This window comes from Durio zibethinus, chromosome 20 (genome assembly GCF_047325235.1).
Source record: "Durio zibethinus cultivar Kanyao isolate XHJ-2024 chromosome 20, ASM4732523v1, whole genome shotgun sequence".
Lineage (NCBI taxonomy): Eukaryota > Viridiplantae > Streptophyta > Magnoliopsida > Malvales > Malvaceae > Durio > Durio zibethinus.
Genome location: NC_143181.1, coordinates 7,721,072 through 7,793,160, shown reverse-complemented (window position 1 = coordinate 7,793,160; position 72,089 = coordinate 7,721,072). Strand labels below are relative to the sequence as shown.

The following is a 72,089-nucleotide window of genomic DNA, read 5'->3' as shown; positions in this document are numbered from 1 at the left end:
GTTACCGTTTTCCATGATATGATGTAGAAAGAGATTAAGGTTTATATCAATGATATGATTACAAAGTTTCAAAAAAGTGAAGATCATGTAAAAAACCTTAAAAAATTGTCTGAAAGGATGTGCAAGTATCAGCTCAAGTTAAATTTGACAAAGTGCATGTTTAGGGTGAAAAAAAAAAAAAAAACTACTAGGATTCATGGTCAGTGAAAGAAGAACTGAAGTATCTCTGGATAAAGTTTCAGCAATTAAAAAGCTAGCTCCACCAAGAATAAAAAAAAATGTAAGTAGTTTCTTAGGGAGATTAAATTATATCACTCGATTTATATCTCTATTCATAGCTAAATGTGACCCTATCTTTAAGCTATTGAAAAAGTGTAACCCTGGGGAATAGAATGAAGAATGCCAGGATGCTTTCAATAAAATCAAAGAATATTTGACAAATCCACTAGTGTTGATACCTCTTATGGCGAGAAAGCTTTTAATTTTGTATTTAACCATGAATAAAGCCTCTATGAAATGTGTATTAGGGTAGATGGATGAGACTGGCAAAAAAGAGTAGGCATCTACTATTTGAGTAAGAAATTCACTAATTATTAAGTGAAATATTCACATCTTAAAAAAATATGTTGTGCTATAGTATGGACTACTTATAGGTCCAAACAATACATGATGGGAATATGTGGGACACATACGAGCACATGATGGTGAAATAAGTAATGAAGGTAGGATACTGTTGGTTGACATTAGAGGGTGATTGTATTAACTATACAAGAAAATGTTATAAGTATCGAATTAATGTGATAAGATGCTATAAGTGTCAAATTTAAGCATATAAGATATATGCTCCTCCGGTACCATTGTATGTCCTAGCACCTTTATGGCCTTTTCTAATGTATAGAATGGATGTGATTGGACCCATCACCTTGAAAGCTACAAATGGGCTAGTTATCTTTATGGTAATTGATTGTTTACAAAATGTGTGAACATAGCATTTTATGCTTGCATTATCCGATTAGTTGTGAGTAGATTCGTAAAAAAAAAATTTAATGATATGGGTCACTAGAGAAAAATATTACTGACAATGCTAACAATCTAAACAATAAGATGATGAAAAAAATGTGCGCTCAATTCAAGATAAGTCATCATAACTCAACACCCTACTGTCTCAAGATGAATAGGGTAGTAGAGGCCTCCAATAAGAATATTAAGAGGTTATTGGAGAAAATGACTAATACCTATAAAGAATGGCATGTGAAGTTGCCATTTGCTTTGCTTACATATAGAATGTTAGCTTGCACTTCTACTAGGGCAACTTTTTTTTCTTTGGTAGATGAAATGGAAGCAGTTCTACCAATTGAAGGAAAATTTTTTTCTTTAAAGGTCTTGATAGAAGTACAATTGAAGAAAGTAGAATAGGTTTACAATAATTATGAACAGTTGAATTTAATTGAGGAAAAAAGGCTTGCAGCAGTCAGTCATAAGCAAATGTATCAAAAAAAATGATAAAGGCACATGATAAGAAGATAAGATTAAGACACTTTCATAAAGGAAAATTAGTTTTGAAAAGAATTTGCCTAAGCAGTATGACAATAGAGGAAAATGGACATTTAATTAGAAAAGTCTATATGAGGTTAAGAAAACATTATTAGGTGGAGCACTAATTTTAGTGAAAATGGATGAAGGCAAATTGCCAAACCCTATAAATTCAGATGCTGTCAAGAAGTATTTTGCTTAAAAAAAAAAAGGATCCAAGTTGAAATCCTCAATAAATGGCACTTTGAGTCATAGGGGGAGACACCTGAGTTGAAAACTCAAAAGAACGGATTAGGTATAATGAAGCAATTGCAAAAATGATAGGGCCACAAACTTGAAATAGAAAGATGTAGGGGTAGTAACTGAAAAAGAGGAAAATAGATCATTATCATCGAATCGGGAGCATGATTACAGTTCAATGGGCCAACATAAATCAAAATTGTTAGTATGATAGGATTTTCAAAAAAGATTAGGTGTAAATGATCTAGATCCATCTTGGTGTTCATAAGGGGAGATACCATTTTCATTTGCTCACTTTTGTCTTACTTTAAATGGTACATTCATTTTCCTTCTTCCAAACAACTTGTGAACAAATTTAACCAAAATTGCAATGAATACCTTTTGTTTTCTTTGTTCAAATTCTTTTTTTCATCCATTGATTGAAAAAGATGTTGCCTCTAACATAATATTAATGGTAATGATTGATAATTCTCATAACCAAACTTGAAACATGCTCAAAAAAGGCTTTAGGATAACGAAGATAAATAGACAGGGTTGAAAAAAATGAATGAAAAAAAATGAAAAATGAAAAAATGAAAGAATGAAATGGATGATAAACTAAACAATGAAAAATGAAAATGATAGAGGATGAAATGATAAATAATGATTAAAGGAAGAAGGAATGAGTGAAGTGAAAAATGAAAAAAACCAAGAATTGGAAAAATAATGATGATAAATGATGGATGATGATGTTTTGGGCAAAGTTTAAAAGTTAGCTATTGAAAAGATTAAGGCAAAATGATCAGTAAAGAAAGAAAAAAGAAGAATGTTTGAGTTGAAGCAAAGGCAGATGAATATGATTTGATGTTGATGACTTATTCAAAATTGTAAACTTGAAAATAACTGTGGCTATGAAAACCTTGTTTCCAAAATACAAGCGGATGCTGTGGACAAAATTGTTTGAACAACATACATTGTGTGCCATGCATCCTTTACATACATTGCATGAATTTGATTCTGGAAAAGTGAACATATTATCAGAAAATGAACACATTCAAAGAAAAACCCAAAAAGAAGATACAATCCTCAAAGAAAAATAAATCTTTTTCAAGGTCTCAGACACAACCCAAGCTTTTTTCAAAAGGAAATTTTTAAAGTTCCCTGTCCATGTTCATAAGAGCCTTTTTCAAAAGAAATTTTTTAAAGTTTTCTGCCTATGTTTATACGAGCCTTTTCAATATGTGATTTTTAAAGTTCTTTACCTATGTTTATAAGAGTTCTTTCAAATTAAGAATTTTAAAATTCCCTACCAAAGTTTATAGGAGCCTTTTCAACGTGTAAATAATTTTAAAGTTCCCTGCCTATGTTTGTAGGAGCCTTTTTAAAGAGATATTTTTAAAGTTCCTTGCCTATATTTATAAGAGCCTTTTCAACATGAAATTGTAAAGTTTCTTACCTTTGTTTATATAAGCCTTTTTAAGATGAGATTTTTAAAATTTCTTAGCCTTTAGTTTTTTAAAAAGCAGGCAATTGCCCCTTTTAATCATAGTCCTGAACAAAATTGGTTTATTTGGTATTTACATTATTTTTAATTCTAAAAAATATGCAAGGAGGGGCAGTTATAAACACTTACTCTTGTCCAAGCAAAATCGGGCCAATCGTGAAGCACTTAGAATCTGACCTGATTCAAATATAGTATTTTTTTAAATTTTGACTAGTTTTTTAAAGTCAAAAATTGGATTAATTTGACCCAAATGCTTTAAAGTCAAACTTATTTAAATCTAGTCAAACAAAGTCAAACTTAGTCTAAATTGGTCAAAACTGATAAATCGGATAGAATTCAAGTCTAATTTCAAAATTCATGACCATTTGGAATCAATATGGCTTAAAATTGATTCCAAATGGTTTTAAAGTACTTAAAATTTTGATCACATTTTTGAAAAGATAAAATTACCAAAATACCCTTTAGGGATTTTTTTTAAGTTGACTTTTTTTAAGTCAAATTTTTCTGAAAACTTTCAGATCATGATTAAACATTATTTTATGATTTGTGATGCATTAAAAACCCTGATCATACTTTAAAAGCTATGAAATTATGAAAATATCTTTTAGAGACTTTTTTGTAAATTGACCTTTTTCAGGTCAGATTTTTATGAAAAACACTAGATCATGGTTTTATATTATTTTATAGTTTTTGGAATATTAAAAACCTTGCTTGCACTTTAGAAGGTGCGCAATTATCGAAATATCTTTAAGGGTATTTTTGTAATTTGATATTTTCAAGGTTGATTTTTTGTGAAACATTTCAGATCATGATTTTATATTATTTCATGATTTTTGGTGGATTAAAAACCTTGATTGCACATAAGAAAGAGTGAAATCACTAAAATACCCTATAGGGGTATTTTCATAATTTGACCTTCTCGATGTTAATTTTTCATGAAAATTTTCAAATCATGATTTCATATTATTTGAGGATTTTTGTACCTTAAAATCATAAAAATGATTAAGGGATCATGATTTTCAAAGAAAATTGCATGAAAATCGAAAACTTTCTAATTGAGAGTAAAATGGTTTTTTCACTTTGTCCCAGCGACATTAAAAATGCAAACTTTAGACATGAGCATTTTTAATCATAGGATAATCTTGAAGGGCTGGATCTAATGGTGAAAGTTTGCTCATTGCAAAGAAAACAAGAGAGAAAAGAAGTTCATTAGATGGAAAATCAATCTAAGGGTTGCATGAATTTTGCATGTGATGTTTATTCTTTATTATAGGCTAGAAGAAAATGAGTCAGCAGCTAGGGGGTGTGAAACACAATAGAGAAAAGAAAAATAAAAAATTTTTGTGAGCTTGGAGGAGTTATAATTCTTCAACCTTTTTCCTTTGCATTTTCATAAGCATTCTATAACATTTACCATGTTTTTCATGGCGTTTAGCCTTTGATTTTCTATTTTTCTTTTTTGAGAAATTTATATATTTTTTTATTTCTTTAAACCAAGCTTGGATCAATATTTCATCAAACTAACTAATAGTTTGGATTGAAACTAAAAAGATTAAGCAAAAAAAAAAAAAAAAATCCACCATTGTTTGCCATTGAGAGGTTGGGCCAAGCTCCAATCTTCCATGGCCAAACCTCTTCTTGGCCATTCTTGCTTTTAATAATGTTTGCGAATGATTTAAATGCTATTTCATATGTTTAATGCATGAATGTTGATTAGTTTACTAGTTTGTATGTGTTGTTTGGCTATATATGAAAGAGAGACTAGGAGCAAGACACAAGAAAAGAGGAAAAAATAGAAAATGGGAGGAAGTAGAAAAGAAAAAGCTTAGAAAGGTAGTATCTTTAACCTTTCTCTTATATTTTTTTCATATCCCTTTTTTATGTTTAAGTTGCTAGAATGTAATGGAGTTCAAAACCATATTCCTTCTGCAGTTTTAGCTTTATAGAGGCTGCCATTTATATTTTTTTTCTCGCTTTGTGTTAGTGTTATCTATGCTACTATCTCATTTTGTTGCTTCATGTTCTTTATTTTTGCTGCTAAAATTTCATGGTTTTGGCTTATATTTTTCTAGATTTTAGCTTAGGTAGTAATTGGTTTGTTCATGTTATCTTTAGCTTGCACTTTTTTTGGTTTGCTAAGGGTTGAAAAATCATCATTTGTAGCTCTTTTTTTTTTTTTTTTTTTCTCTTTTTAGTTTTGTTGCATAATTTTTATTTTATGGTATTTAAATTTCAAACACTTAAAATTTTATGTTCTAAATTTTCATACATTGCAATTTCATTCTTATTCATTATTAACATTGCTCATGGACATTTATGCTATATTTATGTTCACTTGTATTTTACTAGTAAACATGTTACTTGTCACTTGAATTTTGAAATATTTCCTAAGAAAATCAATAAAAATCAAATTTTTTAAGAAAAATGATAAAAAACGAACTTACTCCGACAATCTATCTAGATGAGAGATTTTTAGATAAGTTCACTAAAATCATGAAAACCTAAAAATCCTAAATCAAAACCTTAAAACTACCCTAAGCCCTAACTTTAAACCAAAACCTTAAAAATCCTAAACCATAACCCTAAATAGAAACCCTAAAAAACCCTAAAATCAAACCCTAAAAAAACCATAAACCCTAACCTTAAACTGAACCTTAAAATACCTTAAACCCTAACTTTAAGCTAAAACCCTAAAATACCTTAAACCCTAAATTACCCTAAACCCCAAATTCAAATCTTTAACCTTAAAAGTCAAACTTTAAACACCAAAGTCAAACCCTAAACCTTAAAGTCCAAACCTAACCCAAACCCCAAACCTTAGTCTCACTTAACCCTAATCCAAATCGTAAAGTCAAACCCCTAAATCCTAAGGTCAAACCCCAAATCTTAAAGTCAAACTCCAAACATCAAAGTCAACCATCCAATCCAAGGTCAAACCCCCCCAATCAAAGGTTAAACTCCAAATCTCATGGTCAAACCCTAAATCACAAAGTCAGACACTTAAACCCAAAGTTAACCCAAAATCTTAACCTAAATTTGAAAGTCAACCTAAAACCCCAAAGTTAACCCTAAACTCTAAATCAACCTCAAACCTTAAACCAAAACCTAAAGCTCTAAAATTAACCTCAAACCCTAAAACCAACCTTAAACCCCAACCCTAACCTAAAACCCCAAACAAACCCTAGACACAAAAACTAAGCTCAAACCCCAAACTAAAACCTAAAACCCTAAAATCAACCTCAAATCCTAAAACCAACCTCAAACCCCAAATCAAAACTCCAAACCCTAAACCCTAAAACCTAAAACTAACCTCAAATCCTAAACTCTAAACCAACTTCAAACCCCAAAACAAATCCTTAACCAAAAAAACATAAACCTTAAACCAAAAACCTAAACCCTAACCCTAATGTTAACCCTAAACCATAACCTAAACCTTAAACCAACTGCCATAATGTACAAGTTTGTGAACTTGACCACTAGACATGGATTTAGGAGTTACTACCATTTTTTTTTGTTTAGGTATAATTGGCTACCTAATTGAATTTGCCTTATTTTAAAGTGAAGTCCCAAGCTTGACTTGAGTATTTTTAAAAAACAAATTCTAGTCTATGAAACCCAGTTAGGTTTAGGAGTATAGTTACATATGAAGAATGTTATAACATCCTTATAATGCCATCAAAGGATAATACTGGTTGTTTTCGTGTTATCCATTTAGCCATAAAAATTTACACATATTAGGAATTATTCTTAACTAACTCCAATATTTTGGTAAAAAATTAAGGAAATCTCCCTACCTTAAGAGATATAGGAAAATAACTGTTTCTCTTGAAAAAGCTTTTTTGTTACATTATTTAACATTTATCCCTTTATAAGATTTTAGAAAATCTTAATTTAAAGGAAAATTTGATATTTCAACTTTTTCCCTAAAATCTTGAAATTATTTTTTGTTTGAGGAAAATTTTCAATTTTTCTTCAAATTTTGATATTATTTTTTTGTTTAAAGAAAATTTAATAATTCAGTTTTTTCTTCAATATTTTTTGAAATTATTTTTGTTTAAGGAAAATTTGATAATTCTACTTTTTAATTAATTTTTGAAATTATTTTTGTTTAAGAAAAATATGATATTTTGACATTTTTTCTCAATTTTTAAAATTATTTTATTATTTTTTTACAAAAAAACTCACAAAAAATAAATAAATAAGCAAAAAAAATAGGTCTTCGCTCGGCTCGATTTGGAAACTATTGATCAGATGGGTTGGATGGTGATCGGATCAGGTCCAAAATTGGTGGACACACGGATTGTCAAATGACTTGAATCTTTATTCTTCCCTAAACGACGTTTTTTTTTACATCTTTAAATACCCAAAATCTTTTTTTTTTAATTTTATTTTTTAGCCTTCTTCCTTTTTCAACCTTTTCTCTCTTTTTTCCTTTCTAAGTTTCAAGGTAATGTGCTTATTGTGGGTTATTTTGGTGTCAAGATAATTGCTTGGGTGGCTTTCGATGGTGAAATATGAACTCATGTATAGATAAGCAATGTGTTTTGGTTAGTTATGTTTTGGCAGCAAGGTGGAATTATGGTTAATGAACACAGAATAGGTTTGGCCAATAAGAAAAGAGGGTTTCTATAATGATTGAGGTGAGGACTGTGATATGGACTAATTTAAAAATTAAGAGATTTGCATAAAGAATGGTTAAAAGGGCAATAAGTTAAGCTTTCACTATTGATCGCCAATTTTTGGTTGATCCCTTTGTTGTTGATCTTGTTTGATTTATGTAGAGATTAAGTCTCGACAGAGATTAGGCTGAAAATTTGAATTTGTATCTCATTTGATTCAAATGGGTTTAATCTTGATTTTCTCAAATTTCAAAATTTTCCTTATCTCATTTTTCAATCTTTCTTATTTCTACCCTATTTCATTTTTATCTTCCCTTTTTACAAAACCAAATGAAATAAAATTAGGCTTTTGGACAACCTAAAACAACATGACCTTGTAAACCAAATTGCAAACGGAGTTGCTTATTGCTTAGCTAGACAAGCTTTGAATAATGCTATTGATGAGATATGAATTGGGGAATGTCCATCCACCATCTAGGAAATTATTATCACTGAGTGTAATTATCTTTAGTAATACAATTATTGAAGCTTAAAAAAAAAAATATGGCCCAAAAATAAGCCCTAAATGGAACCAAGGCTTAATAAGACAAATAAGGCCCAAAAAGAAGTTAAAAGCCTATGAATCAAAAACTAAAAAACTTTAAAATATCATGGACCAAATGGGTCTCTACACTAACCCTAAACCAGATACCAAACCCTAAACCCTAAATCTAACCTCTAACACTAAATCTGACTAAATCTAACTCTAATCTTAAAAAACCTTGACTTATGCCAACACCCAAAGCCATCCTAAAAATCAAAGGATTCATATCAAAATCTCATATAAAGTAATTTATTTTCGAATATCACCTTAAGGATGGGATATTTAGGACATTTTATTTCATTAAGTTTTTTGAACAATTTGTTAATCCAAGATAATAACAAAATTAAACAAAATAAAAACAATAAAGACTGGGTTTTAGATATAAATAATCGTATCCAGTGGTGGATCTTGATATTTGATTTAAGAGGGCCAATTAAAATTATATATATTTTTTCATTTACCATGTTACTTAAAATCTGGAAAGAGTGTCAAATATATATAGGTATTTAACACAAATATATTTTTTTAAAATTTTTTTCATATATTTGGATTTTCTAACTTCCATTGTCACATTTATCATATATGTATCGAACACGAGTATTTCAAGAAAAAAAATCTAACTAATTAACATAGTTAATTTAAGGTTAGACGTAACATGGTTGTATTACCTTGAAGAAAATCTCAAAGTAATACGAAGCCTTCTTTCTTAAACATTCTAAAATTCTTCAATAAAACAATCTACCAAAAAAAATCCATATCTTTAATCCAACTGATAATACATCTTTATATATCCAAATACAAACCATATAAAATAAAAAACTATCTCTTAAGATCTCATTGGCCAACATATTCTTCGACGATTAAGTAATCTTACCTATTTCATCTTCTAGCTTCACACAAGACTAACCAAACTTATCACTTAGTCATCTGTAAAGAAAAAGTAAAAGAAAAATGAGCAAACCACAACTTAGTAAGTATAGGCACACACACCTTACTAGATCAAGCATCGTTTTCTTACACATCATATAGATCATTCAAAACATTCATCAAATCATAATATCAAAACATTTCAAGATCATCGTTTTGTCAAATATTTCATAAATTCATAAATCGATGTCAAAATATGTCACTTCATAAATCATTGTAAAATGTGCTATCATTCAAATATCATAATCAAACCAAATCATGGATCAATCATTAAAATCATCATAAATCATCATTATCATTCATTTATCGTTAGTTATGGTCACTGCTATAACCCGTGACATTGGTCATATCGACAATTTTATTCTCATGATCATTGCTAACTATTATAACCCGTTAGCCAGGGCTTACGCTAACTACTATTACCCGTTAGCCAGGGTCGTATGATCATGTATTTGCTAACTACTATTACCCGTTAGCCAGGGTCGTAGAACTAAGTTCTGGTGTCGATGATCCCACTTCCCAGGGATGTAAAAACGTAGCCATCACAAAATCATTCTTTAAACATAAATCATTTTCTCATTTCATTCATAAGCATGATCCATCGTTTATATAGAGAAACACAAAATAATCATATGCTTGATCCTATTTTCATACATCAAAAATAATGAAATAAAATATTCATTCAATTAGAAACATACATATATACATAGTTTCAAAAACAAGCAAAGTGTGTGAGATTCTACTTACCTCCATTCGATTCCACAACTTAGTTTTTTCCCCAAAATAATTAATGGCTATCCAAGATCATTTCAATATATCAGAATATAATCAACCCTTTTTGAGACCATTTATACAAAAATCAACTAAGTTACACCAAGGGTTAACTTAACTAATTAATACTGGCAGCCTGATCTCTTTTCATTAAAACAGTCATATCTCAATATATCAAAATCAGAATTATGATCTCTTTAATGAGTTAGAAACTAGACTCGATAAGCTTTCTAATCATATATAGCACACCTTGTAATTCTCTGTAGATTAATTATAACAATTTTTGAAATCCACGTCATATACTGCTACCAAACAGACTGTATACTTTCTAATAAAAATTATATATTTATTCACAGGAAACTCCAAATTCAATTCCGCTTATTTCATTGGAAAGTAGACTCAATAAGCTTTCCAAAAACATATGGCTTAATCTGTAAATCCTTATATACAAATTAAGGGAAATTTCGTAATTCCTCCTTACTGCTGCTACTAGGCAGCCTGCACATCCTTAGCTAGAAATTGGATAACTCTTCATAGAGAACTCGAATTCAACTCCCGTTTGTTTCATTAGAAAGTAGATTCAACATGCTTTTCAACCATATATAATAATCACAGCAATAATCTATCCATTAATACAAAATTCTATTTTAATTCATTATTACAGATCACAACATCTCATCCAAAAATAGAATTTCTCCTTTAATCTTAAAAAAAACTCAAATCCTTACTTTCAGCCTTCAAACTCCATTTAATAATCATCAATAAATCTTAATAACATGAAATAAAAAAAGCCCAGTAATTTACCCAAATAGATCATCAAGATTAATGAAGGATTTCATGATTTTTTTTTATTTTTCTCTCAAAACTTCAACTCCAAATAATAGCAATCAACTTAATATTTCTTTCAAATAAAAAGAGGGCATGTACTCACCTTTAAGGGATTAACTTGATTGTAGCCTCTGATTGTGAATCTCCAACCTGATTTTTCATATTCTCTAACCCTAAAGAAGATGAGGAAGAAGAACTTTATTTCCTTTCTGTTTCACGATAGTTAGGTTTCCTTTCATCTAATACTTCAGCCATTTTTCTTTTACTAAATAATATCTTAATAAACTGATGGGCTTTAGTATTAGTCTAGCCCAATTATTATTTGAGCTGGGATATTACATTCTCCCCTCCTTATAAGAAGTTTCGTCCTCGAAACTTGATTTATATTCACATCTCATTCCTCTAGTTTTGCAATCATATCTCTTACCGTATGATTGTTTCATTGAACTTTGAAAAAAAGTAATCATCTTGCCTAAAAACTTGTTCTTTCTAATCAACCATTCAAAAAAAAAAAATTTTTAATATGTTAAAACTCATATCATCTTGAATTTCTAAATACTCATATCCAATCACTTAGCTTTTACTAAGATATTCTCTTAACATAGATTCATCATATACACTATACATCATAGGTGACAATATTCTTTATTTATTAAAGATTCATCACTTTCTCAACTAATAAAAGCACAACAATTTAGAACTTAAAAATCAATTCAGGCTTCCACTGTGCACTCTGATATTTCTTTCCAAAAAAATTCAAATAAATTAACTTTCATGACATCGTTTTGCAACAAGAAAAGCATGTGTCCACAAAATTCCCTATAATATGCTTCACACCATGTATTCATAGCCATAACAACCTTCAATAACAATATCAACAAATCATTTTATCACCAAAAAGATATCACATAGTACTTTAAATTTTCTTTTCTTTTCCACCGATAACATAAAATTTTCTATCAATTAACCATTATAATACATATGACATCAATGCAATAGATCATATCCATAAATTTACACCATGTAAATTCAAACATAAATCTCTAATTATCAAAGTTGTCTTTAATTGCGAATATTATTCTTTCTAATATACCAATTATCATATAACAATTGATTCTTCATAATCCCCACAAACATCATAACGTCTCAAATTCTCTTTTTACCAAATATATTGCTATCATCTTCATGTCAAAGTTAAAAACTATGCATCATAATCCATAAAAGAAATTCTTTTATAAAGTTTGAACCAATAAGAACTCCAAAGACTTAAATTCACACTAAAAGTATAATTATGAACAATAGCCAAATGCATCACATTATTTCAAAAGTTCTCTCAAATTTCTCTAAAATCGAATACATGCTCAACATCACCAAGTACACAAAATCATCACTTGTAAGATTTCGACCAATCTTTTGCCCTTGTAAAATTCAAACAATCATTTGCATTTATAAGATTTCAAACAATCATTCTTAACTAAAACATATATATATTTTTCTGTAAATCGATTACTCCTTTAAAACCAACTTCTTTACTAAATCATTTGGATAACCACAATTTTAATTCCTTGCTAAGTACACAACCCTATACCACAATAGGCCATGTTCTCCATAAATATAAAATTCGAAGGAATCCAATAGTATACTTCAATTAAAAACTATAACCACAAATTAATCACTTTAGCCTTTAAAAATATCAGTACACCTTAAATAGGAATTTAATGATCAAACTTCAAATTAACTATACAAACATCCAACTCGCATGATCAAACCTTAAATACTTTCTTAATAAAAGAAAGTAGAACCAAATCAAGTGAACATCCTTCTTTACATATATAAAGCTATTTACCACAATTATAACTTTTTGCACTAAATCCATCAAGATAAATTCTCAAACATTATAACCCATAAACAATTAAATCAAAATTTCAACATATCATTTCATTCCAACTCCAATATTCTATATTTTTAATTCCAACAATGTACATTCATATTCTAATCTTCATCCTTGATCAATGATTCACTAAACACTTATCAAATAATTTCAAAACCTCATTAAGTCAAAAGTCTTTTCTCAAACCCATAAGATATCCAACGATCAAATTGTTCTCTTAAATAATCCTTTAACTTATAAAATATATCTCATTACAAGTGGCGTCAAAAATCTCTTCAACTTATAAAATTGCACTATATCAAAGTAATTACACTTTCTCTTAACTACAAGATCCAAAAGCAATATATAAATATCAACAAAATAACTACACCAAGAATCCATTGAATCATTGATTCCTCAAAATTCATTGAAACTTTAACTACTCTAAAATTCATCGAATCATTTACTTGTACTCACCACTATAGTCTATGGATCAAAGTTATGTCCTTGAAAAAAATTATCACATTATCCAGAGGTCATCATCTAATTCTTAAAAATCTTCACATAATATATAGATTGTAATTATACTCATAAATATCTCTTTCAATCCAAGGATCATAAACTATATTATTTGAAAATCACTGTTAATCTACTTATCATAAATTAACTTCTTAAAAATATCCAAAGATCATAATCGTAGTTCTTAAAAAATCTTCAAAATCGTATTATAAGCTCCTTAACATCTCACATAACTTAAAGATCATAACTTGAACTCTTAGAAAATCTCCAAGAAACATAACTTAAGCTTTTAAAGAAAAACTCAACAAAATCTACAAATCATAATCTAACTCATACAAACACAAAATTGAAAACGATCACAAAAACATAAAAAGATAAGTATAATAAACTTAAAAAAAATACACTTTTGGCACTTGATGGAAGATTGAAATCTTATTGAGAAAAGAAGAAATTTTATTTTTTTTAAGTATACATGAGTGTGATTTTATAGTAATGACAAATTTATTATTTTTAAGAATTTGTGGTAATGATTATGGGCACAATAAATGACAAATAATAATATAATTAATTTTTCTTAAATTGCAATGCATAAAATTAAATTAAAGATAAAAAAATATAATTAACAAATATCAATTTTAATGAAAGAACCAATTTAATTTAATAGAAATATATAAAACAATTATAGTGTGTAATATATATAATATATGTTAAAGGGATATTGAAACTTTGGGAGGGCCAAAGTCCCCTCTAGCTCTAATTGTAGTCCGCCATTGGTCGTATCTAAACTTAGCTTAGAGTTAGGGAGTTTGGGTGGTCTCTTTATTTTTAAGGACCCAATTCCAAAATCGCACATCATCATCATGCATAGCATCCACTTACATATATTCATCTTTAGATTGTTGTTTGCATTCATTTTACATGTTTATATCTTTTGATTATCATTATTGATTTTTTTGTTAGTTGTAATATCATCATTTTTTAAATTTTTTTTAAGAAAAATATTATTTTAAAAATATAGTTTTTGAAATAAAACTAAAATAACATTCTAAGAGAAATAATTCTTGGTATTCTGCTTAGATATTGGAGAGTTACTAACAATTATCATTTGCAAATAATGTTATTTTCATTTTTAAGGAATGTCATAATAAATCTTAGGTGAAAAGAGTTATCTTTAAATTCTATGAAAATGTTGGAGAATTTTAAAGCAATTCTTGAACCCAAATATTTTCACAATATTCCTAAATAATAACTTTTAATAAAATTGATTCTCTTTCAAATAGTGAAGGGAATTATTATTAAATTTCAAATTGAAACTATTTTTATCCAATACAAAAAATAACATATGATGAGTTGGTATCATTTTTTAAAATGAGCGTTATGGGGTGTTAATTCTTCCCTATGCATAACCATACTTTGAACTTAGCTCTATTTTCAAAACCTAAAAATATTTTTTTTACAAACCTTAAATTCATTTTTTAGTTTTATTAAAAAGATAAACTTTTTAGTTAGTCAATCACACCTAAAAAAAAATATTGGTGGCAACTTCTTTTTCTTTTCAATTTTCAAAATTTTTACATCCTATGATTGGGTCCGTGGATTTACATGTTGCAACAATAACAATGTTTTGACCTAAATAGCAAGTTTAAATCTTTGTAATCATGCACACTGATAGTGGAAGTCTTTTTGCATATTGTAAGAAAGTTGAATTGAGAGAAAAAAATATTATCTGATTGAGTGAAGAGTTAAAGGTAAAGATAAAAGGTCTATGGAAAGCACTTACAAAAGATAAGAAAAAATGTTTATATAACTTTGCTCCTTATAATATATGAAAAAAGAAAGTTAGTTGAAAAAAAAATTACCTAATTGAGTGATGAGTCAAAAGCAAAGATAAAAGGCTAGGGTACATCACTTACAAAATATAAGAATACATGTATTTATGTAACTCTACACATTGTAATATATATATATATATATATATATATATATAAAATCAAAGTTAAACACAAAGAGCTTACTGAAAGCACCTTGAAAAGAAAAAAAATGCTTCTTCAACTTTCACTTTATAACAAAGAAAGAAAAGAAAGTACACACAAAACTAAAGAATAATGGCGAGAAAATATCAATTGATGTTAAGGAAGATGTTAAAGAATCATTTATAAACTATCAAGAGAGTAAATTTGGTATTTTTAAATAATAAAAGGTTATCATGAAATCTATTAAGATAAAGTTACATTTGATATTTTTTAATTTTAAAGATATATATTTAAATTATTAAAAAATTAATTTTAGAAAAGAAAAAACATTCTTGCCCTGGTTATTATAAAATAAAAGTAAGTAGTGTATATTTATTGTGAAATTTGATGAGTACTAAACTTTTAATTATAAAGTAATTATCATTCAACAACTTAATTAGTAAAGTTTTTCAAATTTACAAAGGGATTTAAAAGGTTGATATATAATAATTTATGATATATTTTAAAAATAAATTATTTAATTTGTAAATAAATGTTATAACAATAATATAAATTCATTTTGACTTAGATTAATTAAACTTTATCTCGTGCGACTATAATCCAACTCAATTTATATTGGTTTTATTTGACTTGTTTATTTATTTGTAATTTTTAGTGTGAATATATATTATTTGTGTTGAAAATATTTGACTATATTTATAATTTATACTTGTAATACAACTTTTAAGATATATCTAAAGATATATTTAATAGATAAAGATAATTTTTTTAGTTAAAACAAAAGCTTTGGATAATTAAAAAATTTTCAAATAAATATATCTTAAAAAGAGTTGGATAACCAATTATTTTTTTAAATACATTTATTTTTAATCCTTAAATAAAAAAAAGATTTAATCTTACTTATTTAAATAAAATCTTACAAAAAATAATAATTTTATCTATTCAATTATTTTAAATCTAAATTGGCTTTTCATTTAACTTTTGCAAATTTTAGATAATTCAATAATTTTTTAAATATATTTTTTGATAAATAATTTAAAATTAAAAAATATATTTTATATCATTGTAAAAAAATTAAAGAATTTCTTTTACTTATGAAAAAATTATCTATATAAACATTTATATCAATAAATCTTATTTGACAATTATGTATATTATAATATATATATATATATATACATACTAGAAAAATTACCTAGTCACACCTGGGCCGTAAAATTTTTTATTTTGATGAAATATAAATTTTTTAATTTAATAATAAATTAAAAATTATTTCTTAGTATTTTGTTGGTTTTTTATTTTTAAAAAAATATAATCTTTTAAAAAAATAAAAAAATTGATGTTTTAATTATGTCACCTTATTACAATTTGATAAATGTTGGCTTCTATTTTAAATAAAAGATATTACTTTAAAAAATTATATAGATTAAATTCAAATTTAATAATACATACATGGCAATCTAACCGATTGATACAATATTTATTTATTATCAATATTAATCAATTATCAAATTCAAACCCATTTGCCCATGAAATCAAAGTCCACTAATATCATCACCCATTCAATTTAATTTTTTTAAAGAAAAAACCAATAATTTTATTATGGTAGGAAGGATATTATAATAATTTTGATTAATAATAAGTTGAAGGCATTTTTGTAATTATGGCTAACGAGAGCATTATAATAATTTTGACTAATTATGATATGTATTGCAATAATTATAATAAAAGAGATATTATAATAATTTTAATTAATTATAAAAGAAAAATTACAATAAATTTATACACGTGCATTCAATTGTCAAGCAATTAAAAATATATTATGATCGTTTCAATGAAATTTTGGTTGATTATGAAAAAAGGGACACTACATTAAATTTTTACACGAGTCAAGCAATAAGTAAATAATTAGAAGGCCATAATTATCATTTCCAAATGGGTTGATTTTCATTATATAGTTATAAATTTTCAAATAAAATGACATATGTGAACCTCTTATGAAAAAAATTATAAAAATATTTTCATAATTATGATAAATGATATATAATTATTTTGATCAATTTTGATGGAAGGGTATTTTTGTAATTATGATAAAAAATTATAATAATTTTGGTCAATCATGATAGTAGGTGATTTTCATAATTGAAAAGATATTATAGTAATTTTAGCTTAATACAATATGTGAGGTATTTTCATAATTATAACAATGATATTATTCAAAAATAAAAGATATTATAGTAATTTGACATTTATAAGAGAAATTGTTTTGTCATTTAAAAAATGAAAAAATTATAATAATTTATATTCAAATGAGGTGTATTTTTATCAATTAAATAGGAGGGCATTGCCCTTTTTATAAGACAGATGTGAAGTACAAAAATTGAAGGGGTAAAATTATCATTTCAATGGTAGGTTAATACACACATATATATATATATATATAAATGGTTGATATATTCTACAAAAGATAATATAAAAAACAGATAATATAGTATTATATAAACAGTGATTATTACAAACGGAGAAAGCCAGATGGCATGATCTAACAGGCACACATGTAACTACAGAAAGCAATCACAATTCACAAGAAAAAGCCACTGATCGATACTTCAGGTTATTTGTAGGGTAGTTGCTCGATCACAGCTGACAAACATAGAGTCTAACACACACAATTCATAAAACACATGAAAATTTCCCATTATTAAAGCCTAAAAGCACAGAATTATTATCAGAAGAGGTGATGGTGCTTCTTTCCATGAGCCTCCTCTTCTTCTTTCTTTGCTTCTTTCTTCTCGTGATGCTCGTGGAAAGCAAACCCTCCCGCTCCCACTGCTACGGCTGCTCCAATCTCCTCTTCTATCTTGTGTCTGTGCGCATGCTCCGGATCTTTCTTTGCCTTGTGCTTCTCATGCTGAAATAATCGTACGTGATTAACCATAAAATTTAAATAAAAAAAACTAAATATGAAGAAAAAAATTTAACTAGGAAAACTTTACCACTGCAAAAGCTGTAGCTGCGGCAGTCCCTAGCTCGCCAAGGTGCTCACGGTGCTTATGGTGCTTCTCTTCCTTCTTGTAATCAACCTCCGTTTCAGCCTGGCCAGCTCCATAACCAGCAGGGGCATAACTGGAGTAAGCAGTTTCAGAGTAGGCGACGGTTTCAGAGTAGACAGGGTTGTCAACAGGCTTTTCTTCGTCCTTGTGGTGGTGGAAGAGGTGGTGATGGTGCTTCTCCTCAGCCATTTGGGGTGGTGGTTGGCTGAATTTATCTGTTTAAACAAGAATAAATACAAAGAGAGAGTACAGGAAATATACGTCAATGTGCGGTAAAGTGAATTGTGGTGCGATGAAAGGGTTTTGATTATGGGTCTATTTATAAGTGATGGGGGCCGAAATTATGCAACGAAGGCTTCCAAGACTCGGGTTGCAGTTGCTCACGATAAATGTTCTGGTGATGGAGGGTGGGGATATGTGGCTTTCATGATCATGGTCGTACATAAATTTTTTTTGGCAAAATCATGGTCATGTAGTTGATTAATTGAGTTTCCAATTATAGAAATTTATATTGTTATAATATATTAAACATTATAAAATTTGGGTTTTTATTATATTTAACTTAATTCTCACAAAAATTTCTTTTTTGTATTATTACTATTGAAATATATATATATATATATGATAATTTTTCAAAAACAGAAAAAAAAAATGATACAAATGAGATATTTGAAAGTCTTGCCATATTGTATTTTTTTTCATTGCCTTGCATAAATAATGTAAGAAACACTTTAAAAAGAGTCATAATCTTTATATCCTACTAGAACAATCTTAGCTACATGATCGATCCTTTGGGTATATACCTCAAGGAACTTATAATTTTTTTAATATATAGATAAAATCATGAAATAATTTATAGAATAGTTGTTACTTTTACTATATATAAATATATAATATACTTTTTGTCAAATATACATTGGAAGAGTGCGTAATAAATCATTATATATAGATATAGATATAAAGTTATTTATATATATATATATATATATATATAGAAAAACTTATTAGGTGCAGTTTGGTTTTAAAAATGTCAATTAGTTTGACAATTGGATTTCATATCCATAACTACGAAATGTTCATGTAAGTAACTTGCCGACAGTTGAACATGGCTTAAAATTTGATGATTACGTTTTATTAATAATTAAATATTATTTTTTAAAATAAATCTATAAAAAATAATATTTTATGAAAAAATTATTTATTAATGAAAAATTATTATTTGTTTAATTTTATCAATAAAATGATATTATCAAATTTATTAAAAATATATAAAATTTATATATTAATAATATATCGAATATAAATATTTAAAATAATTGTATAAATTAAATAAATTAAATTTTGAATTGTATTTTTTTAAAATTTAATAATCCTTTGATGGAGAACATATCTAAGATAGGTAGCAAAAGGAGCGGATAAACTAATACTATAACATTGCGACAAAGATAGAATGAAATGGATAATAAATTATATGACAATTCACGAATTAGATAATCCATGTGGCATTAGAAACAAAATAAATTCTATTTATGTCATATAAATGAACCATGTGTATGAATTGATTGCGACTTTGTGGTAGACCAGGGTAATAATTTAGCATCACAGAAGATTTCATTTTTCAACGGTTGATTAATTTTTTTTTTAAAGCAAAAGGGATGGCCCCATAAAGTTTAATTTTTTTTTAAAGCAAAAGTGATGGTCACATAAAGTTACGGCTGAAATTGCGCCACGAAGAAGATATATTTGATACTGGTAGCGCTGGATGGCAGTTGGGGACTGGGGATGGTTTGGATTTATCTTTTGTCGGCAAGAGCATATTCCCACCTTATTTCGGATTCCATCGATTCGATTCCATAAAAATTATCACAAAATTTTGAGATATTATAATTAATTATAATCCAAAACGGTGGGGGTAATTAGGACGGACAACCCAATTCACTTTCGACGAGTTTTAAATCGATTTAATTTTATAAAATTAATTTTTTTTTTAAATTAAACTTTGAATTGAGTCAGATAACATTAAAAAAGAAATTAAAGTCAAGTTAAGATTCGATTTGATTCGAATTAAGATTATAAAAAAATAATTTTTTATTTAATATATTTATATAATTATATATTTAAATATTTATATTTAAAAAATAATATTTTATTAATTTTGAGATTGATTAAATCGGATACGATTTATATAATATTTGATTGAATTTGAATTCGAATATTAAAAAAATAAAAAAAATTTAGGTCGGGTTCGAGTTTGAGTTTAAATTTAACGGGTATAAAATCGGGTCGGATCGAGATGAGCAAAAACCCATCCCAATCCGACCCGTTGCTATTCCTAAGAGTAATTGATATAATCAAATTCAATTAAGAGAAAAGAGTTATAAATGTGATAATTTAAATTTTTATCAATTGATTATATTTTCTAAAATAATTATACGAAATTATAAATTAATTGAATTAAAATTTGAATTTGAATTTTATTTATATTTTCTCATTTCTTTGTCAATATTTTATTTTCAGACGTCACAAATTAAATTATTTTTATATATTTTTAAAAATATTTATATTAAAAGTCATTAAATTCTAATATTACAACAAAAATGTGGAGAGTAGAAGTAGTATTTTGTTGTCCAGTGGAGTGAAGCATTTGGAAGACTTTATCAGTAGGAGCAGCGGTCGTGCTAAGAAACTAGGTTTGAATTTAGGTTTATGGCCCCATTTAAATCAAATCATCAAAAGAGAAATAGAAGATAAGAATGGCGCTGTATAGTTGAAAATAATTATGAATTAATGTTGAAAATAATTGATCATGCTTTTGGCAGGTTCCAACATGTCACATTTGTATCTCCACTTCCCACCTATTCTTCAAATGGTTCAAAATTTGCCATTTTGCAACTTTGGCAAATTTTAGTTTTTTTAGACTATATTATAAAGATTAAATTTTAATTATTAAAATTAAAAATCTAATATTTCAATGTTTTATGAACGTCATAATTTTTTTAATTGTACTAAGATTTATCTAACGGCGCAAGAACCCTTTACAAATCACAATCAGCAATGCCTAAAACTTGCCTCTTGATAAAAGCTCACTCACAAATTGGCATTCAACGCCACAACAAACATTCCTCAAACCAATTTTAGCCACTCCAAATCTCTGACTTCAGCATGTAAACTAGATCTGATCAGTTTATCAATCTCATTCAAATTTTGAAAGAGTTTTAAAAATAAAAAATTAAAATTTATTAAATGAATTTGGATATAATTTTTAAATTTATTTAAATTTCAAACAAATTTTAAATAAAAAATTTAAAATTTAAATTTGACTTAAATTCACATATAAATAAATTTTTTATTTTTATATATAAGTGAATTATATATAAATTAATTCATATATATAAATTAAAAATAAGAATTATATATATTTTATTAAACTTAATTTACATATATAATTTTTAATTTTAATTTTTATATATGTGAATTGAATATAATTTCATTAAACTTAATTTAATCATTTTTTTAATTTTTTATTATATAAATTAAGTTTAATAAATGATTTTAAAATATATTTTTTAATTTGATTCAAATTTAAAAAAATTTTAAATTAAATTAGATCTGAATAAATATACACACTATTAATATAAAATATGAATTTGATTCAAACTCAATCGGACTGGATCCATAAACATATCTACTTTAAACTATGTAAATCATCTTCCCTGTATTTTATGCATTTTCTTGAATCTTATTTATTGCAAAAGGAATAAAATTAAGTAAAAAAATACAAATGTGAAATTGTGAAGTAAACCAGATTTGCAGGTCGAGGTTTGGACACGAATTTTTAAGTTTGAATTTAGCTAATTTGATTCAATTTGGAATATTATTTAATTAATAAAAATTATTTAATTTTAATTTAAAAACATATTTTAATATAAAAATATGTTTATTATTTTAATAATTTTTAAATAATATTGAATTTAAATGGAAGATCACGCTCGAATTTAATATTTAGAGTCATGAATCATTTTATGGTTCAATCTAATTCAATCCGGTTTATGAACAGTTTTAATTAGAAAAAGTACATATCACTTAAGACATGACATTTGTTTAAAACAAAGGAAAAAATTAAATGATTTTGACTGGTTATTAGGCATATTACATCTATACATTCACTAATTTGATTGATTGAATGCCTGTTGTATTGAGCTAACAAATATGAAACTCAATTGCGGTAGAAAATTTAGCTAATTAATTTGATATATGGTGGTACCGTTTGAAGAGCAATTACTGAAAGCATCTATCCAGTAATTTAAAATTAAAATAGTAGTTCATATTGCCAACCATTATCTTTCTTCCTTACATAAAAGAAAACAAGATATATATATATATATATATATATATATATATATATATATATGAATGCTTTCCTGAGACCGAATCAATTTGATTTTTTAAGGTTCTGTTTTTGGTTTATTAAATTTTTGACGGAAACAAAGATACCTTAAGAATTTTTTTTTTCTCATTTTTTGTTGAGGAAAAAAAATTTTCAATATGAAAAATGCCAATGAATATCACTACCAATGGTTTATGAAAATATTGTGTTAAAAAAATTTAAAATTTAATTTAATTAACTTATACAATCAAAGTAACATCCATAATCGGACAAATTTAAAATTTAAATTTCAATACTTATAATTTTTTTAATTTTTAAACTATGATTTTTTTATAAAAAAATTATAACACAAACGTAATAGCTAAACATGTTTTCAGTTTTTATAAATTAAAAATATAAAAAAAGTGAAAATATAAAACATGAAATAAAAATTTAACAATGTAGAACAAAATTCAAATCTTAAACCTCAATTCTTCTAAAGAAGATAATAATCGTTAGATCCGGTTGAAGTTGTACTAACTTTAATGGCAACAATCACCGCCAAATTACCACAAGCATCATATGTTTATATCTTCCAGGAAAAATTATCAAATGTTTCATTTTGTATTTTAATCGTTCCTCTCCATTTACTAAATTCAGCAGCAACTTTAGGACAACCTTCAAGGTAAGTTTACGATTGGAGGATCATCACATCCAAAATTTTGGAGCCATTAATTCTCTATCTGCAGCAGAACCCTGGGTGGCAAGCTTCTGAATACGAGAAGAGAATTCCTCAGCCTGACATGAATGATTAATACAAAGTCAGAGCTCCAGTTGCTGAAATATAGATCCTAAAAAATCTAGGGGGCATAGGAGAAGTAGATAATTAATAGATCTTGTAATTTTAAACAAAATATGGTGATACGATACAAAAAAAAAAAAAAAAAGAAATACAATATGATTTAAAATTTTAGTAAAATTCATATGTAGATTTAACAAAAACAAAAAATGTATTTCGTGTTTTACACAAAATAGACACAAATTGAATACATGAATTGTCAGGTCTATTAATTAATATTGTGTAGATTTTCCATTCTCAAGAATTACAAATCTAACAATTGTTTTCCACAACCTACACAATTGAGGAGACCAATAGAGGCCAGAAAAAGATTACTAACCTTCTCATCAACCCACATTAAAGAAGTCAGTTGATTATTCAAGATTCTGACAACCGCATCTAAGGGAGTCATTCCGTCCAGTGCCTCAAGTTCACCACCCTAAACAAATTAGAGGGCAAGTATCATTCTGGTTATGCTGTAAAAGCTAATTAGAGCAAGTCCAATCATAAGACAGAGGGCAGTCACCTGACTAGAGTTTACGGTCTCAATAATAGACTTTATCTGTTCTGTCATGTGCTCCAATTCCCTCTCAACAATTTCGGCCTGCTCATACCTGAAAGGAAAATGAAAGAATAAACCCTACACTTGCAATCAATCAAATATAAATAGAGGTGAAGGGCACAGTTTGAACCCACTCCAGTTTAGCCAAAATAAGGTTTTTCAAATGTATATATGTAAGCAAAGCTGACTTTAGCACAAGGCCAGTTAAAACCAGCTAGTTCTCACATTGCATCTCTTGTTGATGCAGCTTCATCATCTAGAAGCAATCCACGCTCATCCTTGTAAATACGTTCTGCTTCTTCTTCCATACTTTGCAAAGCCTTATCAACCTAAGGAGGAGATACATTATACATACATTTTTTTTTTAATTTACACACATCTTTAAATAGTTAAGATTATATCATTACACAAATATAGGCATGAACAATCCAAAGATCATGATTCAGAAGGCAACTGATAGCTAACACAATCATTATAAGGGGCACTTCTAAAATTTTAAGTTATGGTTGTCTCCATGATCTACACAAAACTTGAAGACTACAAACAATAGTGTTACAATGGAGACAAAATACTTTTCTATGTTTAATTGGAGGAAAACCTTATATTTGAGCATGAATATTAAGGAGACTTTCACTAGAAAAGGATAACTTTGCTCTCAAGTAGCACTTTGAGTGAGCAGACAATCATGGCTGCAGGCATTCTTGCAACATTTACCACCATTATAAGAATCAAAATGTGTTTGTTTCTAGAAACATTACCTGCCATACAAGATATAATAAAAAGTTCCCATATTCTTGAAATATGACCGATAGAGCTAATGGTGCTGAGTTGAATATACACTGTGTGAACTCATTCATGAAAAATATTTAAGCATATTGAACAAGAGAAAAAAAATTAAATGGCATTGACTGTTAAAGTTGGTCAATTTAGAAATGCTCACATTCAAGGTTAAGCATATACAAGCATGATCAGTTATTAAAAATTAGCTGGCTTATTGCTGAAAACCTAAGAGGTGCTCCATAAGATAAGCAAGCAACAATCAAGGTGGTAAAATCATCAATAAGAATAACAAAAGAATCCTGTCAGAACTACAACAACATAGCTAACCAAAGTGAGTAAAAATTTCATGCTGAGTTTAAGCAATATAAATTTCCATAGTTATGCAGAGATTCCTCCAACAAATCAGCACTAGTAACAGTCATATTATCATCAAATCCCAAACTAGGTTATGTTAGAAAGTTAGGAAAACGTATATCAGCAAAAATCTATTGAAATACCTCTTGTTGGTGAGTCTCAATTAACTCAAGTTGTCGCTCCAGGCTAGCTTGGGTCTCAACCACTTTTGCCACTTCAATCTGAATTGATGTTTCAAATTAAGAGAAGAGAATATACACACACAAATTGCATTGCTATATTTCAGTAAATTTGAGGAAAATATCAAAACCTTGTTAGACATCAATATAAATGCTTTGTCAACAAGGTATACAAATGACACTAATGCTGCCTCAGAAGACAATATAATACCTCAAGTCTAAGAAGAACATCACGATTCTGCAATATTCTCCTGTCCCACTCAGCTATTGCACTTGCCTGCTTTCGAAATTTCCCAGTGCGTTCCTGAAGTTCAGCATTCCATTCCTTGATGATCTTCAGCCAAGAAAGAAAATGAGGTATCTTATTATCTCAATGGCAACCATAAATTTAAATGCAGGTGGGGACGATTCGAAATAGGCATCTTGGATCCACTAAAAAATATTCCTCGTCTTTCTTCCCCCCTAAGAAGTGAAATTTAAGAAAAACACAAGAATGAAGATGGTAAGATTTGAAAAAGGCAGATCCATCCGACTTGTTTGCTTTGCATGAGATTGAGATATGTATCCCTCACATTCACACTCCCACTTTTTCCTTCTTTATGCTTCCAGATATTTTGTGAATATTATTTTCCCATTTTCTATTTAATTTGTTTTGGTTTGACCTAAAAACTTATTGGGTAACAATGTCACCGCACAAAGATGACCTACCCTTTCTACTAGCATGATTAGCATAATTGATTGTAGCATGAACTATTTTGGGGGAAAAGTTATGAAGACACATGAAAGAGAAGGATTTTACAAAACAAAAAAAAAATAAAAATAAAATAGAAATTAAATTACCTCCTCCACTGTCTTTCCTGTTATCTCAGATGGTAATTTTGGGGTAGTAGATACTGCAGCTGTAGCACTTGAACTTGTCCTATAAGAAAAGTAGACAAAAAAGTTACACCATAAACTATTTCATATATTCATTAAGAAATTTCACAATATTTTTATTGAAGATAGCTTAAAGAATATTGAAGAAGATAGGTTTAATCTTCCATAAATTATTTCTCCACATAACGTTTCAGAGACAAAGCACTGGAAGCTAATACTTATGGTTATAAAAGAATTAGAATCTACCATCGACATAAAATGGGATTTGGTTAAAGGAATACCAGCAAAGAGATAAAACATAAAGCCAACAAGAAGAAACCTAAACATACCCGCCACTTGAAGATATAACAAGTGCTGATGATGTTTGGGCAGTAGTAGTAATGGAAGTTGAAGTTGTTGAAGAAGCAGGGAGACCTACAGGAATAGAATTCACATTTGCATGAGGACTTCAACAAATAGTCATGATACTTAATCTAGACACCTTAGCATTCTAAAGAGTAACTGATTACATGATGAAAGAAATATAGATTAAGAACATAAGAATTGTTAAAAGACAAAATGACGATGAGAAAACAAAAAGAAGACAATAAGCATTGAAGGAAATAAGTAAACCACGAATATTTTAGCATATACGTAAACAACTCACCAAATACAGGAGTAGAGGTAGTAGATTGTGCTTGTGAGGATGATGCAGGAGTGGATGGTTTTGTTGATAAAGAAAAGCCAGAGAAAGAACCAGAACTCCCTGCTGTAGCAGCAGCATTTGTCACACCAAATCCACCCAAAGAGCTCACAGCAGCCAATGAAGTATCTGAAACTGCAGATGCAGCTAAGGAAGAAGCCGTAGTAGCAGAAGATGAAGAACCTAAGTTAAACGCAGGGAATGCTGGAGTTGAAGCAGTGGTCGTACTAGCTGCTGAAGTAGAAGCAGTTGCGGTGGTAACTGTTGAAAACAATGGCGCTGATGATGTTCCAAAAGGCAAAGAAGTGGGTTTCGATGCGGCAACGCCAGAGAATGTGGGTGCAGGAGATGATGATGGTGCTATTTTGCCAAATCCAAAGGTAGGTTGAGAGGCTGAAGGTGGAGCAAAAGAGAAGCTTGAAGAGCTTGATGAAGAAGAAGCAGCTGTTAAAGAAGGTGCTGTAGTAGAGGTTACTATTGGCGTTGAACTTGCAGTGCTCTTCGAAAATGGTGAACTACCCCCAAAAGAGAACCCTGCAGTACCTGAGAAAGGCAAAGCAGTGGTTGAATTTGAACCTGAGCTTGATGATAACAAGCTTGGCAATGATGGAGTTGTAATTGTAGTCGTAGAAGCTAAAGCTGAAGATGAACTAAAAGAGCTAGTACCAGTAGTAATAGCCGGCGCTGGTGAAGATGAAACTAGAGGGGAACCACCACTGGCTCCAAAAAAGGATGAAGATGTCCCGAACCTTTCTGAAAATTAGAAATTAAGGAAAAAAGGACAAAGAAGAACTTTGTTAGTTTAAACAGATCAGAGAATAAAAGCAGCCAAGACAACAAAGAAGCAAGTTTTTATGCAGCAGCACCAGAGAATGCGGGTGCTGGTGATGCTGATGAAGTGGCTTTGCCAAATCCAAAGGTAGGTTGAGAGGCTGAAGAAGGTTGGGTAAAAGAGAAGCCTGAAGAGCTTGATGAAGAAGAAGCAGCTGTTAAGGAAGGTGCTGTAGTAGAGGTTGTTGTTGGTGCCGAACTTTCAGTGCTCTTTGGAAATATTGAACTACCCGGGAAGGAGAACCCTGTAGAAGCCGAGAAAGGTGAAGTGGTGTTTGAATTTGAAGCTGAGCTTGACGACATGAAGCTTGCAAACGATGGGGTTGTAGATGAAGATGAAGATGAAGAACCAAAAGAACTAGTAGTGGTAGTCTGCGCTGGTGAAGATGAAAATACAGTGGAACCACTGCTGGCTCCAAAAATAGATGAAGATGAAGATGTCCCGACCCTTTCTGAGAATTAGAAGTTGAAAAAAAAAAAATTGTTAGTGTAATGAGATTGACGCAGAGACAAGAAAGAAAGTGGGTTTCCACGAGGCATTACCAGAGAATGTGGATGCTGGTGATGATGAAGAAGCAGCATTGCCAAATCCAAAGGAAGAAGATGGAGCAATCGAGAAGCCTGAAGAGCTTGAAGAAGCAGAAGGAGACGGGGCAAAAGAGAAGCCTGAAGAGCTTGAAGAAGTAGAAGCAGATGTTAACGAAAGCGCGTTAGTAGAAGTTACTGTTGGGATCGAACTTGCACTGCTCATCGAAAATGGTGAACCACCCGAGAAAGAGAACCCCATAGAAGCAGAGAAAGGAGAAGCGGTGGCTGAATTTGAAGCTGAGCTTGATGGAATCAAGCTTGAAAACGACGGAGTTGTAACTGTAGTAGCAGTAAATGCTGAAGACGAAGATACAAAACCAAAAGGGCTAGTAGTAGAAGCAGCCGATGAAGATGAAAATGGAGAGGAACCACTGCTGGCTCCAAACAGGGTTGAGGTTGTCCCAAACCCTACAATTAAAAGAACAAAAAAAAAAAAAATAGACAAAGTAAAATTTTGAAAGTTTGATCAGATCAGAGAACAGTAGAGCATAGACAACAGCGACGATAATGATGATACTTTAAATATGCTCAAAATCAAAGAAACGAACCCGAAGAACTGGAGGGACTTTTGGCCATCGCAATACTCGACCACTGATTCTACACTGCGAATTCAAACATTCAAAGATCAGCAAAAACTCAATATTTGCTCTAAATTAGAGAAAAAAGAAAAGGCTATAACACGAATAAAAGTTAGTCGAAAATAATAACATAAATAAAAAAAATACCCAAACAACACGAAACAACAAAGGGTTTAAGAATCTAGGGTTTCGATTCAAAAAGAACTGAACTGATTATTTTTAACTTGGTTTTTTTTCCCTCCCGATTAGGATTGCCCCGGACCCGGTTATAGGGAATCCGGGTCCAACTCAACCTTTTGTTGAAGTTAGGGCTCGAATGGGCTGACATGTACCAATGTTTGGTTTGGGCTTGTTAGCTTAGCTTGTGTACTTTCCAGAGTTTATTAGGGATTAGGTTTTAAGATTTAGGGTTATATATTAAAGAGATATAAAAAATAATTATGAGACGTAATTTTAAAATTTTATAAAAAATACAATTTTTAGATTTATAAAAAATTAAATTACTTAAAGCTATAAAATAAATATTTGTATTGCCTTTATGTTATCATTTTAAATTCAAAATATACCAAAAGATGAGAATACCCAAACATTCAACTAGCTCCTGTTACATTTCCTACGACTCAAATATAAATCTCTAACAAAAAAATCATTCAATTTCATGGCCAAAAATTTATCGTAAATAAATAACAATAATTATTTTATAACAAAATATTTTATGGGCCAAAAGAAGTCGGATCCAAAATTTAAAAATTTTATACAAGACTCAGGTCAAAAAGACTCGTGGACAAGTCTAAAAATATGAGAAAATTGAAGATCAAGGCAATCTTCTTGTGACTTTCACCAACATATCAAGAATAGCAAAGCTTTTTTTATCTTTTTTATTTTATTTTTCTGTATCCGAGGGTAATTTTTTTCAAGATTTCAACAAGGTTGTACTTGTGAAGATTGGAGAAGGAAATTATAAGGAAAAAAAAAAAAGAAGAAAAAAGTAAAGTATTACTTCTTTAGCCAAACGTACACCATTTTGTGGGTCTTCGTGCAAAAATGAAAATAAAAACGGGTATTGGATTTTTCAAAATGTTAATTTGTGTCATTGGCATCTACTTTTTAATTACTAATTAATAAACGATACCTTACATTTTCTATCTAGTAATAGTAGCCCCTTATTCTTGAGTTGAAAGCAAATAAAAAATCCAAAATTACTCTTAATTAGTATATGTAACTAATTTTTTTAAAAAATTAAATTTTAATATCTATAATTTACTATACGTTTTATATAATAAAATAAAAGGAAATCATAAAATGACCCATGCTAGCTAAACTAAGACATGAATGCTAATACTATGGACATGGCGCCCGACAGTGTGCCCGATAACCTGAAATATCGGACAGAACTATCATTGCGTCTTTCTTTAGCAAACATCTCAAAAATACTAGCTACAAGATAAGTTTGGAATTCTTAGCATCCATAACATCAGGTCAAGTGACCCGTTAGGTCACCAATGTCATAATCATTACTGCCAAATTCATAAAAATCATATTTGCATAAGATAGATAATGAATAGGATAATAATTATATTATATTATATTATATTTAATTTACATCTAAAAAAATAAAAGAGACTGAGAAAAAAAATTAATTATCTTCTTGATATCAAATGATTTAATCCTTCTAAAATAAAAAAAAAATTATTGTTAATTCGTGATATTAATTTTACATATTTTATTTATACTCTTAAAAATTACATCAATAATTTAAATTATATAAATTTTGTAAAAAGATAAGTTTGATCAATAAATAAATTACATTATTCTAATCCTAACATATATCAAACACAAGATGAGATGATATTATTTAATCTAATCTTATTTATAATATTATTTTATTCTATCATATTATAATCTTATATAGTAAACAAATCCAAAATCTACTATTTAGCTAAGAGAGATGACCTGCCTTCTTAGAAAACGCAAAACATCATGCAAATTCAAAGCATACAATGTGTCCTCTTATATTATCAGAGTCCCATGAATAGGGGCAAAATTCAATGGCACATACAGAGTCATTTGTATCAAAAAAGTTAAAATGGGAACACGAAAGCTCTGTCTATCTCCTTGTGAGTTGATCACCAGTTTCAATAATCCAATCTAGTAGTTCCATTACATCAGAGTCGAAAGCTGAGACGCAGACACGCACATTAAAAAAAGGGGCAGAGATAGATAAGGTAGTGATTCAAATAGGGGCCTGTCAATATGCACACACATCAGTTAAGGGGAGAAAAATCTTAAAAGTAAAACTTCAAAGGCTCACCGGGACTATTGCTTAATACTTAATGAATTTTCAATGCGTTGAATGAGCTGATCAGCGCTCAAGGCACCCTCCTGATGATCAGAACTCAAACATGTCAACAAACCTTTCAGATTGAAAAATAGATTAACTGCAAATGAATGGACAAATAACAAAAATTAATTTGAAGACGAAATTGAATTTCAGCAATTGCAACACACATAATTGATGCAGTCTATTAGTGGGATTAACTGCCAAGATTACACAAAATGAACCTCTTATGCCTAGCAATGATGTCCACTATATTGCTTAAGAACAAGTAGACTCTATCAAAGCCTAGGAAAGAGAAAGTTCCTGGTATAGATTAATTGGGAGAGGGGAAAGAAGGAAAGGTAAAACCTTAAAGGGTCAGGTCTGTAGCTTGAAAGGAAAATATTTGGTTGGTCTGAATTATTCATAATAACTAAATAGGACAAGCATCCCCAGGCACAGAAAGATGAACTGGCACAGGTGTTTTATAAAAGCCTCATTTGAAGGAAGTGCTAAGTTTTTCTAATTTTTTTGGCTGGCAGCGGTCCGACTCCAATCATTCACCTAAGATAAATGCCCCAGAGTTCAATTTATTCAACTACAGCCCATGCCATTGCAAGTGATCAGACTGTTTTCATATTACAAATTTCGGCCTGAATAGCAGCAGCACTCCTCATATAATTGTTCTACATGTTCACCATCATAAACACTGGTTAAGAAATAAAATGTTCAAGTGAGCAGAAGTATACAAAATCAACTTACAAAACGATCAAAGGGCCTCCCATCCTTAAATATGATGAATGTCGGTAATGCTTGTATTCTGTATTTATCAGCAATGCTAGGGTACTTCTCGGTGTCAATCTTCACAATCTGAATCTTATCTTTCAGGGTAGAACTCACTTGATTGAGGATTGGAAACATGAATTGACAAGGTCCACACCTACAAAACCAGACCCTTTGTTAGAATTTCAAGCCTCAGATAAAAACATAAATTTGCATCAGAACATAAAACCATATTTAACCAACTAAGCAATTCTATATATTTATCAATTAGGGTTAGCATCCAAGTTAGTTTAAAAAGAAAAGTTACCAGGTTGCATAGAAGTCAACCAACACAGGCTTGTCGGAATTCGACAACAACTCATCAAAGGAGTTAAATATTTGCTTCTTTGCTTCAACCTACAGTAATCATTTGTCAAACCTGTCGTTTCTTAAGCTACAACCTAAAATATACATTCAAAACAGCTACAACTCAAAGAACAGAAAAACCAGATATAGTTTTTTTCATCAAACAAATATAATATTCACCAAAATGGCTAAACCCTAAAGTTTAACAAGATAAATTAATTAAGTAAAGAATCAAATTAAGAAGGCAAGGACAGGAATTGATGATAATAAAGGAGAAAAGTTTAAAAGCATTACTACAAGAGGACGATAGCGAGAGGAAATTGGTCTATCAACGATTCGAATGGGCTGAAATTGAATCGACGATGAGAAAGATAGTTTCGAGGAATAATAATAAGCCGATAGTTTAGCTGAGCTTTTTCGATTCAGAGAAGGAACAGTTGTTGATGCCGCCACAGAAATCGCCATTTCCCCCGAATTCTGAAGAAGCCGATTTCTACCCTTCCAAGGTGATGGCAGGCGCTACGTCAGCTTAGCTTATCTGTTGTTTGGATATAAACGGATCCAAAGGGTGAAAAATGAGAAAAATATCCCTTTGTAAGTGACAAATATGTGAAATTGAGAAACAGGGAATTGATGATTTGGTGGGATGAATTGTTTTTGTTATGCAATGGAAACAGAATTATCGCCGTCACATGGTGAGAATTGGCTTTATTAGTTTGTTTGACTCTGTAATGTTAACTAGATTTGAGTTAGCCAATGGGATGCAAATCACTTTCTGAAGGAAAAGTAGCACCGGATCTCTAATAGGGACTTAATTTTGGTGACGTGGCGCTACACCCACGAAAATTTCTTCACTCGTCGGAGGTACACGCTCGGATATGTTGTTGCATTCTTTTCTTTGGTGTTAAATAAGTGTGAAAATATAAAAAATTATTTGTAATAATTAATATTAGTAGAATAAATATAAAATATATTTTTTTATTTTTATCAAATTTATATATAATTTTATAAAAATTTTAAATGGCATCTAAAACTTTACATCATTCACTTGCACATATTTTTTCTATCATTTTTATAATTATATAATCATATCATGTATAAAATTATCAAATCCATCGAGCAATCAAACCCAAGTGCGTCAATTTCTTTTTTTTATTTTTTTGATCTCCTTTCTCCGATTTTCTCAATCTTAAAAAAAAAATAAGGAAAATTTCAAATTCCGATGGGGAAATTACAAAATTAGATGTTAAAACATAAATATTTACTAGTTGCTACCTAGTATTATTCTATTCCAGGATTCAAACACCAAAGCATGCAAAGCTTAAACAAATAAATGGAAAGTGAAGACAGCAGTTCATAGAAAAAGATACATTCAGAGTAAGTCTAGCAAGACATTGGCTTGATTGACTAAAAAGTACAAGCAAGTTTCACAGGTAACAGTAACTGGAGCGACTTCTCCAGAAGCCATGACAAGTTCTTGAATTAAATATCAAATTATTCTAAGCAACTCTGATTTCTTTATGTGTACACTGTGGAAGGCAAAGCCCTTCTCACTGTCATAACAGAGAAATGAAAAGCAAATAGAACTACAAGAGTCCTCGTTGGAGAAGAAACTAAATCATGTAGAATCACTATTATCTCTAACCTCAAAACCATGGTACAACATTATGCCAGGAAAGTCAGCCATCACTTGTCCACGTGAAGGCCAAAACAACAATGGTTAGTGAGAAGAAAATAGTCCCGCAAGCAAACAACCACATAACCTTGCTCGGTCCTTTTTTCGGGCTCTCTTGATTCCCCAGTTCAACATCTTTGAGAAGTTCCCGTACTTCATCCATGTCTGAATCCTTGGCTGCTTGGAGTAGTCTACCCTGAATTTTCCCAAGCTTAGTGAGTCTGCTATCTCTAGTTCGATCCTTAGCTGACCAGACAAAACCAGTCATCTTCCACAGGAGAATACCCACATAGATGGCAACAATACAATCTACAGTATAATGGTGGCGCTCTCGTATTTCACGCTGAGCACTGTGCATAACGAGCAGCCATATGAAAGCTGAGCTAAACCCCCCGTGAGCCTCCTGCAATTTAGGATGTGCAAAGGCCAATATGACTTAGTCATTTGTGATTCGACAACAGCCACTAGAAGAAGACACAGCAGAGTTTCTGAAAGTAATAAAAGAATACCGTCCATGCCATAGCAGTCAGTACAGCAACTAGCATGTGGCCACTATATAGAAGGTCATTGCAGCCACCCCCTGCCTTTTTAAGCAGATTGTACCAAGAAGATCCTTCTGATGGGGTGGGTCGCAGAAAATCAATTAGGAAGCTCATTGAACCCCAATCTGGTCGGTAGTCATCAAGGTATTTGCTGGTACCAGCTGGGAAAGAAGAGAAATCTTAAGACCAACTTAAGGAAATAGAGATTAAATTTACCACAGAGGACCTGCCATAATATCAAAATAAATATATAATTAAACTAACCATATGCTATATCCTGTTGTATTACTTGACGAATGGCATTAGCATCTGAAGCATAAGGAACATAATATTTCTGAGCCCAATGATGAGGATGTCCAGGGATGCTAAATCGAGCAGAAGCACACCATGGGCGGGCCGATGGCAGGATTGTAGATACAAAAGTTACAGCACGAAGAAGACGGCCAATTGCCATGGTAAACATGTATCGTGCACCTAACCCAAGGCCAGGAGCTTTTACAGAGTCAAATAGGACAGAGAAGGCCAACATTATAAATAACATCAAGAAATGGTGCAAGCCAATAATGTGAGCTCTCAATATCTCAACAACTGCTTCAGGAAGTTTCTCATTTAATGCCAGGAGCAACCATTGACCAGTATCAGGAAGAGGATGCGTATCACTGTTAAATATTAACAATTCGATCAATGTTTCCATTAAAATTTAAACATATTTGCAGATTAAGTATTTAGGAAATCAAATGTTTTGTCTTAGTTCCCAAGAGAGAATGCAAATCATGCAAAAATTTAACATTATAAGATATATTAAGAAACTGTCAACTCTTATTTATATGTCATGTATACATTTCAAATCATTACACAATGACAAAGATCCTCATTTAAAAAAAAAGTTAATTAAGTTCATATGTACATACCAGCTATGTAATTACTATATGATTCATTCATATTGTCCTCAAATTATTCTTCAGAGGCTATTCTTGTAATTCTACCTACTTTCTAGTACATTTTAAATAAGCTGCATAGAATATTGTAAATGAACTAGCTTTGGTTGTCAATTATTCTAGCAACTCAAATAACTTATGCACCAGATCTCTATTAATGTGCCAGAGAACATATTCTTGTTGAATCACTGAGTCATGCACTTAACACACGCCCATAAAATAAATTATCCAGCAAATAGACTAATTTTATAATTTGACGATATAGATTCTCTAATGAGGTATATGTGGAAGGCATGTGTGAAAAGTTAAAATGACCATGTATCTTGTGTGATTGATATCTTCATAAAAATAAGAACACATACAAGTGAACCATCACTTAAGCAAAGCTCAGTCATAAATTGCCTCCTCCTAGGGTCAGCTTGGTGTCCTACATATGAAACCTTGTCCTGATTCAAATTTCCAATCTCATATGATGTTTCTCAGATCAAATTTCAGGAAAACAGTAACAGAGATGCAATCCTTAATCTCTTTCCTCTGTTAATCCTTCATAGTTTATCAAGTGAGGAATGAAAAGTTTTCAGCTATGAATTAGTGTTGCTATAAATTAACTCGTTTTATGATAGATGATAAAACAAAAGACAGTGGGCTTTGAGTGAACGGAGGAAACTTCGAGAGGAGTTGAGACCATGAGCACCCTGGAAGAAATGAAATAAATGCATTCTAGAAATCCAGAGAATCACTGCTCCTATAAAGGGATACATCATAGCAATTACAGTGAGAATAAACTAGAATATCAGTTCAATACATGCATGCCACTATAGAAAATTTTGGTGCAGGTAAACAACTACAAATGTGATAGCCACTATCCCCACATTACCATTCCCTGCTGTTTTCAAGTGCATCAGGACAGAAAGGATACAATACTATAGAAGAGTGGCTTAAAGGAAAACATAAGATAGAAGAAGAGGAAAGGAAAAGTAAAATTCTCTTTTTAAGCTAAGAAAACGAATATTAATGCCCTTGCAGGAAAATTAGAGATGATGCGCCACTGAAAAAGCCATACATACACATTCATGAATTCTATTCACACAAGATAGCAACCAAATGTGATTCAAAATACTACCTATAAACAAATTGATGACAAATTTGTTTCTGCTTTTTCCTTTTTAAGTTCTGCAAAGTGATGGATTTTGAGGAGTAAAAAAATGTTAGACAATGAATGTATATGTAGGAAGTTTCTGGCATAGAAATGGAATGGACCCAAGTTTCAAATTCCAATTTCATACCATGCTACAGGGTCCTAGTGACAGAAAACAGAGTCCGAGCTGTCCGTGAATAACTTTCTTCCCTATTCAGTCCTTCTAAATATCTGTTTTGTTTTCTTAAAGGTAAACCCTTCTATCTATTTTATCATTCTTTTTGGCTTAAAACGTTCTTTAAGTTAATATCACATGGTGTAAAACACCAATAACGGATGACATGAGACATGAGACATGAGACATGACACAAGGCAATCTGTTTTGGTACCTCAAACTTTATTTATTACAGTCAGGCAATGATTGCATTTATTTTCGAAATAATCTATGAAAAATTATTGACAAGGCCTATCAGACATGAAAATCAAGTAAAACTAATCATAAATGTCATGCAAGTTGCAACCAACGCCCAAGCTTTGATTGGAAGATGCTTTGCAGCCTGCCAATTATCACTAGCAAGATTCAGACAGTGAGTGGACAAACTAAAAAGGCCAAGAACCAAAGTTTCCAATCCTGCAACATCTGGAGCAAAGCTGATCGGTCTTACCACTCAGCATTTATTCTTAGTAATACCAATCATATAGCTTTCCATAATTAGTACTTGAAACTCTCATTGCAAGAATAAAATCTAGCATTTCTGATCCAAACTACTTTCCTAGTTTCCTAACATGAATCAAAACTAACCCAAATCACAGCCCCTAAGCATAATCCATAAAACTGATAATGAGCCAAAAATTAAAAAAGAAAAAAAAAACAGAAAACGAAACTCGACCTGCATAATAAAAAGCAAAGAAATACACAAATCAAATAAAATCACATCGAATTTAAGCTGATTCAACATCTGGGTTCCACTTTCAACCCAAAACAAGAAGCAAGTAACTGTACCTGTGCCAATCGAGGCCAAGAACAGCAGTAACGAAACGAACTGAGAGAGCTTCAAAGAGAAGAGCAGAGAGCATGAATATAATTGAAGCAAGGAAAGGGAAAGCAGCTCGAAACTCAGCGTTCCAATGACGGTAAAATGGTACGCGCGTAATGGCAACGAGCGCGAGTAAAGACCAGAGCAAGGGTTGAAGACGCTCGTGCCACATTGGCGACACGTTGCGCAGGTAGTCTACCACCACGTAGATCATGGCCGCCAACCCAAGTCCTCCTCCCCTAGCCGCCGACCACCGCATGGTGCTGGCGGTTTTGGTGAAGACAGAGGAAGAGTAATTTTTGGACAAAGCTTTGGGTTTGGTTTGATTCGTTGCAGGGAGTTAAAAGCGGAGTAGGGTTTAAGGATGTTGGATCTTGGATTTTGAATCAAGTCCTCGATCAGTCATGATAAAGCTAATCTAATTCTTGGATTTCGAATAAGTCTTACAAGACGATTGGTTCGGAAAAAAAATTAGATCATTTTCAAAATTTTTCTCCCTTAATTTGATTTTCACTGGCACCTAATTCTTGAAAATATTTTAAAATTTTCAGCAGCGTTTAAAAGTTAATTTTGTCCTACTTTTAACTTTAATAATACATATTAACTTTAATAATGCATATTTTTTAAAATTTTTTCTTAAAAATCAATATAATTACATAATAAATAATAATTTATTCTGACAAATAAAGTTACATTTTAGTAATATGATTAAACAAAGTTGCATTGTTAATCAAATAATTAAAGACCTAACAATGATCCTGTATTTTTTATTGTTAATGACAACATTTTTTAATTATAAAAGTAGTTGAATAATTTTAAAAATAAAATCTTAATAAACCAAATTTTATCATTTACTTATGTTATAAACATAATCATATGTTATAATATTTTATAAAAAATTAATTATAATAAAAGCAAGGTTTTTAAAAAATATATAATAGATTATTTCAAATTTAAGATTTAATTTTTTTATAGTTTCAAAAGCACTACATTTTTAATATATAAAACGTAATTGATCATTTAAAATAATGATAAAATAAATTTTATATTTTCAATACCTACAATATTTTTAATATGGAAACGTAATAATTAATAAAACATAATATTTTTTATATAAAAATATATTTGTTATTTGTAGAGTCAAAAAGTTTATAATTTTTTTAACTATATTTTTATGTAAAAAAATATAATATTTGATAAAATTAAATTTTAATTTATATTTTTCTATGTAGTGACAATAACGTTTTATTCACATATCAGTATTATGAATATCAAGTGTAATTCACGTGTTATAAAAGATAATATAATAAAATACTTTATTAAATAATTTTAATCAAATACAAAAATCTTATATTTCTCAAGTCAATAAAAACTAAACTTGATAATTTCAAATACGATACGATCACATGATAAAAAAACGATACAAATAAATGACACGAAAATAATATGGCTTAATAATTTTTTGCAAGCAAACAGATGGCCAAGCCTCGTTATTAGAGGTTTTCATATTATATTATTATTTAACATTACAATGATCAAGAGTAATACAACCAGATGAGACAAAAAATTATAAAAAATTCATTTCATTGATATATAAAAAATGCATACATGATCATCGAAAAATACAAGATTACAACTTAAGAATGAAAGCCTTATGGGATAGCAGTGATATTTGCCTCACCAACTCTTTCCTACTGAAATTTCATAAGTGAAATATGGTTGACCTGTAACTACTGTAAAAGCATTTTCTATGCTTGTTAAGCTTTAATTCCCTAACATCACGCTTCCTTGAGCTATGATTCCAAGAAACTATGATTTTCACATTGAAGCATCATGAGCTGGATCAAAACTCAAAGGAATTTTTGCCTCTTTATTCATAAACATGCAAAGTAGGAAGAAAATCTGTAAAATTGGTATAATCACCATTCCTTCCAAAATATTTCCCATCCACCATTAAAGGTGAATAAGGCCAGAGACATGGTAATGGTAATTTTTCCCCTCACTGAAACATTGGTAATCTTTTTTTCTTTTCTTTCTTTTCTTTCTTTTCTTTCCAAGCTTTTGACAACGGTCTGAGAGCGGTCACTTTATAACCCCTTTTAGACTTAGAGCGATTGTTACACCTAAGTCAATTGATTAATGATCTGAGTTTGATCAACATAATTAGGTCTTTGGATTGTCTAAACAAAGCATGCCTAAGTAATCACGTCACTTATTTTCAGGAGATGATTCGCTCTTCATTAAAAGAAGGACTAGCTAAAGGTTGTACTAACAATTTATCAAAATAATCACTTCAGAATTGACTAACTACTTTTCAACTTACTTAAAATCATTAAATGTAACACATACCTACCTAAGATCATTAAATATAATTCTCATACACTCACATGGACCCTTCTCGAGTTCCATATAAAAATCCTATCAATTGTCAACTGTCTTAATCAGGTCATCACTATTAATCTCACACAAGAGGTAGGTAAAAAATCAAGTTCTCAAGATAACACAGAACTAAACCTAACACTCTTTGAACTTTCTCTCCATTGAAGCTTCCTTCACACACTTCACTATCTTCATCCTCCTCCTTACTTCCTAACCTTACCTCAAACACCGTATTGACTTGAGCACCAGGGTGCGCTCCAGAATAACAATCCTGACACCTCCTTACCATGTTTTCTAACTGCAGGTTACTGCTATCTTTCCCTCCAACTTCACTCTTTTCCTTCTAACTAAAACATCCAAAAATACCATCAACTGGTTTCAAGAAAAGTTACGGTCCAAAATAGTAATCTTTTGTCCGATAGAATCGAGTATTAGGTAAAAATTTAAAAAAGCTTGCCTGTAGGTTCCAACTAATGAGAATCATTTTATTATAAATTGGACAACAAACCAAAATTCATTAAAAAAGGTAAGACTAGGAAAAGAAAAAGGAATATAGAATTTCAAATCTATCAGGAATCTACCTACTTCAGCTATATATACTGGTCTTTCTTCATAAGTCTCACCATTGCAAAAGAAAGTTAAGAAACCATGGACTCTAACTCTAGCTACATGCTTCTTTCTTTTGTTTTTCTGTGCTTACTGAAAAGTTTCAATCTATGCGAAGCAGATCCTACAGACGGTTTCACTCCTGTACCATTAACACAAGCAAATTTTGAATTGCAGAGACCATATAATGTACCACTTAAGCGCTACAGTTATGAAAATGGCATACACAAGTTATGGGTTTATGCTGATGACAAGCCACATGACCCTAACAGCCATACCCAGCCACGCACCAAAATTCGGATAAAAGTATAGTTTCATTTCCTTTCCCCTATATTTATAAGCAATTGTGTGTTAAAAATAAATGTTCCAAGATAATAGAAAACACAAAAGATCATCAATATGTTCATGTTTCAGGGTCTTGACTATTCATCAGGAGTTTGGCAGTTTGAAGGCTATGGTTTTGTGCCGAATGGAACATCCGGGGCTATCATATCCCAAATCCATGGAGCAGCTTCGGGCGCTACGACTTTGATACTAAGGATCTATGATGGAAATATGAGGTACTACAGAGGAGATTTGGTGGACACCGGTCTTTATGACAAGTGGTTTAGATTAAATGTAATCCACGATGTTGATGGAGGAAAAGTGACAGTATATATTGATGGTGTTAGAAAGTATTCAACTTAGGATAAAGGGCCAGGTGACCTATATTTCAAGTGTGGAGTTTATGCAGCACCTCCTAATATAAGCTACTACATGGAATCAAGATGGAGAGACATCAAAATATATAAGTAGTCAAAGTGAAAGTGCTTGAAATAATGTCGCTGTGAAGTGAAAATAAAGCTTTTGTATCTTTTCACTTTATTGTTGTTGAAACTATAAAATAAACGCCTTACATTGTGAACTGCTGTTTGCAGTTTCTATCATTTACAATTCCTGAAATATTGGTTCACCGAATTTTTCGAAATCATGACTTTCTTCTCCTTTGGATGATTGATCCATGCCCAACTTTTCCAGGGAGAATATTATGCTGTGATGAAAGAATAAGTCTTGCTTCAGTTAAGGCTAGTGTTATTGCTCTTTCTCGTTGTCCTTCTTCTTCTTCTTTGGTGCTATACGTGCTGGAATATTTATCTCAGAAATTTGGGAAAGAAATGTTAAGATATTTTAAGAAGAGTTAGAATTGATGCATTCTTTAAATACAATCGGAATCTTATCTAGCCTAAAACGCCTTAAACGCTACCATTTTCATATCACGGAAGCTGACAACATTTTTTAATGAAACGCCGAGTACTGTGAAAAACCTACTTTTGTGTAATGACCTAATATAGTATATTATTTGGAAATAGGGCTTATAAATAACTCTTCAGTTAGGACAACAGGAAAACAGCTATTGTTGAAGTAGCCGCGCACCAGTTGGTCATGTTACACACTCTGTATGTCTCAACAAACGACCATTAATCCCTGAGAAAATCCATGAATCCTTGGCCGATTATTTCATTTGATTTGTTTCAACTACTGCATACACAATAATACGTAGCAATCCAGCTGAACTCATTATCAGCACTATACTCCTAAACTGGACAACAACAAGAAAACAAGGCCCGTAATTAATTTTCTAGTTTCTAATCAGGCTCTATGTCTGATGTAGCATCAACTGATAATGATTCCAAACATTATTAAGTTATGCATTGTCAGACAAGAAGTTGGTCAAAAACCAACACAAAAATTCTCATTTCTTTTACGATGAACAATCAAATGGAACCGTCCTATACATATATTTTAAGTGCGTAGCAAGGCAAAATTTTCGGTCCCAGGTTTTATTTTAGGAAGGGTGAGAGATGACCCCATTTAGAAATTCTGGTTAGTTACAGAGAAGACAAGACTATCACACTCCAAGATCGCTGCAAATACAATTGACCACAATACAATTTTAATCACATTCACAGACAGCCTACCCCAAGTTGCTGCAGAGAATGCAATAAAATTTTGAAAGGAAAAATCAACAGTAACATCACATAAGGGGAAAAAAGTAGAGGAGGAAGAGGAAAATCTGCCCGTTTCATCTTTCAAAATGAATTTCATGTCATTTGCTTCTAATGGAATTCCTGCAGCCAGAAAGGCCTAGAGCATCTTCCACAGCATCCTGAACCCAGAACCAGCATTGATAATGAAGACTCGGTTTAGAGTCTGCAAGAATATATATATATATATATATATATATATATATATATATCATAGACCAAAATTACCCAAATAATGTCAGTGAACGTATCCTAACAAGTACCTGCCACACACGTGGTTCAGAGTCAATGTGATCCATGATGTTGGCAAAGGGAAGGTCACAGTCTCCATTGACGGAAAAGAAAAGTTTGTGGTGAACGATCAGGGGCCAGGTGACCTTTACTTCAAATCTGCTGTTTATGCTGCACCAGCTAACTCTAGTATCTACATGGAATCAAGGTGGGAGAGACATTTTGCTTTTCAAAAAATGATTGTTATTGTTGAAGTGTAATGCAGTATATACAATCAAAGATTAATTCGGTTAAAGTGTAATGCAGTACATATAATTAAAGCTTAATTTGGTTTGAACTAGAAGCTTAATTGTTGATTCATATAATCACTCTTAAGAGATGATATCTAACAAATTTAAAATTTAAATCTCAACACCTGCAACCTCTTCCTTTATCTTAAAACTGTGATATCCTTTGTACTGGAAAAGAGATAAATCCAGTTAGAAAAATGGTTATTTATTCGTGTAATGTAATCTGCTATTTATCTTGGTCTATTCTCTTGAGCATAGCATATATATAATATATATATTCTTACCAGCAATAAGAGTGCTTAAAAAGATAGGAAAGTACTTTTGAGGAAGCTATTCACTTTTGAATAAAAATTCAATTTTAAAATTTTCTTGTAATTAAAAGAAATTTTTATTAACAAAATCTTTATTCTATTAGATTAAAGCAATACTCCAAGAAAGTGATAAAGTCTAAAACTTAATCTGAATAATTTAAGTTATGTCAGGTCTTGATAATTGATTTCTGAAATATCTCATATTCAGATGCCACACCTGTCTTGATATGTCTTTCAGATAATGGTTAACTTGATCATAATTTTACCTTAAATGCAGGTAAACCATCAGGGTCAGGTCAAGAATAAGCTTAGACTCATATTCCGGTCAGGTTAGAGTTCTCAGCCCATTTTGATGAATTCTAGAGTAAATTCTTAGCTCACACGTGAAAATCCTTCAAGAACAAGAACAATTACAGCTGCCAAAAGAAATTCAATGGAAGGAAACAAGAACAACAAAATGTCAATGCAATTAACAACCAAAAGAAAAGGTATTTATAATCAAAGCTTAATCTATCAGTACTATAACTGCAAATGGTGACAGAAGAAAGCCTAAAGTTGTGACACTCTCTATGGGAGAAATCTATGCGGGTATGCAATTCTCTGCTCTCAAATTTTATCAAAGATATGAATCTAATGAAAAAACACTGAAAGAATGATGTAATAAGGAAAAAACTAAAAAAAAATATAAACTTATCTGTAAAACACTGTAAGATAATCTATGAATTCCACAACCCACAAGGAAGGTAGCACAATTTTCCAATTTGAAGGAAGAACCACAGTAAAGGGTTTGGATGATCATTTTCCTCTGAAGGTGCTGTAGGCAATGGTAGCTCTGGAAGTAAATGCCGGTGAAATGCATCAACTGCAGCAGCAACACCATTTTTGTTTTCTATCAATATTGTTAACTCCATTGCATGGGATTTCACCTGTGACAAATCAAGTTCCATCGAAAAGTCTGAACTTGTATCTAGCAATATTATAGTGGCATATGGAAGCAATGACTCCACATATTAGAAAACAGTTCAGTTAAAAGGGAAACCTAAGCTGCGGATTATAAACTCATTGACCTGAAAAATAATGCTGAACATGTCAAGCTTTTAATTAAGAAGCAAGTACATAAGGGCATTCTTGGACTAGGCTAATTTAAATCACCACTCAAATGGATAAAAAAGAAAGTCTTTTACTCTTTCTAAGCCTTTTGTTTTCATGATTTTCCACTACAAACAAAAATGGCACTTTTAAATGCTTTCTTTTAACTTGTTTTGACAATATTGCCCATGTTTCTTTTGTATTCCTCTAGCATCTGAACTTGCCTTTACTGAATTGTGCAATCCCAAGTTCTGGATGTTCCAGCTAATAGAAGAAAGCATGAAAGGTTTAAATGCAAGTCTACCGTGAAGCATTTTACTTCATTTAGCTTGTCAACTTTCTCATATTCTTTTTTCAGGAAAGAAATACAATAATTTGCATCTGCGCATCTCCTGATAACAGAGGAGTATACTGAAGTTCAATATATTCTTCAAGGTTTTTTTTTTTTTTTTGATAATTATACTCTTCAAAAGCTGACATGTTCTTCTGCATATCAGAATATTTGTGCAAAAGCTATAACATCTTCTTGACACTAAATATAAGGTTATATCTCACATGCAGCATAAGAGTAACAATGTGGAATTAGACTCTTGCGAAAAGAGCATGCGTAAAGGATTTTTCCATAATCTTTGATAATGTTTTCCTTTAATATTAGATTTATACATCTATACAACTATCGAAAAAATTCACCAGTATTCCTTCTGTCAAGTTAAATGAGAAATTTTGTAGGATGAAAGCAACTATTCTCGTAAGTCATAAGATGGTAAAACATTTTGACAGTAAATAATTATAGAATAATTATCCTTGCACCCATTGACTATATATATCAAGGAGATGATTATCCAAGCATGGTGCAGTCAATCAGATAGGTGATTGTTAATGCAATGAGTCATCGTAACTTAAGGCAAACAAAAGCTACTGGAGTTACCTCTGGCTGGAGCATGTTTCTTATAGCATTTGAAAGCTTCTCAACACTGAGATGAGGCATTGGTATTGGTGCAGGTCCAAGCCCTCTCTAATGTACTCTATCATCCCAAAAGAACTGATCTCCAAAGAACGGCACTATGGTTGTTGGATACAATAATTCAAAATTTGGCATTAGAAACAATATAAAGATTACGAATACACAAGATCCCATTAGAATATTATATTTAATAGCTTTGAAACAAGATATCACTTGGTCATATATATTAAGGACTAAAAGCACTTAGAATACAAAAACAAATGTATGTACAAATTCGATAAAAATGTTTACACTAACAAAAGAGTAAAAAGAAAATTACCCCAGTTTAAGTCCTGTGGCTGTGGTTCCAGTAGCACCACGATGCACCTGCGTTTTTGTGGAAATAATGCTTCCAGTTAAACATTTTAAGACACAAAACATATAATTATCGAAAAGACTATGAAATCTTCATCATTTCACAGGCTTGCTACAATAAAGTGATCCTATCACATATATCTGGTAGTCTCTTTGATTCCCACAAAATCTTATTGCAGTTGTTATATCTAAGCACATTAAAGAATCACCTCAGAGTAAGCAAACAAAGAGTAGAACAAAATACTTACCACAGCAGAAAATTGATGAAACAATCAATCATGAGGGCAGTCTTCCAGGAGGAAAACATTCTCAGGAACTTCTGAAACTGCAGGACAAATGAACTATAAGAAAAAGATGTTAGTAATTCTATATACTAGTACATGTCCTATAATGTACTAACACAAGGAAACTTTCACAACATGAAGTTATCGATTACAACCTCCGCAGATGAGTACTTACAAGAACACATCATTCATTTTTCAACATGCTCAATTCAGTAACGGTTGAAATTCAGTTTTGAACGTCAAAATATAGATATTAAAATCACATTGTTTACATACAAAGTCACATGCAGATCCTAGAACAGTCCTTAAGTTCCTATTCCTTGATTGAAGGTACCACTGAAACTTACAAAACTTGGAAAGGAAAACAAAGAAGAAAAAAAACACAAGTAAATGACAAAATAAACAACAACATCAAATCAGAAACCACAACATACCAAAAAAATATCTTAAACCACAAACAAAAAGAATACCTACTGTAACCAGATATGATCTCTCACCAACAACAGGAAAAAAAAGAAAAGACAGAACAATAAACAAAAGGAAGTTAAATATTTTAAGACACAAAAGATATAATTATCGAAAAGACTATGAAATCTTCATCATTTCACACGCTTACTACAATAAAGTGATCCTATCACATATATCTGGTAGTTTCTTCTATTCCCACAAAATCGTATTGCAGTTGTTATATATTTAAGCGCATTAAGGAATCGCCTCAAAGTAAGCAAACAAAGAGTAGAACTAAGTACTTACCACAGCAGAACATTGAGGAAACAACCAATCATGAGAGCAGTCTTCCAGGAGGAAAACATTCTCAGGAACTTCTGAAACTGCTGGACAAATAAACTATAAGAAAAAGATGTCAGTAATTCTATATACAAGGGGAAAACTAGTTAAAGAAAAAAAAAGTTTCTAGCTCACGTTAGCTTGTCTTTCTTGAGCCTAGGAATTTCTCGTCTTATTCGATTTTCTCATCATTTTCTTGGCCAATCACATCAATATTTCATAGTTTTCTTGCTATAGTTGCTCATTATTGTTAATTCGTGTTGAGTACGTATTTCTCGATGGCTTATTGCAAATTTGTGATGAGTAAATTGCGGATTTCAATAGGAATGACCTCCGATCCAATTGGGAGATCTGAGATCAAAGGAGTTGGGCCAAAAATGGATGACCGAGTTGAATCAAACAAGGAAGAGGCAAATCAAAAGGAGAGCACAATGGATTGGAGGAATCTATTTGCAGCCTCAGTGGATTAAGCGTTGGATTGCTTTCCCCCTCAACAGACAGATGGCAGAATAACTGTAAAACCTCCTGAGGATGTCTTTGAGGAAGGTATCCATCAATGGCAAAGCTTGCTGGTAGCTCAGTTCATTGGGAGGATGCCAAATTTCAGTTTATTTCAAAAGATGGTTAATGTTTTATGGGGGGGAAAGCGGTTTAATTGAGATCAAGCCTACTGGAATGAATCTGTTTGTCATTCAATTCCCAAATGAGGAAGTTAGGGATTGGGTGATAGGACATGGACCATAGCATATCCAGAACAAACCATTGATTATTCGGAAATGGGAGCCAAGAATGCGATCATTAGAGTTTAACGTGGAAATGCTGCTAGTATGGGTGCAATTGTGCAATATACCACTTGAGCTCTATACGAAAAAGGGACTTAGCTATATAGCTAGCGCCCTAAGTAATCCATTATATATGGATTCGATCACTGCAAATAAGCAGAGACTGGCATATGCAAAGATTTGTATTGAGATGAAAGCAAGCAAGTATGAAAGTGCAAAAGTTCATTGATATAGAAAGGAGGGATGGATCAATTATGTCTCTTTCAGTAGAAATTCAATGGATGCCACAGAAATGCAAGCACTGTTGTATATTTGGGCACAATTATAAAACTTGTACAAAGATAGTAAAGACCGAAGCAATGGTCTAGGTGTCTAAGGATAACGGTAATATGGCTACACAAGAGGCAAAGATGACTGAAGTGGATGAGTTACAACCAGATAGTGCCATAAGGAAAAATGAGGTTCCGATTGCACTTCCAACTGCTAAAGCAGGCTCTGTTAATAGATTTTAGATCTTAAAAGCTATGCAGGAATCAAAATTGGTAGTGGACGAAGGCAGTGTACATTAGAGTTCTAAAAATGAGGCTAAAGAGATAATTCCATTCTCACCAAGGAAATAGAAAGCAGCAGCCGCAGGTGCTGCTGATTTAATGAAGGCCCTTAAAAGCAAGAAGAAAGGTCCAATTGATAAGGGGAAAAAGGTTAAGGCAGGAGCCACTGCTTTTGGAGGTAAGCCTAGTTGTTCTTCAACATGAAACTGATAGTATGGAAACAAAAGAGTGTTGTAGATAGAATAAATAGAATAAGGGCAGATATTGTGTGTTTATTAGAAACTAGAATAAAGCATCATAAAATACAGCCCGTGGTGGAAAAGCATTTTCGTGGTTGGGGTATTCTTCACAATTATGTAGCATCTCCAAACAGAAGGATATGGATATTAAAGAGAGATCATGTACAAGTAGATCTACTAGAGTTTTCTAAGCAAAGTATTACTTGTGTGTTACAATATGAAATCAAGAAAGTTTATTTTTCTGCCATTTATAGGAGTAACGATGGTGTTCAAAGAAGGAACTTGTGGTTGAAATTACCTCATATCAGTGGTATAGTGCAAGACAACCCCTGGATTTTGGCGGGGGATTTTAACATCATAGTCCATCCCTCTGAAAGCTCAGATTATAATGGAGTTCAATCAATAAACTCAGAGATGAAGGATTTTCAGAATTGCTTAACTTAACTAGGCTTGTTTTATCATGCTTATGTTGGACCTCAATTTACTTGGTCTAACCATCAGTTAGGAAGTTACTTAACAAAGAAGTTGGATAGAGTTTTGATAAATTACTCTTAGCTTTCAGCTCTCCCACAATCAAATGTTGAGTTCTTAGCCCCAGAAGTCTCTGATCACTGTGCTGCACTTGTCAAACTCAGCATGACAATTCAATCCCCTCCAAAGCCTTTTAAGTTTTTTAATTATCGGACAGGGAATCTGAAGTTCAAGTTAATTGTGAAAAGATCTTGGGACCCAATGCTAATATTGCATAAGAAGTTAAAGATGTTGAAACTGGAGCTCAGGAAGTTTAATCTTCAAAGCTATGAAAATCTGTCTGGTAGAGTACAGGTAAAGAGGAAAAAGCTGGAACTAATGCAGGAAGCCATTCTAACTTAAAACCCACCAAAAGAATTGGTTATGATTGAGAGAAGTCTATATGAATAACTTAAAGACTTGATGAAGGTTGAGAAGAGTTATTATAGGCAGAAATCAAGAATAAGATGGCTGCAAGATGGTGATCAAAATACAAAATTTTTCTATAAACTAGAAGCAGCAAAGTAAAAAGAATACCATACGAGTTTTAATGGGTCCAGAAAGAAAGAGATTGGATACGTTCGACCAGATTTCGCAGGAAATAATCTTCTTCTTTCAAAAGTAAATTGAAACTAAAGATCAAAATGTTACAAGATGCACACATGAGTTTTTGGCAGAGCTTCTTTAAGGGACCTTATCTACAAAGGCTCGAGATTTTTTTATACAACCAGTAACTAAAGAGGAAGTTCAGAAGACAATGTTTTCATTAAATGGAGAGAAATCCCCAAGACCTGATGGTTTTACCGCACATTTCTTCAAACAAACTTGGAGCATTGTGGGAGATGAGGTTACTAAGGCTATAGAGCATTTTTTTTCAAACTGGGAATATGCTACCTGCTTTTAACTCTACAATAGTAGCATTAGTTTCTAAATGCACCAATCCTAATAGTAAAAGGGATTACAAACTGATTTCTTACTGCACCACAATCTACAAATGTATCACTAGGATTTTGGCTAATTGGTTAAAGAAAAATCTGTCTGGGATGATAAGTAGCAATCAAAGTGCATTTATAGAAGGTAGAAACATCACGGATAATATATTGCTAGCTCAAGAAATGGTTCGAGGATATGGCAGATCCATTTTATATCCAAGATGTGCAATCAAGATTGATCTTCAGAAGGCTTTTGATTCAGTGGACTGGAGCTTCATACTCTCACTCTTGAACGCAATGAAGTTATTGAATCAGTTTATAGGATGGATAAGAAGTTGCATTACTACTTGTTTCTTTTCTTTATCGCTTAATGGTGGATTAGTAGGCTATTTTAAAAGAGCAAGGAAAGTGTGACAGAAAGATCCACTTTTCCCTTATTTGATGTAGCTACTAATGTTCTTTCCAGAATATTGGATGCTACTGCCGTAGCTAGTGTCTTTGATTATCATCCTAAATGTAAAAGAATTAAATTAACTTACCTTTGCTTTGCTGATGACTTGTTGATTTTCACAAAGGGAACATTGGACTCAGTGGCAGGGATAAAGGTAGTGTTAAAGGCATTTTATACTATGTCTGGTCTATAATTGAACTGTGAGAAAAGTGAGCTCTATCAGGTAGGGGTTAGCAGGGAAGAACTTGTTAGAATCTAGCAAGCTTCTTGGTTTAAGATTGATACGTTACCAGTTAGGTACCTTGGGGTCCCATTGGTAACTAGAAGACTCACGGAGAAAGACTGTGCACCCTTAGTCAACAAGATAATAGCAAGGATTAATAGTTGGGCTACAAGAAACTTATTGTACGCTGGCAGGTTACAACTAGTGCAGTCAGTGCTTTTTAGTGTGCAAAACTATTGATGTAGGCATTTCATTGTCCCAAAACATGTGCTAAAGAGGACAAACAAGTTATGTTCTAGATTTTTTTGGAAAGGAAAAGAAGGATTAGCAAAAGGAGCTCGAGTAAGCTGGCAGGCAACATGCCATCCTATGTCTGAGGGAGGACTACGAGTTAAAGATATCTTGACCTGAAATCTAGCTTGTATCTTACAGAACATCTGGTTGATAATTGCAAAAGCTAGTTCTTTGTGGATCGCTTGGATTGAAGCTTATGAATTGAAAGGTAAGAACATATGGCAAGTAGCAGCCAAGCAAACTAGTAGTTGGAATTGGAGAAAATTGCTTCAAATAAGGCAGATTGTGTAAAACTTCATCAAAAGGGAAAACGGAGTGGCGGTATGGCCATTTCCAAAGGGATGTTATGACACTGCCATGGTATGGAAAAAGATTAGACTACAACAACGGAAAGTGGGGTGGCAGAAACTAATATGGTTCAAGTATCACATTCCAAAACATTCGCTAATAACCTAGATGGTGATTTTGAATAGGTTTCCAATGAAGGATAGGTTGCGATCATGGGGAATGGAAATTGATAGTAGATGCAACTTATGCCACAATAAAGATGAAACAAAAGACCATGTTTATTTTGAATGTGTCTATACAAAAGAAGTTTGATAGAAGATTCTTCAGCTATGCAAGATTGATAGAAGAGTAGGAAATTGGTACACAAAACTGAGCTGGGCAGAGAACAGATTAAAAGGGAAAAGCTTGATCTTAACTTTATTGAGAATTGTCTAGAATGCATGTATATATATTTCATATGGGAGGAAAAGAACCAGAGGGAATTCAAGCAAGAGGAGATGACAACAGCACAAAATGGTGGACAAAGTCAAGGAAATTATATGATATAGGCTGCATGGATTGAAACATATTGCAAGAGATATGGTAAACAAAAAACTTAGTGAAGATTGGAATCTGAATATAGATTTTTTAGAATAAACTATTTATGAGTTGTCTTCCTTTGTTTGTTAAGTTGTAGAACAGTTATATTGTACCAGATTTTTGTTGACTTTGGATAAATAAAAATTCAGCTTATAAAAAAAAAAAAATTCTATATACGAGCACATGTCCTATAATGTACTTACACAGGGAAGCTTTCACAGCATGAAGTTATCAATTACAACTTTTGCAGATGAGTACTTACAAGAACACATCATTCATTTTTCAACATGCTTAATTCAGTAACGGTTGAAATTTAGTTTTGAACATCAAAATATAGATATTAAAATCACATTGTTTACATACAAAGACACATGCAGATCCTAGAATAGTCCTTATGTTCTTATTCCTTGATTGAAGGTACCATTGAAACTTGCAAAACTTGGAAAGAAAAACAAAGAAGAAAAAAAAAACAGGTAAATGACAAAATAAACAACAACATCAAATCAAAAACCACAACATGCCAAAAAAATATCTTAATCCACAAACAAAAAGAATACCTTCTGTAACCAGATATGATCTCTCACCAACAACAGGAAAAAAAAAAAAAACAGAACAATAAACAAAAAGAAGTTACTTACAGTGTCCTAGATCTTCCCAACCTCGGTCAATTTTTTTCCTCTTTGTCCTGTAACTTTTAATGCCTCCAAAATAATATCTGTTTTCTTAGAATCTTCAAGAGGCTTTATAGGAAGGAAGAGAATATTTTGTTATAATCTTTAATTTTCATGAAAAGTGCAAAAGCATGTGTATGACTAAAAAAAAGAATCAATATATAAAGGAATCCTCATAGCGTTCCACCTCACAGAAATGATTTTTTCATGTCTTCTATTTTAATTCAGCCCTAATCTCTTTCAATTGTATGAATATCATATGCAAATTAGAAAAGAAATCCTCAATCCTACAAACTAGATACATATTTCATCAATTCTTAAGATTTCCATCTATGTTATCATATCCCATCTCCATACTAACCAATCAAAGTCCAACGAGCAAAAGTCAACCCTTGGTAGGCTACTTTCATTTACAATATTAGGTAGAATGCATGTGCATATATATGTACACAGCACGAAAATGGTCAATTACCATGGTAAACATGTATCATCCGCCTAGCCCAAAGCCACGAGCTTTTACAGAGTCAAATAGGACAGAGAAAGACAACATTATAAATAACATCAAGAAATGGTGCAAGCTAATAATATGAGCTCGCAGTATCTCAACAACTGCTTCAAGAGGTTTCTTATTTAGTGCTAGAAGCAACCATTGACCAGTATCACGAAGAGGATGCATATCCTTGTTAAATATTACCAATTCGATCAATGGTTCCATTAACATTTAAGCATATTTTCAGATTAAGTATTTACGAAATCAAAAGTTTTGTCTTAGCTCCCAAGAGAGAATGCAAATCATGCAAAAATTTAACATTAGAAGATATATTAAGAAACTATCAACTCTTTTTTATATGTCATGCATACATTTCAAATCATTACACAATGACAAAGATCTTCATTTAAAAAAAGGTTTCATTAATTAAGTTCACATGTATGTACCAACTATGTAATTACAATATGATTCATTCTCACATTTTCCTCAAATTATTCTTTAGAGACTATCCTTGCAATTCTACCTACTTTCTAGTACATTGCAAATAAGCTAAATGGAATGTTGTAAATGAACTAGCTTTTGTTGTCAATTATTCTAGCAACTCAAATAACTTATGCACCAAATCTCTATTAATGTGCCGGAGAACATGTTCTAGTTGAATCACTGAGTCATGCACTTAACACATGCCCATAAAATAAGTTATCCAGCAAATAGACTAATTTTATGACTTGACAATATCAATTGTTAGAAGACATGTTTAGGACTGCTAATGTGGATTCATAAATGTTGCTTAGTTGAATGTTTCAAATTGTTAATGTTTTTTGGTGTTGTTTATTTTTTTGTTATTCATGTTTGTGGTAATGGCATAATTTTAGGACCATGATTTTAGTGGATCGTTATTAATTAAGTTTTAAATTGTAATGTTTCTGATGTTAAGTGATATCAAGTTTTATTTGCTTCAAAATACGTTGCTTTCAATTTTCATTTGCCTTTACTATAGCAATACTTTGTTCTTATTTTCTTATTAAAAAATAACAACATTTGATATTAGAGCTCTATTTTTAAAGGATTTGTGTGTGAATTTGATGTATCATTGAAGTTGAAGCCAGTCTCTTCATAATTGCTCCATCGGTGTTTGACAGAGACAACTACTTGATTTAGGTAGTATGTATGGAGACATACTTGAAAGCTTTGGATCTTTGAGAAGCAGTGAAAGAAGACTATTAAATTTTTACACTTTTGAACAATCCCACCATCGTACAGATGAAAGCACAGAAAGAAAATAAGATAAAGAAATCAAAGGCAAATGCTTGCTTGTTTGCTGCAATCTCATCTACCATCTTTACTTGTATCATGTTTTTGAAGTCAACAAAAGAGATATGAGATTATCTCAAGAATGAATATGAAAGAGATGAAAGAATTAAAGGAATGCAAGTCCTGAACTTGATAAGGAAATTTGAATTTCAAAGAATGAAAAACTCTAAGATGATTAAAGATTACTCCGACAGGCTTATTAGTATAAAAAATAAAGTAAGGCTTTGGATCTAAATTTACTGACTCAAGAATTATAAAAAAAATTTTTGTTACAATACTTGAAAGATATGAAACAACCATAATTACCTTGGAGAATACCAAGGATCTGTAAAAAATTTTCTTAGTAGAATTGCTTAACGCATTACAAACTAAAAAATAAAAGAAGATTGATGAAGGAGGATACAACAATCGAAAGAGCTTTGGCAACCAAGCATCAAAATATGGCCAAAAACAAAAAAAAAAAAAGATTTTAAAAGAAATGGGGCAAGTATGGGATCAACCAATGTAAAAAAAAGAATAAAAATTAAAAGAAATCTTATCCACCTTGCCAACACTATGGAGAGAAGAGTCATCCTCCATTTAGATGCTATAGAAAACCTGATGCTAAGTGCACTAAATACAATCAGATGGGGCATGAAAGCTATTATCTGTAAAAATAAAAATAACAACATGGTGAAGAGACAAAGATTGTTGATCAAGAGGAGAAAGATCACATGTTCAGCACTACATGTTTCTCTAGCATCGAATCAAGTGAGAGTTGGCTTATAGACAGTGGTTGTACTAATCACATGACACATGACAAGGATCTATTTAGGGAACTAAGCAACGCAAACTCATTAAAGATTTGAGTTGGTAATGGCAAGTATATAACTATGAAAGAAAAAAGAACAGGTGTAATTTTAACTTGTTCAGGTACAAAGTTCATTTCTGATGTGTTGTATGTCCCTAGAATTGATCAAAAGTTGTTAAGTGTTGGACAACTAATTGAAAAGGGTTATAAAGTTATGTTTGAAAACAAAAGTTGCTTGATTAAAGATGTAGTTGGCCAATATATTTTCAAAGTAAAAATGAAAGGGAAACGCTTTACTCTAAATCCATTAGAAGAGGAGTAAACTATTTTTTCAATAAAAAAAATATCACTAAAATATGGCACAAGAAACTCGGGCACTATCATCATCAGGGGTTACTGCAGATGAAATCTAAGAATATGGTAAATGATTTTTCAGAACTTGATAATCATATTCCAAACTACATAACATGTCAGTTTGGAAAGCAAAGTCGTAAACCATTTTTCAAGGCAACATGAAGAGCATCAAAGAAGCTACAATTAATTCATACTGACATTACAGGCCCACAAAGAATGCCTTCTTTGAAAGGTAGTCTTTATTATGTTGCATTCATTGATGATTTCACCCATATGTGTTGGATATTCTTTTTGAAGCACAAGTAAGAAGTGGCTCAAGTCTTTTGAAACTTTTAAAGCCAGAGTTAAGAACGAGAGTGGTTGTAGAATTCAAACTCTCAAATCAAATAATGGTAAGGAGTACACATCTAAAGCATTTATTTTTGTGAGAAGATAAACATCTAACATCAATTAAACATTTTATATACTCCATAACAAAATTGAGTAAATGAGAGATGAAATAGATTCATATTGGAGATGACACGATGTATGCTACATGAAAAGAACCTATCCAAGCAATTCTAGGCTAAAGCAATAAACACTGCTATTTTTTTACAAAACAGGCTTCCCACAAGAATAATGAAGGATTAAACACCATTTGAGGCATGGTATGGTTATAAACCATCTCTGAATTTTCTTAAAATATTTGGATGTTTGTGCTTCACTCATGTTCCATAGATCAAGAGAGATAAACTAGATAACAAAGCACTTTTAGGCATCTTCATTGGCTACAGCTCAGTTACAAAAGCTTATAAAGTTTTTCAGTCATAAACTAAAAAAATTATTATAAGTAGGGATGTGCATTTTATAGAAGACAAATAGTGGAAATGAGATGATGCAAAGAAGATGGATCCAATTTCAAAATAGCCCAAGCTTAAGTTTTCTGTTTTGGACATAGCAAAACAAAGCATTGGAGACTGAGAGAATGAAATGGTAGATGATAGTCTTATCAGAGGTACAAGACTACTTTTTTATGTTTATCAAAGATGTAATATTACTGTGTGTAAACCTACAAATTATGAAAAAGCCAAGACGAATCAAAATTGGATTACTACAATAAAAGAGGAGCTGTTCATGATTGAAAGGAATAAAACATGAGAGTTGGTTGATCAACCTTAAAACAAAAAGGTAATTGGAGTCAAGTGGGTGTACAGAACCAAACTTAATGCTGATGGCTCAATCAACAAGTATAAAGCTAAACTCGTGGTCAAGTATATGCTCAAATACTCAATGTAGACTACTCAAATACGTTTGTACCAATCGTTAAACTCAATACCATCAGGCTCTTACTTACTGTTGTAGTGCAAAAAAATTGGAAAATGCATTAGTTAGATGTCAAGTCAGCATTCTTAAATGGTTTTTTGTGGGAGGAGATTTATGTTGACCAACTGAAAAGCTATGTAAAAAAAAAGATAAGAAGACAAGGTCTATCTTTTTAAAAAGGTACTTTACGAATTGAAACAAGCTCCAAGAGCTTGGTACAACAAGATTGATGAACATTTACAAAACTTGAGATTTGCTAAAAGCTTATTTGAATCAACATTATATGTCAGGCACAATGGAGCTGACGTTCTTACCATCTCACTATATGTAGATATCTTGTTTGTGATAGGAAACAACACAAGTATTATGAAAAAGTTTAAACAAGAGATGATAGAGTTTTTTGAGATGATAAATATCGAATTGATGACCTTTTTTTTTGGAATAAAAATTAAACAAATGAACATGAAGTCTTCATCTGTCAAAGAAATATGCCAAAGAGATTTTGAAGAAGTTTAAACTCGAAGAATGTAAAAAAATAAGCACACCAATAACTCAAAGGAAAAGCTCTATAAAAAAGATGAAACAAAAAAAATTAATTAGGCATATTTTAGAAGTCTAATTGGTTGCTTGATGTATCACACAATAACTCAACCTGACATTTTGAATGCTTTAAGCATTTTATCTTAGTTTATACACTATACAAGCGAATAGCATCTCAAGGCTACAAAGAGGGTGCTTAGATATGTGAAAGGCACATATGATTTTGGCATTAAATACATAAAGAGCAAAGAGTTCAAGTTGATTGGTTTCTCAGATAGTGATTGAGGAGGTTCCATTGATGATATGAAGAGCACTTCAAGCTACTATTTCACACTTGATTTTGGTGTTTTCTCATGAAGCTCGAAAAAATAAGAAATTATAGCTCAATCTATAGTTGAAGCAGAGTTTGTTGCTGTAACAACTACTGTTAATCAAGCTTTGTGGCTGAAGAATATTTTAATCAATCTTAACTTGAAGTAAGAGGAAAGCACATAGATTTTTGTTGACAACCAAGTTGCTATTGCTATCTCTCAAAATCTTATATTTCATGGGAAAACTAAGCATTTTAATATTAAGTTATTCTTATTAAGGGAAGTACAGAAAGATGAAAATATAGTTCTTATCTACTACAAAACAGAAGATTAGGTTGTAGATGTTTTCATCAAGCTACTATCGGTTAGCAAGTTTGAATTTATGAGGACAAAACTTGGTGTTTGCAGCTCCTAAAGTAAGGAGAAATGTTAGAAGACATGTTTAGGATTGTTGATATGGATTCATAAACATTGCTTAGTTGAATGTTTCAAATTGTTCCTATTTTTTGTTGTTGGTTATTCTTTTGTTATTCATGTTTGTGGTCATGTCATAATCTTAGGACCATAATTTTAATGGGTCGTTATTAATTAAGCTTTAAATTATAATGTTTTTGATGTTAAGTGATATCAAGTTTTCTTTGTTTCAAAATACGTTGCTCTTAATTTCCATCTACCTTTACTATAGCAATACTCTATTTTTCTTTTCTTATTCAAAAATAACAACATTGATTCTCTAATGAGGTATTTGTGGAAGGCATGTGTGAAAAGTTAAAATTTGATGACCATGTATCTTGTGTGATTGATATCTTTATAAAAATAAGAATACATACAAAACCATCAGTTGAGCAAAGCTCAATCATAAATTGCCTCATTCTCCAAAGGTCTGCTAGGTGTCCTACATATGAAACCTTTTCCTGATTCAAACTTCCAATCTCAATGATGTTTTTTAGATCAAATTTTAAGAAAAGAGTAATAGAGGTATAATCCTTAATCTTTTTCCTTTGTTAATCCTTTATAGTTTATCAAGTGAAGAATGAAAAGTTTTCAACTTCGAATTAGTGTTGCTAAATATTAACTTGTTTTATAATAGTTGATAAAACAAAAGATAATGGGCTTTGAATGAAAGGAAAAAACTTCAAGGAGAGGAGTTGAGACCATGAGCATCATGAAAGAAATGAAATAAATGCACTATAGAAATTAAGAGAAACACTGCTCCTATAAAATGATACTTTATAGCAATTACAATAAGAATGAACTAGAATATCAGTTCAATATATGCATGCCACTTTGGAACATTTTGATACAGGTAAACGACTACAAATGTGATAGCCACTATCCCCACAATACCATTCCCTGCAGTTGGTAAGTGCATCATGATAGAAAGGATACAATACCATACAATAATGGCTTAAAGGACAACATAAGATAGATAAGAGGAAAGGCAAAGTAAAATTCTTTGTTGGCTACATGCTTATTTTAGAATTTAACATTTGGATGTTTTCTTAATTAATGATATCATCTTTATTTAGTTCAATATAGGATTAAACATTTTCGAGTTAAATCAAAATAGGACTCTATTACTGCAGTGTAATACACATGTGTTAATATAAAGTGATAGCAAATAATAAAGACAAAATTATCCTCTGAGCCAAAACATAGCAATCATTTTCTCTCATTTTTTAAAACTTTCTCGGCAATCAAACACTAAAAAATAACCAAGTCAAAAACTCAAGAGATTATCTTCCTTTCCAAACTTAACCTATCATTTTTTTCCCATACTTTTTTAATATCCAAACACTTAAAAAATATATAACAAAAGTACCAAATCAAAAAATGAAATTATTTCATATAATTAACCCAAAGAATCAATTTTAAAAAACAAAGCCAAACCCAAAAAAAATATTTTGGGAAAATAAAAAAAAAAAAACTCCTCCAAAAAGAGTCAAATTCCAAAAACAAAAAAAATTAAAATTCATGCGTAAAGAAGATTAAACCTTTGTCCAATTTTAAATAAATAAAAACTACTAAAAATAAAACAAAGAAGCAGAGAACCTGGATTTGAAAAGGAAACAAAAACCAACATTCTTTTTCCAATGGAATAAAACAAGAATCTAAAATTACTTGAATGAACAGCTCTTTGATTAAGCTTTCGATCCTTGCAACTATTATTGAAAGGAATATTTTGAACCTAAAGAGAGAAGAAAAACTTCCATTTTGGCCGAAAGGGCTATTATTTAAAAGATCAAAGATACTATCTTCATTTTCTAAATTAACTCATTATTTTTCTCTCATTTTTTCACACATTTTTAATATCCATACACCCACAAAATATATAAAAAAAAATGTGAGATTCAAACTTTAAGGAAACAAAAAGTGAAGAAACGAGAAGAGAAGCAATAAAAACGTGATTGAAAAACAAGAACAACTACAAAAGTAAAAGAAATGCTTGAAGAACTATTTTAAGATAACTTCATTTTTTATATTTTTTATGAAAAAATTTAGCTAATGTGTGCTATTTTTTTCTCTGAAAATTTTAAAAGAATTAATATATTTACTGATAACAAAGAATTTAATCGTTAATATCGAGCTTTTATAATGCGTTCATCACACTTTTTTATGAAATTTTATTTTGAATCAACTCAAAAACATTTAATCTTAAATTAAATTAAATAAAAAATAATATCTTTAATTAAAAAAACACTCAAACATTATGTTTTAAATTAAACATTTAGCTTTCTTTTTATAAACTAAAAAAAACCAATATTAATACCCTTGTAGGAATATTAGAGGTCATGCATCACTAAAAAAGCCTTACATACATATTCATGAATTCTATTCACACAAAATGTTATGGGCTCAATTATTTGAGTCTAATTGATTAATTAGATTGGATGTTATTTCCTTGTTTTGAGCTTGTTATTTTATTTTATTTGTTAAGACTTATGTGTTCCAAGACCTTTTAATTCTTTTATTGGCATCTATTAGTAACATTACAGAGAAAGACAGATGAACTGCTATTGTTATATGAAAATCTTGGATTACAGTTTGAGGGTTCTAGTATAAAAGAGAAACTATGGTAAAAGTGCATATACAACCCCTGTTATTGTTATTGCTGATTGGTTTCATAACAACATTGATCTAATGCCTATTAAGTCTCAAATTGATGGTTTGATCAGAGAAGATATATTAAAATAGAGGAACCGTGGTAAGAATGAAACCTATAGGGAGCGGCTCCTTGACAGGCACTTCTTTGTTGAAAAATAGCTTGATTTTAAAATTATTTTATATTTGCCAAAGAAGGCTTCATTTGATCTTTTTTACAATAGGAAGAAGTTGAACAACATCATGCTCTATGCTAAGAAGGTGTTTATTATGGACCATTGTGAGGAGCTTATTTTTAGGTACCTAGGATTTTTTGCTGGTGTTGTTGATTCTAATGACTTGCTCTGCAACTTCTTTCGTGAAATACTAAAGTCGAATATGATTTTGATGGTTATTAAGAAGAACCTTGTAAATAAGTGCATTAAGATGTTTAATGAGATGATGTCCTAACGTTTTAAGTTCGAGAATCTATCAATTAGATATAAAAATTATGTACTTGTCACCAAATTTTTTTACTTATGTGTGATTAGCTACCTATGTAAATTTATTTTTTTTTAAAGGTTGTCTTAAGCTTAAACTAAGAATCTTTAAAAAAAAAAAAGTTCTGGTCTACATCAACAAAACTAAATTCAAGAGTCAATTACATATAAAGAAAGTTTTAGCACCCTATTACATAAAAATTGATACCAAATTAGTTATATGTTATTTTACATAAGCCTCAGTCAAAAAAGATTTTTAATCATGCAAATAAATTAATTTCAATCTTTTTATTTATTTACACAATATGGTTATATAAAAATTTTATCAAAATATCATGCAATTATACATGTATCATAACAAATATCATGTCAATATAAAATTCGTATAAAAAAATTATACAAAGATATCATATAAAAAGTATCATACAATAAATCATGCAAATATAATTATTCATGCAAATAAAGTATTAAGTAATAAATCATGCAAATTCATGTAAAATATCAAGTAATTATATTTTCATGCAATAATTATAAAAAACACAAAATAAAAAACTAAAAAAGAAGAAACCAAAAATAAAAATAAAAAGTAAAAGAAAAAAGTTGCCATCGGGTTGGGTTAAACCTCAAAAAAGCGTGCGGATTTATGGGCTGAGGCACGAGTCTAGCTCAAATTTTCTTGGTGCAAAAACGACACCATCTTTCTCGTCTATTAAAATCCAAAATTAGCCTCTGCTTTCTCTTTTCATCTTTTATTTCTCCCTCTAGAGTCCAAGTTCTTGGCTTTCTATCTGCCAGGTTTAAACTTTTAGAAACATCATTATCCAAACCTAGACACCGATCAACCATCACCGATATTGCCTCATACTGTCAACGACCATAGTACATTCTTCATCTTTTTTACCCAAAGCCTTTCTCTTACTTTTCACATTTTTTTTTTGACAAATCTTGCTAGAATCCTAGATGCCTCCAAATAAAGGAATCAACATTACTGGTGCCATCGTGCTCTATCATTGTAGGTTCTAGAAACCCAAAACAGAACTGTTTTTCAAATCCTTACATCTTTTTTTCAAGCCAAAATTTTTGAAACCGTTTAGAAAAAAAGCCTAGGTCTAACTCTAAAGTCAAGAATCCCAATTATCTTCTTCACCTCTAAGAAACCAAAAGCCACTAATTTGTTTAGGTCTTCTAGGTTTGAACTTGCATTTATTATGGGTGATTCTATTTTTAGCTCTTAATTGTTATTTGTTAATTCTGGAAATTGAGCTTGATTTTGGTTTTTCTTTTGCTGCTTCTGTGTTGTTGTCAATGAATCTCTCGATTAATTTCTTGAAGATTAAAGTTGCAAGTAGAATAAGACTTAGAAAATTTTTTTGTGTATGTGTCTTCTAAATGGGTCTTTTCTGATGGGTTTTTGATTTTGGTGTTGTGGTTGTTTGATAATGATTTCTTTGTTCTGTTTGGTTTGCTTTTGTATGGCCTTTTGCTCTCGATTACTATGCCAAATTCTCCTGCTGATTGTTTCTTGCCTTGTAGAATGCCTCTCTGGTTGTCTTCATAAAAATTTCAAAAATTTCCCTAGCCTGAAAGGTTCCTAGAACAATTACTCTGTTGCATTGGTTTTTTCTACTCTATTTGATCTCTTTTGTTGCTTTGAGTTGAAATTGCTTCTGGAAATTGGTTGGTTAAATGGGAATTTCTGGTTTTTCAATTGAATGCTTTTGGCCCCCCCTTCTATTGGTTCAAAGATTGTACTCAAAATTGCCTTCTTGTTCGACCCTTCTGCCTTGTTCTTTTACCTTTTTTTTTTTTTTTTCTGACCAGGGTTTGATTGAAGCTAGTTCGACCCCTTTTGATGATTTAAAAACTTTGCCAAAATTTTCTACTTTTCAATGTCCTTTGATTGTGAAATTTTGCTAACTGGCCTCCCCCTTTGATTCCAGTTTGGTTCCCCTTTAATACTAATTAAATCTCAAAATTTGTAGGAGAAATTAAAATGAATCAAATCTTTGTAAGATTCGATTTTAAATTGTTCTTGATTCCCTCTCCTCTTGGTACAAACTTGAAGCTTAAGAATTTTCAAACACAAACGTAACAATTAATTTTCAAAATCTTGAAGACAAAATCACAATCTAAAAAATTCATAAAAAAATATTCATTTAATCTCAATTTCTCAACAAAAGTAAAATTACTTTTAGGTCTATTTGGACTTAAAATCAATTACATAACTAAAAAAGTCCAATATGAAATTGAAACTCGAAGCCCAATAATATTGATATGATCTCGAACAAAATGAGATATTTATAGATGGCTAAGAACAAAGAGAGATATGAGTTTAGTATCATAATGTATTGGTTCAGAGATTCGATTGCGTCTCTAATAGCTAAACACATCTCCATTAGCTAAATGTAAAAATTTAAGATTGTGAAAACATATGAGAAGTTATCATCAATATTTTTTAGAAATGTGATTGGTCATTTAAAATTTTATTTTTTTAATAAAACGAGTTTAGAACTTTATTAAAAAAAAAAGTTTTGGTTTATGAAAATGAGATTGGGTTTAAAAGTTGATTACGTATGATGAAGGATTGGTATCTTTGCAATATTTACAAAATTGGTACCAATTAATTATACGTTAGTTATAACTCTGGATAAAATGGTTTTTATATGAAATTTAATTATAAGTTCCTTTATTTTTAAAAAATAAAATTAGTTTTTAAAAAATCTTTATTTAAGAATATTATGAAAAATTTTAAATTAATGAAATACTTTCAAATTCTCCGATATAAAGGTAAAATTCAAATATAGTATTTTTATCTAAGATTTATCGTAATATTTTTTCAAAAATAATAAAATCATTTTTTTTTTGTAAATGATAATCGTTGATAATTTTTCAACATATAGGTAGAATATTAACAATTATATTTCATGAAATGTTATTTTAATTTTATTTGTTCAAAACTAAAAATTTTTAAGAAAACTTTTGATGCAGTAAAAAATAAAAAATAATACAATTAATATTAAATATCAACAAACATATATACGAATTATGAATGTATATATTATTCTAAAATGAGATATATGTAAATGATTATAAAATATGAATTTAATAATCAAGTTTTTAAATATAAAGAGATCACTTGGACTCTCTAACTTTTAGGTAGAGTTTGGGCAAGATTATTTATATTTAAAATCCCGTTTTATTTTTTATTTATTTTTTAAAATTTTTATTTTAAGTTATAGAAATATATGAAAATTTTTTAAAAAATAAAATTTCCTAAATACCCGATCATCTAGATAGCATTCGAGAATAGATTATTTCTTAAAATTTTTTTCATATAAATCCTTAAAACTTTTGAAATTTTGGATGGATTAAAATTTCAAGCTTGACCTAAAGTTTAGGATTTCATTGGGGTTTTGGGGTTTCGTTTAGGGTTTAAGATTTTATCTAGAGTTTAAGGTTTCATTCTAAAGTTTAGTTTATGATTAATTTTAGGGTCTCATTTAGGGTTTCGTTTTAGGATTTTAGTTTTAGGGTTTTAATTTTAGGTTTTTGGTTTAAGATTTTAATCTTAGGGTTTTAATTTTAAGGTTTAAGTTTAGGGTTTCACAGATTGACGAACTTCTCTAAAACTCTTCAATATCTAAATAGACTTTCTAAGCAAGCTCATATTTTATAATTTCTAAAAAATTAATTCTTATGTTTTATATATTTTCCTTTTCATTAAAATTTATTATTGTTATTTATTAATCTTTTGCCATTATACTTTTATTATTTAATAATCCTTGACATCTAGGCGAAATTATTATATATTTTCTAAAATTTTATTTTTATTCCCTTCAACATTTAGGCAGAGATTTTAAAATCTTTATATTATATTTTTTACGTTATATTTTAGGAGATTTTATAAATGAAAATATCATCTAAAGCATGTAAACAAAATTAAAGATAATAAAAGTATGCTAATTAATAGGCTAATATATATATATATATATATAGATATACAAAATTATTAAATAATAAAAAATCACATAAATATAAAAAGCATGATCATAATAATGATTATAATGCATAAAAGATATTTAACTTTCATATGGTTTAATTGATCAATCCTAATTATCTTTTATTTAATATATTTTTAACATAAAAAATTTATTATTTATATAAAATAATACACAATAACATGGTGTTCTAGATAAACCATTCTTATTCTCTTTATTTTCCATCAAAGCCAAGAAAAATAAACAACCTTACTAGCTTAAAGTATCGAAGTTGAAATTGGAAACATGATCAAGCCAATATACAGAGGAAAGAACACGTGAATAAAGAGGCTTCATAACGGAATGAAACTGTCCAAATCACGAAGATGAGCTTCCATACAAATGGCATGCTTATAAAGGAAGGAAAAGGAAAAGTCTTGCATTTAACTTAATGTACACTTTATACAAGAAACCCAACTGTAAAATACAAATACATATATATAAAAAGGTCACCTTTTTGCTTGCCTGAGAGAGAACAAATTTGTAGAAAAAATGGCTTCTTTCTCTTTCTTTCTTTATTTTTTTAATGCGTCTTTGTTTTTCTACTTGTTTTTTATATTTTGGTTTTTCTAGTTCATGTGTTACCTAACTTCTTTTAGTTCTTCTCACAATTTCATGCTTTCATTTTCTACCATCTATCGTTTTTTTAAATGCCCTAATATTGCAGTTTCTATTTGCTTTCCTTCAGTTTTTTGTGCTCTTTCTATTGCTACTTATCCATCTTGTTGTTTTTGTTTGCTGCTTCCATTTGCTACCCTTTTTTCTTATGCCTTTAGTCCTTTCTCTTTTTCTTTTCTTTATTTTCATTTTCCTTTTAATGCTTGTCAACTTTTTCTTATTTTTTGTTTTTTCCTGCTTTCTCACTTTGTTTTTTCACGTTGCCTGCATGCCGTTTTCTTCCCTCATTCTCTTCTACATGGCTTCTTTCGTTTGCCAATTATCTCTTTTTTTTGGTTGTCTTCCACTTTTTTTTTCTTGTTTTTTCTCTCTAATTTTAATTTTTTGCCCTTAAATGCCTCTCTCTTTACTTTTGAACCCCTCTTTAATGACTGGCTTAACCTTTGTTAGTTTTTGTAACCGACCACTTCCCCCTTTCACAACATGCCCTACATGCATGTATTTACATGATGGGCCCTTATAAAAACTTAACTACCGAAATGGGCCTTTGTTTTATTTTTATTTAATGCGTTTCATTTTCATATTTTTTTTTTTTGGGTTCATATTACTACATGGGCAATTGCTTTATTTGTATTTTATACATTTCATTTTCATATTTTCTTTTGGGTTTCATATTACTAAATATATATATATATATATATTTGGGTTTCATATGACTTTATATTTTTGGGTTTTACTTTAGTTACGGGCCTTCAAATTTTATTTGTTTGAACCAAACTTCTTTATTTATTTGTTTATTTTTAATTTTTAATTAATTTTTTTATGGCCAACAATGAATCATTAATGGACTTTTGTCAAACCTTTTATCGGGCCTTTAATTGGGTCATTTCGGGGTTTTGTTTGGGCCAATACAATGGGCCTCACCATAGGACTCTTTATTGGGCCGCATCCTTTAGTATTTGAAAATGAACCATAAAATGGGCTCCAAAAATTTATGAATAGGGTCTCATTGCAAATCTGAACATGAGTTAAAGTGATAAAATATTTTGGACAAAATTAAATGTTTACACTTAAGGAGATATGAAAACTTTGAGAAACATAGCTAGATTGAGATGCTGATGGAGAAAGGAGGCTGCGTAAGTGTACACTTACTCCTTTTGAAGAAGGACATCATTCATTCGATTGCAAAAATGGATGTTGATGTGGTCACCGTTGAAAATTCAAGATTAGATGAAAAGCCTTCATCTGTTTTCTATAAGCAAGTGAAATATGGTGGTGGAATTATGTTTGGTGGGTTTGATTCAAACCACTACAAGAGTTAGCACACTTGCCTTCCTATAACACAAAAAGACTATTGGTAGTTTAATATCGGTAATGTTCTTATCGGTAACAAATCAACTGGACATTATGTCGGAGGCTATGTAGCAATTGCAAATACTGCAACTTCCTTGCTAACAGGTCCAATAACTGTGATTACCCTGATAAACCAAGCAATTGGAGCCTCTGGAGTGGTTAGCCATGAGTGTAAGTCAGAAGGTTCAACTTGAAGAAATTGTCTAATCTGCGACAATAGTTGTCTGCAATTGATCCTTGAGGACAAGGATCATTTCATGGCAGGGGTATTGTTATGGGCTCAATTATTAAAGTCTAACTGGTTAATTGGACTGGATGCTATTTCTTTGTTTTGGGCTAGTTATTTTATTTTGCTTTTTAAGGCCTATGTGGTCCAGGGCCCTTTAAAACCTTTATTCGCTTCTGTAAGTATTGTTATAGGGGAAGACAGATGAATTGCTGCTGCTATCCGAGAATCTCGGATTGCAGCTAGAGGGTTGTTAGTCCGGTACAAAAGGAAAGCAATGGTGTATTGTAAGGCATTCTGTTATGCGAAATATAATTTTTCTTTCCTCTCTTTGAATTTTCTTTCTTCTCTTCTTCTTCTTACTCTGTAACTCTTCTGAAAATTACTTTAATTTCTCTCCTTAAATTTTGAGCTGCATCATTGGTATCAAAGCTACGATCTTGGCCATGGATGACGATGTAAAAACCGTCACTTTATTGAGAGAAGGATTGGCGCGCTTAAAATCCAAATTGGATCGGATGCCAGCGGATTTTCGAACTCAGGTAGGAAATTTTAATTCTAAACTTACCAAGATGATTGACCAAATGGATATAATAATTAGTCAAGGAATCGATGATGAAAAGGCTAGTAATTATGAGCTGAACATGGAGGAAAACCAACAAAGTGAACAAAATACCTCAATAGAGCGAGCAGGTGCTGGTGAAAGTGCATGTACAGTCCTTGTTACTATTATTGAGATTGGTTTCAGAACAACATTGATCTTATGCCTATTAAGCCTCAAATTGATGGTTTGATCAGAGAAGGTACGTTGAAATGGAAGAACCTTGGTAAGAATGAAACCTATAGGTAGCGGTTGCCTAACAGGCACTTCTTTATTGAAGAAAAGCTTAAGTTCAAGGCTATTTTATATTTGTCAAATAGGGCTCCATTTGATCTCTTTAACACTAGGAAGAAGTTGAACAACAACAACCAAATGTGATTTGAAATACTACGTATAAACGAATTGATGACACACTTGTTTCTCCTTTTTCCTTTTTAAGTTCTGCAAAGTGATGGATTTTAAGGAGTAAAAAAATGTTAGACATTGAATGTATAAGTAGGAAGTTTCTGGAATAGAAATGGAATGGACCCAATTTTCAAATTCCAATTTCATACAGGGTCTTAGTGATAGAAAATAGAGTCAAAGCAGTTCGTGAATAACTTTCTTCCCTATATCAGTCCTTTTAAATATTCGTTTTGTTTTTTTAAAGGTAAATCATTCTATCTATTTTATCAATTTTTTGGCTTAAAACATTCTTAAGTTAATATCACAGTGTAAAACATCAATAATGGATGACCTGAGACGTGACAAGAGGTATCTGTTGTGGTATCCCAAACTCTATTTATTACAGACAGGCAAATATTGTATTCATTTTGGAAAGAACCTGTGAAAAATCATTGACAAGGTCTATCGGACATGAAAACCAAGTAAAACTAATCACAAATGTCATGTAAGTTGCAATTAATGCCCGAGGTTTGATTAGAAGATGCTTTGCAATCTGTAAATTATCACTAGCAGGATTCAGACTATGAGTCGACAAACTAAAACAAGGCAAGAACCAAAGTTTCCAATCCTGTAACATCTGGAACAAAGTTGATCAGTCTTACCACTCAACATTTACCCTTAGTAATACTAATCATATAGCTTTCCATAATTAGTACTTGAAACTCTTATTGCAAGAATAAAATCTAGCATTTCTGATCCAAACTCCTTTCCTAGTTTCCTAACATGAACCAAAACTAACCCATATCATAGTCCCTAAAAATAATCCATAAAACTGACAATGAGCCCCAAAAAAAAAAAAAAAACTATAGAAAACAAACTTGACCGGTATATTAAAAAGCAAAGAAATACACAAATCAAATAAAATCACATCGAATTTAAGCTAATTCAACATATGGGTTCCATTTCAACTTAAAACAAGAAGCAAGTAACTGTACCTGTGCCAATTGAGGCCAAGAACAACAGTAACAAAATGAACTGAGAGAGCTTTAAGGAGAAGAGTAGAGAACATGAATATAATTGAAGTAAGAAAAAGAAGAGTAGCTCGAAACTTGGCATTCCAGTGACTGTAAAATGGTACGCGCATAATGGCGATGAGCGCGAGGAAAGACCAAAGCAAGAGTTGAAGACACTCGTGCCACATTGGCTACACGTTGCGCAAGTAGTCTACCGCCACGTAGGTCATGGCCGCCACCCCTAGTCCTCCGTCCCTAATCGTTGGCCACCGCTGATACAGATCTTACATAAGTTTGTTATAGTGGATAGTTGGTTATATTCGTGTACGCAACCTATTGGTGGCAATTCTGTCATTTCATTTGTTTTTATTGTTATTTTTAAGTTGGAAGGAAGTTCGTTAAAAGAGGTACTTGACTATCATTGAGGAGATTAAGAAATGAAAACAAACTTTTGACAATTTCTTTCTCATCATTTTCAAGATTTTTTTCTTTAGTTTCTTGTTAGTTCTGTTTGTGTTTTTCATTCAATTACTTTAGTTAATTAATCGAATCCAAAAGATTGTAACAAAGGTATCGGAGCAACGTTCTTGACAACCATGGCAGATAATGTGACTTCCAGATATTACTAAAGGATGTTTCGTAGCTGTAAGCTAAGATTTAACAAATTGATAAAAAGATGGATGAGAAGATTGATGTGTGAGAAAAGAGCCTGAAGAGGAGTTCAAGAACTTCCTCGATCTGTTGGCTGCTTGAGAGGAGAATCTAAGGACAAAAATGGGAGGGATTTTGGGATGGTGCATAGAGAGACAGCATCTGAGAAGGTAACACAAGTAAGAATGCCTGTTTCTGAAAACTTTAGACAATTTAAATTGGAATGCCCTAAGTTTAATGGGATGACTTTAAAGGGTGGTTCATGAAATTAGAGTAATATTTTATGGCTAAAAAAGTGCTTGAGAGTTTTAAGGTTAGAGTTGTGATGTTTAGTTTAGAAGGGAAGGCATTATAGGGGCATCAACATTATCGTAAGAGGCAAAGAGGTTTTGATAGGCTTGTGTGGAAATCATATATAGCTGAGATGTAATATAGATTTGTGTATGGGGAATATGAAGATCCCATGGCAGACCTAGTTAATTTGAAACAATCTCGTAATGTGGAGCAATACTATGATTTCATGGGATCTTTAACCTTTTGCAGTTGAGTGATGATTATGTTGTTAACACATCATCGGTAACTTGAAGTCTGATATCTCACAAACCCTTAGACTTTTCAAGTTAAAAACACTTAACAAACACTGCATTTACAGAATCTAATGAATGCTTTTGTCCAGCAACCTTGCAACTTAATAATGACTGAGGAAGCCCAGTTGTTACTAAAAAAATGAGTGGAACAGGGGTTGGAACCCACTGGAAGGCAAGAGTTAAATCAACTGTTGAAAAAGTATAAAGAATTTTTTCTAAATCCTAAAGGTTTACCTCCGAATAAACCCAAGGATCACAAGATCCCTTGATGGGTGAAAGGTTGATAATCAAGATCAAACCTTGCAGATACCCAACTTACAAAAAAATGAAATAGAAAAAATGATCAAAGAAATGTTGAAGGTTGGCATTATACGAAACAGTAGCAGTTCTTTTGCTTCTCCTATTGTAATGGTCAAAAAGAAAAATGGTTCTTAGAGGTTGTGTGTGGATTACAGGCAGCTTAATCATTTGACTCTTAAAGATAAAATTTCCATCCCTATGGTTGAAGAATTGCTAGATGAGCTTACTGTTGCTAAATTCTTTACAAAGCTAGATCTGAGGTTGACGTACCACCAAATCAGGATGCATGAAGATGACATACACAAGACTGCATTCCCAACTCATGACGGTCATTACGAGTTCCTGGTAATGCCTTTCGGCCTGACTAATGCCCTTTCTATATTTCAGTGCCTAATGAACTACATTTTAAAGCCCCATTTAAGGAAGTTTGTACTTGTATATTTTGACGATATCCAAGTATGTTCTCTTAACTGAAATGTTCACTTAAGCCATTTGAAGAAGGTGTTTCAGATAGTTAAAAACAATCAGCTCTATGTGAAACACAGCAAGTGTGATTTTAGAGCCAAGAAAGTAGAATACCTTGGCCATGTGATAGTGCACAAGGAATGGAGATGGATAAAGAGAAAGTTAATTGTGTGCTTGATTGGCCACAACCCAAGAATCTTTAAGAACTAAGAGGATTTTTGGGGTTGACAGGGTATTATAAGAGGTTTATCAAAGGGTATGGTATCATAGACAAACCTTTAATTGATTTGTTAATAAAGGATGCTTATAGATGAAGTGAGATAGCTCAAAAGGCCCTTAATGAGCTAAAGGCATTTATAACTAGAGCACCAGTGTTGGCATTTTCAGACTTTTCCAAAGAGTTTGTAGTGGAGATGGATGCTTCTAGCAATGGCATGGGAGTAGTAGTAACATAGAATAAGAGGCCAATAGCTTATTTCAACAACCCATTGGCACTCAAGCACCAGGCATTATCGATATATTACAA

At 30.9% G+C, this 72,089-nt stretch overlaps 4 protein-coding genes, 1 long non-coding RNA gene and 1 pseudogene across 11 annotated transcripts; 1 reads left to right on the top strand and 5 right to left on the bottom strand.

Moving 5' to 3' along the window:
• Nucleotides 1-17,819: 17,819 nt before the first annotated feature.
• Nucleotides 17,820-18,693, bottom strand: LOC111315012 (abscisic stress-ripening protein 3-like). The gene is made up of 2 exons (XM_022916632.2): nt 18,343-18,693; nt 17,820-18,257 (listed from the first exon to the last, which is right to left on the bottom strand). The coding sequence occupies exons 1-2, from the start codon at nt 18,586-18,588 to the stop codon at nt 18,075-18,077; spliced, it is 429 nt and encodes a 142-aa protein (XP_022772367.2). The 5' UTR covers nt 18,589-18,693; the 3' UTR covers nt 17,820-18,074.
• A 4,534-nt stretch (nt 18,694-23,227) lies between these two features.
• Nucleotides 23,228-29,224, bottom strand: EMB2766 (structural constituent of nuclear pore). 2 transcript variants are annotated; one of them, XM_022917669.2, is made up of 14 exons: nt 29,181-29,224; nt 29,004-29,057; nt 28,411-28,863; nt 27,903-28,319; nt 27,703-27,789; nt 27,001-27,579; nt 26,684-26,768; nt 26,319-26,397; nt 25,690-25,812; nt 25,443-25,520; nt 24,391-24,494; nt 24,130-24,217; nt 23,944-24,042; nt 23,228-23,563 (listed from the first exon to the last, which is right to left on the bottom strand). In XM_022917669.2, the coding sequence occupies exons 2-14, from the start codon at nt 29,029-29,031 to the stop codon at nt 23,474-23,476; spliced, it is 2,310 nt and encodes a 769-aa protein (XP_022773404.2). In that variant the 5' UTR covers nt 29,032-29,057; nt 29,181-29,224; the 3' UTR covers nt 23,228-23,473. The 2 variants fall into 2 exon arrangements, with proteins under 2 accessions (XP_022773404.2, XP_089605697.1); XM_089749571.1 differs by having other exon boundaries at nt 27,001-27,789.
• A 1,796-nt stretch (nt 29,225-31,020) lies between these two features.
• Nucleotides 31,021-33,081, bottom strand: TY2 (thioredoxin Y2). 3 transcript variants are annotated; one of them, XR_016330807.1, is made up of 5 exons: nt 32,773-33,081; nt 32,441-32,529; nt 32,113-32,290; nt 31,345-31,471; nt 31,021-31,278 (listed from the first exon to the last, which is right to left on the bottom strand). XR_016330807.1 is itself a non-coding variant. In XM_022916630.2 (5 exons), exons 1-4 carry the CDS (start codon nt 32,941-32,943, stop codon nt 31,350-31,352), a joined length of 504 nt encoding a protein of 167 aa, XP_022772365.2. In that variant the 5' UTR covers nt 32,944-33,081; the 3' UTR covers nt 31,021-31,278; nt 31,345-31,349. The 3 variants fall into 3 exon arrangements, 2 of the variants coding, with proteins under 2 accessions (XP_022772365.2, XP_022772364.2); XM_022916630.2 differs by having other exon boundaries at nt 31,345-31,415; XM_022916629.2 differs by having other exon boundaries at nt 31,021-31,211; nt 31,345-31,415.
• Nucleotides 33,082-33,831: 750 nt separating this feature from the next.
• Nucleotides 33,832-38,308, bottom strand: LOC111315720 (Sphingomyelin synthetase family protein). Its single transcript, XM_022917668.2, has 4 exons — nt 37,775-38,308; nt 34,960-35,354; nt 34,663-34,856; nt 33,832-34,556 (listed from the first exon to the last, which is right to left on the bottom strand). The coding sequence occupies exons 1-4, from the start codon at nt 38,065-38,067 to the stop codon at nt 34,158-34,160; spliced, it is 1,281 nt and encodes a 426-aa protein (XP_022773403.2). The 5' UTR covers nt 38,068-38,308; the 3' UTR covers nt 33,832-34,157.
• A 2,417-nt stretch (nt 38,309-40,725) lies between these two features.
• On the top strand, nt 40,726-41,760 carry LOC149513092 (citrate-binding protein-like; annotated as a pseudogene). The gene is made up of 2 exons (XR_016330773.1): nt 40,726-41,099; nt 41,208-41,760. The product of XR_016330773.1 is annotated as a citrate-binding protein-like (transcript).
• A 728-nt stretch (nt 41,761-42,488) lies between these two features.
• Nucleotides 42,489-53,019, bottom strand: LOC149513091 (uncharacterized). Of its 3 annotated transcripts, none has more exons than XR_016330767.1 (8): nt 52,614-53,019; nt 47,094-47,186; nt 46,305-46,397; nt 46,022-46,068; nt 45,667-45,800; nt 43,916-44,575; nt 43,081-43,241; nt 42,489-42,939 (listed from the first exon to the last, which is right to left on the bottom strand). It is a non-coding gene; the product is annotated as an uncharacterized LOC149513091 (long non-coding RNA). The 3 variants fall into 3 exon arrangements; XR_016330769.1 differs by having other exon boundaries at nt 42,590-42,939; nt 46,305-46,381; nt 52,614-52,999; XR_016330768.1 differs by lacking the exons at nt 42,489-42,939; nt 43,081-43,241; nt 52,614-53,019 and adding an exon at nt 47,262-47,401 and having other exon boundaries at nt 44,437-44,575.
• Between the last annotated feature and the right edge of the window lie 19,070 nt (nt 53,020-72,089).

Coding starts and splice junctions, on each gene's coding strand:
- LOC111315720 (XM_022917668.2), bottom strand. CDS start 38,067: ATGCGGTGGTCGGCGGCTAGGGGAGGAGGACTTGGGTTGGCGGCCATG. Junction 34,857..34,959: donor ACAACAGGATATAGCATATG/GTTAGTTTAATT, acceptor CTTCTTTCCCAG/CTGGTACCAGCAAATACCTT. Junction 34,557..34,662: donor TGACTGCTATGGCATGGACG/GTATTCTTTTAT, acceptor CCTAAATTGCAG/GAGGCTCACGGGGGGTTTAG.
- EMB2766 (XM_089749571.1), bottom strand. CDS start 29,031: ATGGCCAAAAGTCCCTCCAGTTCTTCGG. Junction 25,521..25,689: donor ATGTTCTTCTTAGACTTGAG/GTATTATATTGT, acceptor ACATCAATTCAG/ATTGAAGTGGCAAAAGTGGT. Junction 23,564..23,943: donor TAATGTGGGTTGATGAGAAG/GTTAGTAATCTT, acceptor CATTCATGTCAG/GCTGAGGAATTCTCTTCTCG.
- LOC111315012 (XM_022916632.2), bottom strand. CDS start 18,588: ATGGCTGAGGAGAAGCACCATCACCACCTCTTCCACCACCACAAGGAC. Junction 18,258..18,342: donor CAGCTACAGCTTTTGCAGTG/GTAAAGTTTTCC, acceptor CGATTATTTCAG/CATGAGAAGCACAAGGCAAA.
- TY2 (XM_022916630.2), bottom strand. CDS start 32,943: ATGGCGATTTCTGTGGCGGCATCAACAACTGTTCCTTCTCTGAATCGA. Junction 32,530..32,772: donor CTCGCTATCGTCCTCTTGTA/GTAATGCTTTTA, acceptor TGATTACTGTAG/GTTGAAGCAAAGAAGCAAAT. Junction 32,291..32,440: donor GTTGACTTCTATGCAACCTG/GTAACTTTTCTT, acceptor CTGGTTTTGTAG/GTGTGGACCTTGTCAATTCA.